Here is a 60,948-nt window from a genome sequence, read left to right as displayed (position 1 = left end):
TTATGATAATAAAATATGTACTCAAAGTTTCAATCGGAAACAGTGAATACGAGGAAGTGGACAACACATTTTCAACTGGAAAACAGATAATAAATTGAAATGAATATCAAGATGTGGATAATTATCACAACAAAACACGAATGTTAACAATAAGAGGAAGTATGAAATTGCTACCTGTTCATTTTTTTGAAGGGAATTAATAAAACTTCAATTTCAAATAACGCAGCATAAATGAACTTTGATAATAATTATTTGGGGATTCGTTAGAATATTAAAAGAGTTAAAATCTACGAATGAGAATGAGGTGTACTATTTAATAAAAAAGCTAGAAGAGCAACATCTCGAGATTTAGGGAAGAATGAGTACTCTGACTCGTTCTAAAATTAGATGAGTGCAATACAACGTACGACACATTTCCCGACACACAAAAATATATATGGCTAGCAGGGGAGACAATCTAGAGAGTAAACCGAAAACAAATCAAAACCGAGGGATTAAGAAACACGAAAGGCAAATTACTTGTCACGGAAAAACGGAGTGACATAGGAAAATTGAAACATAGGAAATTGAAACATAGCCTTGAAAAATGTTGAACGAGGGGTGAAGGAAAAGAAAAGCGACACCGAAGAAATGATTAGAAAGTGAACAACTGGAACAAAATAAACTATTCGGAAACAACATGAAACTGGCATTGATGAAAACATGAATCAGTGGAAATATAAGTCACATCAGTAGTTTGTGATTTTTCAATTCATTATTCTAATCTTGTCCCGAGGACCTTCGTCATTGCTGAGCTCCAGTTGATTCAACTTGATAGAAATGTTTACTTGATAATCCATCTCTGGAGCCTCCAAATTCTCCTTTTCATCGTCCTCCTCGTTTTCCATCATCAAGTACTCTTCCATCTCCTGATCGATTCTCAAATGTATAGAAGCATCAATCGTCATTTCTTCCTCCCTCTTCTTCCTGTCCGCTGCTCGTTTTCGCTCAATTTCCAGAGCTTGCTCGATAGAGAGTTCGGGATGATCAGTCTGGAAATTAAGATTCGGAAGTTTTTATATACCAAGTCCAAAAGTTTCTTGATCACGGTTCTGGCCATAAAAACTTGCAACACTTGTAGTTTTCTGTTTTCAAACTGAGGGTACTTTGAAAATGCGCACCGATGTTACGGAACGTCCCATAATGTCAAAAGTCTATGTCTTCAGACTCTTCTTGGACAGTTATTAGCAAAGTAATCGAAATCTCAAATCCTAGTTCAAAGAGTCGGTTGTCTACCAGAGTTGTCCGGGATCCGGATTCCGGATTTTGAAAATATGATTCCGGTTCCGGATTCCGGATTCCGGAAAATGAAAATTTTTATTCCGATTCCGGATTCCGGTTTTTTGAATCTCCTTTTTCCGGAATTCAGAAGTAAAATTTGGAAATTGTTTTGAGTTTAAAAGCCAGCTGTAGTAATTCTTATTCGGTTTTGATCCTCAAAAGTAGTTTTTAACTTAATATATCATCGAATCCACTCGAAAAAATGACTTGGCCTTGCAAATTTATCGAATCATCCCGAATTCCGGATTCCGAAAATCCGGAATTCCGGGTTTTTTGTCATACCGGTTCCTGATTCCGGATTCCGGATTTCGAAAATTTGATTCCGGTTCCGGATTCCGTATTCCGGAAACTGAAAAATGGCATTCCGCACAACTCTGTTGACTGCTATTTTTAACGTTCTAGGAAGTGAACGTACAAAAAAATTGTCACCATGAAACATGAAAATCTACGTTTGATATTCAAAACCCATTATGGGGATCATTCGTAATAGAGCCAAACCCTCAAAATTAACCGATTATAATGGGAATATGCAAGTGCCGCAATTTTTATGCTCAATACTCCACGTTCTATAATACAAACACTAATTCATTTTAAAAAATCTCACCACAAGCTTCTTCGCGAGCTCCATCTGCTTCTGGTTTTCAGTGGTTTTGTTGGCCTCCTTTTTATCATTGATTCTCGGTATTCCCTCCTTCTTACTTCTGTTTTTTGTGATAATTGAATTCCTTTCAACATTTTTCATTACACGACGTCCCATTTTTACGGAAGATCTACCTAAAAATGAATTAAATAATTGATTGAAACTCGGGAACGGGAATTTTTTTTGAAAATTCGAAGGATGGAATTAAAAAAAATTCGTTTTTTTTTCAGAAAAACGGAGGAAACGAAAAAACTGAAAGAGAGTTGTAATAGTGAAAGAGTAATAAAGTGGCAGATATTCTCAGGCCAACGTTGATGTTTGGGAGATGCAGATAATATCCATATACGTCAAATCAGAAACTCCAACACACATTCTCAAATTCGCACAAAATGAAGAAGTGGGAATAACTTTATGGGAAGCAGAAGACTACCAGGGGACACGGAGGGAAAGGAAGACTAAAAGAAACATAAATCTGCAGGAAATGATAGGCTTTCCATCCGGGCGGCGACCCGCCCTAAGGCGGCCCTGCCGCCCCATCATTCTTTGCGTGACACCCTCCTTTCTTCACGCTCTTCCCCCTCGCTCTTATCAAGCGAAGGTTTGGCCTAGTGGTTAACAACTCTGTTTTTGAATTTGATACTCTCGAGTTCAAACTTTTTTGCGGCAAAACTTTTTTTTCTTTTTCGCCAGTCTACCCTAGGGCGGGCTAGGGCGGGCACGGGCGGGTCGCCGCCCGGGCGGGCGAGGGCCGCCCGCAGAAACGCCCGTCCGGATGGAAAGCCTAGGAAATGATAACAGAGAATGACAGAGTGGAGAAAATAGAAGCGAAGGACGAAGAAAACGCGGCCATCCCGCTCAGTACCGTCTCCAGTCAATCGCAAGACGAGTTGTGAATGAGGGACACCAGTGGGACAGATGGTCCAATATGAAGAAGAGGAGAGAAAGAGAGTGCGAGACTGCGAGAGTAATATTTGAACGGACGCGTGAAAGGTAATATGACGGGAAGTACTATCTGGTGTGCAGGGTGTGTGATACTAACTGTACCAAGACGGTCAGTTTTTAATGGTGAAGATGAGAAATCCTAAGATCGATCTAAAACATTAGCATTAATAAAAAATTAAACATTGAAACAGCGATAATTTTGAAAAAAATTTCGAAATTTCCTGGTGATTCTGAAGGGCTAAACGATGATTATGTAGGTCGGGCACTAAAAATCTTATTAGACGTTCTGATGAACTGTTTTGTGGAAAGAGAGAAGCATGCTCAGACTACTTTTATACAGACACCAGCCTGGCTGCCGCGCCTTCGGCGGTTCATCCGGCTGGCCTCTCCTCATTTATTTGTTCACCTTCTCAGAAATGTGTCCGCGTGGCCGAGTGGTTCAAGGCGGTGGTCGGTGCGCAAAGAGCGCAAGTTCGATTTTGGGCCCGGCCGCCTTTCTTTCTCATTTCTCAAAATTTGCGGACATTGGGACAGATGGACAGACTCCCCATGCGTTTTATATATAAGAATGATGTCACGGGCCGGGTCGGGCCGAAATCAAAAGTATTCTCGGCCCGACCCGCTCGGCCCGTTTTGAAAAAAAAAAGTTTTCGAATAAAAATTCAAAATTGAATAAAAATGTGAATGTGTACAATAATTTAAGCATTTTTACTCTAAATTTTACGAAAAATTTCTGAAAATTGTGTTACAAAATGAGTACACATTTTTGAATCCGGGCCGGACCCGATTTTTGACAAGTATGATTTTATATTGACAACTGAGAAGATCATTTTCTGGTAAAGTTGACAAAATGGCGATCGGAGAACTATAGAAGGATTGAGGAAAAATGCACTGTTTCAGAAGGTTCATACAAAATTTATGATCATGAAAACTTAATTACTCCTTTCATATCGTTAATTATTCTTATAACGAAGATTTTTTTTAAATCTGAATGAAACTCAAGAAAACGTTTTCAGATTTAATTCATGAAATGTTGCTTTTTTTGCAGAACAGTATTTTCATTTATTACCTACCGAACTCTCACGACTCCTGCAAATGACAGATAACTGATAGAAGACACTACTGTCCACCTTCAAAGTCATCGGCCGAGGAAAAAGCGATTTTGATAATCCAAATCAATTAATAAATTGTACGGTTACAGAGAACTTGTTTCTACACGTCGGTTAGGAAATACACAATTCGGAAGTATTTTAGTATTTTTCGGATAACGATTCAGTCAGTTAAACCAAGAATTAACAAACAATTTTGTCCGGAAGTATCCAAATTTAACCATATTTGACAAGGCCCCTGTATCTGGCGCCAAAATTAATTGTTTTCGAATTTTTTAAATTTTTTTTGATTTTTCCCGCGAAAAAGTCAAATTTTCGACTATCATTAGAAGAAATTCTGAAAAAATATAATTTTTCAGTTTGATCAGATCAATACCGAACAATTCTCAAACACCGATTGGAAAAAGTTTTATTAACGTTTCAATCAGTTCAAATAAAAAAGTATTTTGAAAATAATTTTGATTATTCAGGACTTTACGATATTTTATCAATTAGCTTTAGCAATATGAATATTAATCATTCCCTCCACAATCAATGCAACCATAAGAACTCTATCAGTCCATATGACAATCTGATAGATTTGATCTTCTTCCTTCACAACTCTCAGACGTCTGTTGTTGCGGGTGTAGATCGAGAAAACTTTCCAAGCAGTTAGAACCATCGTTTCAATGACAAGGAGGATTGCGAGGATTCCTAAAACTTTGAGATGTGGTAAACTGGTTTTTTTGAGTTTGTTACCAATATTAGGCATTCCATTGAAGTTATCCGGGAGTACATCTGTCATAGAGATTGTGAACATCAATTCGATTCCCAGAGTGGCCAAAAGCACTGGAAGACCGTACCTGTTTGGCAGGAATCCGGCAATGGTCATGAGTCTGAAATAGTGGAATACTGTAGTCGGTTATTTGTCTGGAAATCTTACACAATAATCACAATCATTGGCGCTGTAAGCTGTGAGAATACCAACTTGTTCATTCTTTTCAAAGTCAGCACATAACGGTAGAATCCTCTACAGTAGCCAGGGGGAAGACTGAAAAAAATCATAGATTTTTGAAAAAAAGTTTCCAAATTCAAAATTAGATCTTACGTTCCAATATTCTCAACCACATCCATGCCAAGATACATGAAATATCTATGAGAGTCCACGTTAATCAACATAAAATCTTGAACATCTGAGATACGATCTTCCAGTAGATACTTGGAATAGGCAAACCCTCCCCAGTCGGAAAATTGGAATCTTAAAATTCAAATAAACTTACTGTCATATTAGCTTGGCACAGTTCTTACAACTGTGCTCCACCGAAATGCGTTTGAAAAATGACTCATTTTCTCTGAGTCTCTCAATTTCGCACACGATTTTTTTCGGTTCGGTAGAGCGCGATTGTAAGACGCATGGCGTGCTAAAAATGTTACTCACGCATCTGCAAAATATGGGGACATCAGAGTGAAGGTGCAGTTCTGATAGTCATTGGGGTAGTCTCCGAATCCAAAGTAGCAAGGAGTGGTTATCAGAGCTTTGATACTAGCTCTCACGGTTCCAGATTTGTGGATTACTATGTCCACGTCATGGTTTTTGAACAGATCTTGTTGTTTGGCGGAGCCAGGCCTTGAAATAAATTTTTAAAAACATTTGTTCCTTATTAAATAACTCACATATCAGCTAAATGAAGCGTTGGCAACCATAAGTCGTGAAGATAGAAGTCGAATTTGTGCCCAGTGATTGTTTGGACACCGGAGTAGTTACTGGAGTTCCAAGCCAATCGGTCGTCCATCCAGGTCTGGAAGTGAGGTTATCCGAGTGTGTATAGATTTCTATCTGGGAATTATGCACAAAGTCGAATCTATGTATGTTGACATGTAGAAACGGAGTATTTTAACATTAGCATTAACACTGATTGTGAGTATACGAAAAAATATTCTTTCTGCACGTCTCCCACACTGCGAAAAAGAACTGCAAAAAACGTGAAACAGATTTTTTCACGTTTTAATTCAATTCATTCATTTTTTTGCACTGAAAATCCAGTGGATCCGAAGTTCTAGACGATGCAATATCAGACTTGTAGAAGACAGAATTCCTTATAAAATGAGACAGAAACCGTAAATTTTGGTCAGAAATTGACTTTTTTGATTAAGAAAAAGAAGTATTGAAGTATTCAGAAAAACGAGTATAATTTTTTGGCACATTTTCGAAAAAAGAATTGCAACAGGACGCTCTTATTAAAAAAAAAGATCTGAAATGATTGAAAATCTCTTTTTTTTCTGAAAACCTGTTTTTCTGTATCAAAAAAGTCAATTTTTGACCAAAAATTTACGTATTCAGGCTTATTTGATAGAGAATTATGTTTTCTACAAGTTTGATTATCTTTTTTTTGTCCATTTCACCGTTTAAGAACCCGAAAACACCCGATTTTCATTACAAAAAATAAAAGAATTGAATTAAAACAAAAAAAATTTTGTTTCAGTTTCACGTTTCTTGAAGTTTTTTTTCGTCATGTGGGCAACTAATTGTAAGGTATTGAGAGCAAAACTTCGAGAGCACATTTAGAAGAAAGTTGAAACAGACAGCAGAAAATGTGTCATTACATGCTAAATAGACCTTGATAATTTCTACCAAAAAGTTTTTTTACTTTTGAAAACAGAAGATATTTCTGTTTCTACTTATACCAGAATTAACCGACAAGTGCGCCATCAACGATGTTAGATATATGTACATAATTTTTTCTTCCCTTTTCGCCGTCTTCTTTCCTTCTTCAATGCCATCTTCTGTCTTCTCACTAATGTCATCTTAAGGGTGCGCTTGCCAACTACTTTTTCGCGTTTTTACTATGTGATGACGATAATTGTGATAGACTCTCTCACCTCTCATTGTGATCGGTAGCAAAAACAGTCTCTTGTGATACAACATTTTTGAAACAGTTACAATTCTAATTACCAGTATAGTTTTGGTTGTTCGTGCTTACTAGTCTCAGAGCAATTAAAAAGAAACTCTCTGGTTTGTTTGTTTTTAGGTATTCACTACTTCCCAGTGTCAGAGAAAACTCTTGGTGTTACAGTGTTCAAGGGACGTGTAAATATTCAAAACCAAATTTTGAAATTTAAGGGACGTCCAAATATTTTATGGGAGGTCTATTCGTTTTTTTGGGATGTCTAAACACGGACGTTCGAGTTTTTAAAAGACATCTAAACTGGAAAATGCCAAAACAAGCTATCAATAACAAAAATTGTTCTCTCTTGTGATACAACATTTTTGAAACAGTAAACATTTTAATCGCCGTAAGACTGTATTCAAATTCGGTGAGTGTGACAAATTGGGACCATCTAATTGATCTAAATTCACAAATCTCAACTATTCGAAATTTCTTAATACTAACATTATTCAAATATGAAAAATCCACCGGAACGAAAAAAAAACTCAGATGTGTTTCTTAAGATGTTTTAGAAACCGCAAAATTTTAATTTGCTTCGATTTAATGCAGTCAATATTACAGTTTTTTTTAGTGAATACTGGATTGTTTCATGTTTCAGAATCACTTGATCACTCAATTTGGAGCAGCTTGAAGCTCGATAAACTCACTCAATACTAATCGTGATACCCAGCACGTCCTTATTTTTAGAAAATAAATATTTGCTGAACCGGGTGAAAATCATATTTTTTTGAAGACCTGTTGTCTGTATCAAAAATTTAATTTCTTACCAAAATTCAGGTTTGCTGGCTCACTTGATGAAGTGTTTTGTTTTCTACAAGTCTCATTGACTCATCTTTTCTATCTATTGCAGAGAAACCCGGAAACATTGGATTGTCAGTGCAAAATCGAATTAAAACGGAAAATTGGTTTTTCGGTTTTTTCTTGCAGTTCTTTTCGCAGTAAGGGAATCCGTAAAAATGGTGAATATTGAGAGCAAAACTTTAAGAGCGCACTTAAAAGAAATTTGAAACATGGTTTATTATCGAAATAAAAAAGTTCCGACATTTTTTCCTCGTCGGTGTTTGCGGACTCAAGCCAAAATTATCAAATTTTGGCTTGAGTCCGCAAACACCGAGGGGGAAAAAATGTCGGAACTTTTTTGTTGCGACAATATTATCAACTAAAATTTTTTCATGTTCAAGAAACTATGATAACGTCTGAAAAAATCTTCTTCAGAAAACAGCAAAACTTTCTACTATTACCAGATTTTAAAAAAAATTCTTTTTTCTGCCTTTTCATTTATTTCATCTGTAGGGTGCACTTGTCAACTACCTCTCTGAACGATGTACTTTTCCGCGTTTGTATTGAACAGATATATGTTAAGTAAGTTAAAGTTGAGGTTTCTTCTGTTACAACTTCTTTGAAACAGGCAAAGTTTTTACCACTATGAAAACTGTTTTACGACGATAACTGCCATAGAACGACACCTCTCATACTTCTTTTTTCGTAAATCTTTTGGAAAAATAAATTCTAGATTAGAGACTTTCTTTACCTAGATGAATATAAACAAATTTAGCAGATTCTAACTATAAGATTTATCTTCTCACACATTACAACCTGAGAGGGAGGAAGAAACTCCACACTTTTTAATGTAGACTCCAACAAAAGAACAGTTGCAAAAACAATTCTCTGTTGTGGTATAACATTTTTCTTTTTCTACAACCTCACTTTTTTGTTCGAAATTTCTAAATTCTAAAGCATTCTTCAATTCAGAACAAACACACCAGAACGAAAAAAAAACTCAGATGTGTTTCTTAAGATGTTTTAGAAACCGCAAACTTTTATTTTACCTCGATTGAAATGTTACAGTTCCCTATATAAATACTAGATTGCTTTATGTTTCAGAACAACTGAATAACTCAATTCGAAGAAGTTTGATACTCATACTGATCCATTTTTGTTGGTCCCACTTTTTCTGTTAGCTCCAGAAACAATCTAGTCAAACAAAACAAGAACGAACCGTGCGGACTATGAGACGATTATAAAATAGTCTTAAAACGGAAAATAACTAAAAATGAAACAAATGTATTATTGAACTCACAAAAAGAAAACTCATCGCAACAGTCATTGTTCCCTTGTTCTGATCCAGACTTCTGATGTGATCAATTGTCAGTACAGGCAATATTTGAAGAGGGGAATCCTTTCGGAATGGCATCGAACCGTCATACTTCCGGAATATATCTCGCCGGATTTGGTCCTTAAACGTACCAAAAAATGTTTATTGCAACATAAAATTAAAAAGAAACTCACATCCGCTTCAAAGCGCTTTTCATACTCCGCAGCCGATGGTGTTAAGTTAATATTCAGAGAAATTAAGTTCAGGAGTTGCAATCCTGTAGACACGTCCATTGTGGCTAATGGAGTGAAGTGAGCGGAAGGAGTGATGACATTGAGGTGTGTAATTGATACGTTAGTTTATTGAATTCAATGAGTTTGAGGTTTTGTTTAGATAAGTGATGCGGGACGAGGGGGGGGAGTGCTAGAAGGTATCATGTAAACAAATTGGAGGAGAGGTGCACACACTTTTTTTATATTTGATTGAGTATGCAAAACTGATAGAGAGTAACGAAATTCATAAGATTTACTGTCTCAAATATTTGAGAAGATTGCCGGAGCATTAGGGAGAACTATTTGATATTCAAAGTTTTGATTCAGTCTGGAAAAATCCGGAACTCTGAAATAGTGAGAAAATAAGATAGATTTTAAGCTGCAGTTATTTTATTGACTCATAAATATTCGACGGATTTAGACAAGATTATTGTAGAGCTTGTTGCATCCGCTGACCTTGAATGGCTGTTTCTTGGCTGGGAATGTCTCGAGACAGCAACGGTATTGGTTTCCAGTCATACAGGCTCCCTCATAGACAACATGGCACTTGTGGACACACAGATTGTAACAGGTTTGGTTGGTTTGGGTGGCAAAACTGATCCATGGAGAGCAGTTGTCGTAGGATGCTGCTCCGTTGACAGAAGAACAATAGTTTTGACAGATGGATAGAAGACTTGCAGAGGCAAAGGAGACGAGGGCAAAGAGCATGAAGTAACGGAACATCTGGAAATGTAGATTAGAAGGAAAGGAGATTCTTCGGACTGAAAAGAGCTTACCTTGGTGGATGTTGGTCAGTAGAAACTGATGAAGACTGTATTCCGGGGGTCCCTTTTATGTGGATCGGATAACTCAGCAGGGAGTCTTTTTTATTGAAACCTACACTCTATTTTCATCATGTGTGACCCAAACCAAACTCAAACGTATACAATATGCACCCCCGTTTATTGAAAAAGCTTGTGACAGTTTTTCGATCAAATGTTTAAACCAGCCAGCCACCCACACGCTTCAGATATATTTGTGGGACAACGGGGGATCCTATTGAATAAATCTCATGATCGAAAGTTTGGATCAAGAGTTTATGCTCAGCGAGCCACCTACATGTTTTAGTATTTTACGTTTCACCCAGCGGGATGTGACAAATAATATTCTACTCAGAAACCTTACAATAAACCCTTACAGATGTATGTAACATTGTAGAAAGAGTAGAGATGGAATATTCCGGAAAAACGTTCATGAGTTTTTTTCTGATACTGTTCGGTTTTAAAGATAACGAAGTATTTTGAATGAACACAGTCTCGCACAGTCTCCCAAACCCCGAAAAACAACTGCAAGCGAAAGTTCTCAGTGGAGCGCAAAGGCCGCGCGCTACAGTAGTCAAAAATAATTTTTTATTAATTTTTCAACTGAAAATTTTGATTTTATTTAAAATACGAACGATAAAGGGAATAAAAAGTGAAAATTGTTCATAACAAATAACGAGAAAGGCAAAATCAACGTTTCGGAAAAAAGAAAACTATTTTTGGAGCGAAAATAAAGGCGCTGATACAGATCGAAGTTTTGGCCTGAAAAATCGGTTTTTTCATTATTTCTCGAAACTTATTCGGCAAAAAAGTGACCCACCCATAATAAATCAAGATCTATTTATTGCGGATTTTTTGAGCTGTAATAGAGGTGGAAACGTCAAGAAATAGAGAGCTGGATACAGTTTGAAGCCGAGAATTCGCCAATAAATTTTGTGTAAAATTATCAAATGCAACACTCAAAAGACATGATATCATGGTTTTTAGAAAAATAATTGTTTTTTCTTGATGTATTCATCACATTAACCTTTATTGAAGTGACTTTTTCATCTTTAGCTTTACGCTAAAAATTAAAAAATTCACTTTTAGACCTGCCAATTTCTCAAATTTTTTGTTTCGTGAGGGGAGATCGAAAATTTCCTTGCAGTTCTTACTCGGACTTTGGGAGACCGTGCACTGGTATTTTTTTTCAAATCGGCTACCCACTCTTCAAACAACTTTTTGACCGAACCAAACCGATAATTTGGTATTGAAACAGATAAAAAAGAAAAAATTAGAATAACAAGTTGTCATAAAATGGGATAATTTTCCTTTCCTGTGAGATCCAAACATTGCTGTAACAACAGATTGGTTTATTTTCCTAACAACTTTTTCCTCAATCGAGTCAGCGACAAGATATTGGAATTTGGGACATATGAGATTATGAAAGCATTCTTATTTCACACGTTTCACAGGCGGAAGATGATGATGTACGTCTTCACCTTCCTTTTTTGATATTCCGCCTTCCGTCAAATTAAAACTGTTCCGTCTTCCGCACTTTTGTAAAGTGTCTCAGCCACATAAGTTTGACCAACTGGTATCTTCTGTTTCTTTTTGCTTATATGTAAACCAACAGTTTTGGGTATTATTCAAACTGTTGTTTGTCGGATTCTCCTCCACATGGAAAAAAGTGTTTTTTGACAAAATTTTGAAAGTTAATACAGTTCCAATCATTTTATTTCACGATTTCCCTTTTTTTATTGCAGACGCGATAAAATAATGCTCAACATTTTTTCAACATACTTCTGGAAAAAAAAGTTCAACACTATTTGTATCAGTTTCAATCACTACATTATCATTGCATGCATGGTCACAGTATTTTTTACTCTTCTAGGTGGTCAGTATTATTCCCAATAATTCAACTTCTAGAATATCTAGTAAGGCTTGAATTAACTGCTCCAGTCGAAATAATTTGTAACAACTGTAAGCAAGTTAAAAAAAAGCAGTTTGAAACCAAAAGCATATGTCTTGGAAATAAAACAAAGAAAGATTGAAAAGTTACCTGCAAATAACAAAGGAACACGGGGCAACTGAAAGTCGTCCCAAAAGAATGGAAATATCTGGAACAATTGTTATCTGTTTCATCAGTGTCATATGTTTCAATTTCCAATTGTATGTTAATTGTTGCAATATGTAGATCAGTAAAAAATTGTGCTTTTGTCAGTTTGTAATAGGCTTTTTCTTTTTCCTATATTAGAGAAGAGAGTACTTATAATTTTACTTATAATTTTACGTTTACTTCTAAATTCATTTTTGTGTGGCATTAATTTTTTCAAAGCAGGTGTATACAAATATGCTACTTGCGGTTATTTCAAAACTCTTGGTGATAGCCAAAAACTTTGAATTTTTGATTCGGTTTCTTTGAAAAGACTTTGCAAAAAATGTTTTTTAACAAATTTCTGAAAATTAATTCAGTTTCAATGACTACATTTCTATTTCACAATTTCACAATTTCCGTTACCTTCAATGTCGCAATCGTACCAATATAGTGAATGAGGTAGGACAGCAAGAACAATTATACATATAATAGTATTATATGTACTTTTTAATAAAAAAGATTGAAATTGCAGTTATTTTATTGACTCATAATGTATTTGGCGAATTTAGACAAGATTATTGTAGAGCTTGTTGCACCCACTGATCTTGAATGGCTGTTTCTTGGCTGGGAATGTCTCGAGACAGCAACGGTATTGGTTTCCAGTCATACAGGCTCCCTCATAGACAACATGGCACTTGTGGACACACAGATTGTAACAGGTTTGGTTGGTTTGGGTGGCAAAACTGATCCATGGAGAGCAGTTGTCGTAAGATGCTCCTCCGTTGTAAGAAGAACAGTAGTTTTGACAGATGGAGAGAAGGCTTGCAGAGGCAATGGAGACGAGGGCGAAGAGCATGAAGTAACGGAACATCTGGAAATGTGGATTAGAGAAAATGAGATTCTGGAAGAGAGCTTACCTTGGTGGATGCTGGTCAGTAGAAACTGATGAGGAGTGTAATCCAGGGGTCCCTTTTATGTGGATCGGATAACTCGGCAGGGAGTCTTTTTTATTGGAAAAATCTCTCTATTTCCTTTGTGTGTGAGCCAAACCAAACTCAAACGTATACAATATGCACCCCCGTTTATTGAAAAATGTTTGTGACAGTTTTTTGATCAAATGTTTAAACCAAATGAGCCACCCCCACGCTTCAAATTTATTTGTGTGACAGCAAGGGGATCCTATTGAATACATTTCATGATCAATAGTTGGATCAAGAGTTTATGCCCAGCGAGCCACCTACATGTTTCAATATTTCACGTTTCAACCAGCGGGATGGCGAATAGAATTTTCTAGTCACCAGTTTTGGTAACCATCTAACTAGATTATAGTTTTTCTCTGTTACATCGAATTGGTTTTATTTTCTCGTTTTAAAATAAACCCCATTGCTTGTTTGCAGTCTTTGTGTTCAACTGCAAAAACCACTCTTGAGATTTTGTTTCTGAAACTTCTCTAAAAAAACTCCCTTAAAATAATAAAAACTTTATAAAACATCAAAAATCAATTATTACAAGTTTGTCACATATTACAATCACATAAACACTCAAGAATATATACTTTTCAACACATCAAGCCATGGAAAAAAGTCCCATTGAACATCATCAATTTGTTTAATAGTCGGCTCGATGGTTCTGATATCAACTGGAAATTTTGACACTTTGATATTAGGGAACATGAGAGAATCCTCCTTATTTCGTTTTGCTGGAGGTCTGACTGCTAGAGGTTTTCGGACGGGGATGGGTTTGACAGGGGCACTTCGGAGGGGCGGTTGACGGGCGTTCTGTACGAGGGTGACTTCATAGTGGTGGCTCAGCTTCTGAAATAGGGAAATTCAATTGATTAAGTGGAAACGGGAGTCAGGATAAGCAAACTTGGTACGGGCCGGGTCTCTGTATAAAAATTGAAATTTTGATTTTTTTCCAAAAAAGTAGAATTTTCTCAGGTCTGAGAATAAGGGTTCCAGGACGTTTTGAGATAAAAAACTAAACTTGAAAAAAAAAGGAATTTGTCATAGTTGCCAAGTATCTTGTTTCAAAATGTCCCGGTACAAATAGTTTTCTGAAATTTCGTGACAAAAAGCTGAACTTTGGGGTCGACAATTTTCGGAAATCAGACGCTTTTGAAACCGAGACGTTTGGCAACCTTAACGCTTCAAAACCATGACATTTCGAAATTAAATGAGAAAAATGATACTGAACGAGCAACATCTTCTAATTTTTAAGTGATTTTTTGTACACTTTATAGTTTAAAATCGTATTGATAAAAAATGTGGTTTCAAAACAATCCGGATCCGAAACTTGGGCTCTTATCATCGAAATCGGTATAAAAAGACAGTCGTGGCCTAGGATGCGTCAATTCGGCCATCGTAGTAGCACACCACAAAAATAACGTAATGCGCTGAAACGAGTGCTACCGTAATATTTTGGAAGACTTCAAAAAATCGCTTGAACATCGAAAAATTCAATCGATCGAAAATTCTATAAATCACGCGACACAACTGAAACGAGTGCAACCGTAATATTTTTGATTTTCAAGCGGTTTTTCCAAAAATTTTCTCCCAAAATTTTACGGTAGCACTCGTTTCAGCGGTGACTTCATTTTTGTGCTGTGCTACCAACATGGCCGAGTTGACAGATTCTAGGCCAGGGTTGTTTTTAACACCGATTTCGATAATAAGAACCCGAATCTCGGATCCGAATTGTTTTGAAACCAGACATTTTGAAACCAGAATTTATGAATACAATTTGAAACTAAAGTGAACGATGAAATCAATGAAAAATTTTTCTAAATAAAATGTCATGGTTTTGAAACATTAAAGTTGCCAAAACGTCTGGTTTCAAAAGATCGCCTAGACTGAGTTGCAGCCCTTTTCCTCTCCTAGAAGACCACTGACCTCTTCAAAAATAATTCTGAGTATCCGAAGTTTCTCATGAAACGGTCTCCTCTTCACTTCACTCATACTGTTCCAAACTTCTGCCATCATTTTCGAAAGATCACCAAACGTCAAATGCGGATCCTTCTTTTTGAATTCCGGCACCTTCTCCTTGAACCAAAGATGGTAGGCGTCTTGCGGTGGTTTCTCGATACTCAGCAATTCCAACAGCGCTTTTTCCTCCTTTTTCGCGTCGTTCATCCATCGATGTCTCTCATTTTTCGTCAGCTCTTTATTCCAAATCGATACCCACTCATTTTCACTTCTCATTTCGATATTCTCCTTTCTTGACGCCAATTCTTTCTCTTTCCAATTCTTGTAGCCGACAATTTCCGTTGGCTTCACTCTATTCTGCTCATTGAAGTTTTGTTTGTGTCGGGGCTTCATTTTGATTGTTGCCTGAAAAATCATATGTGAAAAGTGAGAGAAAGGGAATGGAAAAATACAAAACAATGAGTGAAAATGCTGAAAAGCTGGGAAGAAAAACAACAGAAAAGAAAAATTTAACAACAAAAAAATGGCGGGAAACGGTAGATCAAAATCAATTCTGTGGACATTCGAAGAAAACAATAGTAGGTCTAATCCTAAATTTGAATATAATTTTTCGCTTACTTTTACACGGGGGTGCGAGACGTAAGGTCCGCAACGAAAAGTTTTGAAATTACCGCCCCAGTCGCGTTGCGTACGCGTCGCGTTTTTCATTGAAAGATACGACAAGCACACGTTAAACTTAAACTTGGCACTCAGCCAAGTCTTTTTTTTGGCACCATGCCAACTGCTGAGCAACGGAGCGCTTTTACCCGACCTTGCGTTTTGCATCCTTGTGCTTTTAATATAACCTATAACGTTTTCAAAACAAATATATATTTTTTATGTTTCAAAGAACTTATATTTAGAAAAGCATAGTCATTGACTCCGTTTCCAATAGATATTTTCAGCCTATTATAAATCTTTAGAATTTCGAGCAAAAAATATCATTTCCAGATAACGATCAAACATTTATTCCAAAATAACAATTTACAGAAAGACGGAAGACGGAAATTCGTGTGAAATAAGAATATCCAAAATAAAATTCAACGTATTAAGAAAAACAAAATAGTTGTGGCAAAAAAATAAATGTGAAACAGAAAGTTTAACAGCGAAATTATTTTTACAATCGGAAAATATTAGATAAAAGAAAAAAGAAACCGGAAAAATACGTATAGTTTTGATTATGGTTACTGTAGGAAACAATTGAAAAACAAAATATAGAATTTGAATAAGGACAACGGCAATTGGAAAATAATTGAGGGTAGATTCGGAAAAACCCACAAATCTTCTTAAAAATCAATCCAATCAATATGTGTTGGTACCCAAACTGAAATCATACATCGATACAACTGGAAACGAATGTACCTGAAAAAAACAATGTTCGACTCGGGAAATAATAGTGAAGCCACAAATATTTGAATATTTGAGGCCAACATCAATAGTACTGAAACAACAATAGTATTCATGAATTTCAGCGAAGTTACAGTTTTGTAAAGCGTGATATCCGAAGCGGAGACTGGTTCCACCTGTAATTCGTTTCAAGTTAGTACAAGGTCATAGTAGTCCGAAATATCTCTGAATACAATTTTATGGTGACAAAATTGTTTACAATTTTTTGGTGACAAATTTCTCTGTTTCGAATTCAAGTTTTCAATTCTTACATTTTTAATGTTACAATTTGATATGTCTTTAGTTGGTAGCCGAACTGAAATCATACAGCGATAAAACTGGAAACGAATGTACCTGAAAAAACTATTTTCGACTCGGGAAATATATTTGAATATTTGAGGCAAACAGCAATCGTACTGAAACAACAATAGTATTCATACAATTTTTTGGTGACAAATTTCTCTGTTTCGAATTCAAGTTTTCAATTCTTACGTTTTTAATGTTATGTTTCAATTTCAACAATTCTAAAGTTCTGATTCTGTCCAATTTTGAATTTTGGTAATTTTAAGAGTTGAGAATGAAAATTCTTTAGTTCTGTTTTGATGAAATGTCTTTAATTTTAATACGATAGAAAGCAATAGAAAATTGATACTCGCCTCTCAATATAAACTTTTTGAAACTGTATGTAAAGTTTGCGCCTCAAATAACCTGCCTCTTATCTAGCCTGAGGTCTATTTCCAGCTTGTTTTTGAATTTTTGGTTTGATCAGTCTGAATCTGTAGAGTGTAAGCTTTCAGTTTTAAAATTTTGATGAAACATTTATTGAAAAGAATTGGTTTCAGATCAATTGAAATGCATATTGGCAAGATATACAGAGATTAGTGAGCACGGGAACATTTTGGTAAAGACAAAAAAAATGTGAAACAGCAAAGAACAGTGGTAAACAGGAACATATCAACTGGAACAAATAGAAACATACAAAAATTACCGTTGAAAAAAACAAAGAGCAGAAAAACAGTAAGATCAGAACAATTATGAGCAATGAAAAAAATACCAACATTGAGAATGACTAAATGGTTTGAAGTTGAATGGAACCAAAGCAATACGATGATGAAACAGGATTCCTAAATACTTGAAAAATTGAGGAATATAGAAAAGCCGGTGTTTAAAAATTGATAAGGAGACACTTTTTGGCTCGCACAGGCAAGAGCAGAGGAGGTAAATGTGGCAATATATGCTTGAATCTGGTAATACATATGAAAATACAAGATCAAGAAATGCTCACAAAAAATGAGAAGTCGGAACAGGAAAAATTAAATGAAATAGAGGTCATGGATTCTGAAGAAAGAGGCCGGAAAAAACTTGACAGCGTGACAATATTCTTACTACCGCGCTTTAGCGAAACTGAGAAAAATAGCATGTTAAACCAAGAGACGGCAAAAAAGAGACATTTATGGAGAGAATTTCGGTGGAGAGCACTTGTTAGAACTGCTTAACGTTACTACATATATTATAAAAATCTCACCTTCAAACCACTATCGCGATTTTTTTCAAATTGCATAAGTTTTTATTTTTTGAAGTTCCCTTGGGTGTGAGATAGGTTGGGTTCCAGTAAGGAAGACGGATGCGTGGGAAGGTCTCGTGAACTGTAATTTCCTTGTTTAATTTTTAATTATACATGACAAGGAATTTCTGAAAAGGAGAATGCTTTAGGAGACGTACAAGTTTCGATTCTCTGAAAAAGTGGAATGGCGTATAACCATCGAGAAAACCCAATAAAAAGTATAGTTTTTTAAAATTAAATTATGATTTATTTACATAGAGAAACTTAAGAAAAATAAATAGATAATACAATAAGGCAACAAAAAAGGAGACCGTAAGAAAATCAGAAATCGTGATGTTTGAAGAAAGCAAAAATTGGAAACCCGTTTAAAAATTAAGGAATGAGGAGGACCGAATTGGAAGGGTACATAAGAGACCGTAAGCAAATGAGAAATCGTAGAGTTTGAATGAAGAGAGGAAAATTGAAAACCCGTAAAAAATTAAGGATTGATGTTGAAAAAGAAAAAAAAACTGAAAAAGTCGTGGGTACATAAAAAACAAGGTAGTTAACAATTAAAACATCATGAAATGATACCGGGATTGGTGAAAGTGGATTATGGAAGAATTTGAGATCTAAAATATTTTCAAAATGAGATTTTAAGAAATGATAAAAGAAAGAAAAGGATTTCAAGGATTGAGGATTAAGGAGTGAATATTTAGAAAAGAAAGGTATTTTTGAGAGGATTCAGAGCAAAAACTAACGGAATACCATCCCTGCCGGAGGAGAGGCTTTCAAGAATTGGGTAGTGAATATTTAGAAGAAAATGAATTTTTGGGAGGATCTTACTGTCTTGCTCTGGCCCTTAATTCCCGCGCAGAAACTTGAGGTTCCGCGGGAGGCTGTCGTTCGGTTGGCGGTTTCCGTGGAGCAGAAGAAGGAGGTTTCGGAGCAGCAGCCGGCGGTTTCTTTGGAGCAGCCGGTTTCTTCTTTGCAGCAGCCTTGGCGGCAGCGGCAGCAGCGGCTCTCTTTTTCTTCGCCTTAGCTTGAGAAATCATCTTGTTCTCGTTTGGATCATAATCCGAATCTTTCTCTTCGTTGACGTCGTAGTCTTCATCGATCTCTCCTTTGGCTCTTCGTCTCTGTTTCTCCGAGACATTTTCCTTCTTGAAGACAATCGGAATTGGGGTTGGAGGTGGCAGATTGGTGTGGGGGAGAATTGGGCGGGGGCGGAGCTCGAACTTCTTTCTCTGAAAAATTGGAGTTATTTTTAAAGTAAATATAAACAGCTGTTCCTTATTTGCATTAGAGGAGGTGTTACGGTATCATTGATTGTCTCACAAAGTAAATTATGAACAAACCATACAGAGCAAAAGTAGTGCTTCATTTTTGTAGTTGACAACTTTTTTGTACGAGCATTCCCTAGTAAGTTACATATCGATAAATTAATTTCTTACTCAAATCGACCAATTTATAGTGCAAAATAGAGTGATTTTTGAGCTGTCTATTAAAATGACCATAACTCTCTAGGGAGTGCTCGTACAAAAAAGTTGTCAACTACAAAATTGAAGATCTACCTTTGTTCTATAAAGTTTGTACTGATTTACTTTGTGGGACAATCAGCGATACCGTAACACCCTCTCAAACATTGTCATGTTCAACTGAAAAAGGTCAAATTGTATAACTTACTGCCCGCTACTGTAACTTTCTAGTTTATGTAAAAAAAAGTGGTCAACTACAAAAATGAACAATCTTTCAAACCGTGATATACTTAACCAAAAGGTAACCTTTGCGTTTGCAGTTTAAGTATAAATTACTAATTTTTAAGGGTTGCCGAAAGCCCTACGGTCTCAATATCTGCTTAGTGTGTTTTTACATAGAACCCCTGACTTTTTAACTATAAAAATTAAACACTAACCTTATAGAGACCGCTTCCACTCGGGAACAGTTGGGCGAACCTCTCCACCAGTTCCGCCTCTACTTCCAACTCCTCCGCAGCGGCCATCTGATCACCGTCGTGCTTCAAGATGGCATCCCGGAACAGTTCTTTCTCGTCTTCCTCAAATTTCGATTTTTCCCAATTCTCCGAATTCCTTGGAATGCTTCCGGACTCCTTACACCGACATCTTGAGAGGAATGGAATCTCGAATGGCTTGAGTTGAGCAGCCACCTCCTCTCCATATTCGGCCTTCTCGTCTTCTGGGAGGTCGTCATTCCAGTCTTTCAATTCTGTTGCTGTCCAGTCGACCATATCCTTTTCCTCTTCCGTCAGCTCCATTCTTAACCACCTCGCCGTGTCTTGTTCCAAAAGAACTTTGTCGAAATCCTCCTTCGAAATCCGGCAGTTTTGGGTTTTCTCGTAGATGTCCCATTTTCTCAGATACGTCGATTCATCATCATTGAACACGACGTTCGTTGCTGGTCTTCTTCGGCCTTTGAAGCCTTCATAGGCTTGGCATACCAAGCAGAGCTTGTCTGGAAGTCCTTCGACGTTTCGGAACATCTTTGTGCAATTTGTGCACGATATCCGTGGCTCGTGCACAATATCTTCGTGTGTGAAGAAATTGCACGTGCAGGGAAGCTCTCCGCGTGGCATCCATTTTGGTTCGAAATCCAAGGTCTTTTCGTCCGGGTAGAGCACCACATGATGGTTTACATATTTGGGCATCATAGTCCGTAACAAAAAGTTATGGATCTCCCCAATATGATAATTTCTCATCTGAAACAATGTTTATAAGTTTGACATTAAAGGAGGACTGAAGTCATATTTTTTTATTTCAGATTCTGATACTTCAGAAAATTCTGAGTAACTTTCATCATTGGAGCATATGCAAAAATCGCTCTAAACGCACTAAATTCACGTTTTCCCGGCTCAAAAGGAGCCTAGGTGGAAGAGTTTTCCCACGCGAATTTTCGCCCCGCGTGGTCCTCTCGGACAAAATTATTTCTTTTTATTTCTCGATTTCTCGTTTTCTTGCTTTTTTCAACAAATTTTCGTGTTTTTTTTCTTTTTTGCGATATAAATTGAAAAAACACGAAATTTTGTTGAAAAAAGCAAGAAAACGAAAAATCGAAAAATAAAAATAAACAATTTTTTTCCGAGAGGACTACACTAGGGGGGAAAACTCTTCCACCTAGGCTCCTTTTGAGACGGGAAAACGGGCATTTAGAGCATTTAGAGCGATTTTCAGCATATGCTCAATGATGAAAGTTGTTCAGAATTTTCTGAAGTAAAAAACAACTAAAGTCACTTACTGCTTGCTCCTGGATGTGCCTTCTCCATCTGCGGAACTTGTGTTGGTTATCCCTCATCAGGAACTCCGCCAACTGCTTTGCCTGGCCATGGCAAATTGGCTTCATCGCTTGAGGGAGCTCCTTCAGGCACTGGTCGATGGAGTCCAAAGCACATCCAAAATCGAAGCCACAATTCCTCAGATGTCCAAGGGCTTTTTCCATGGGAATGTGCCCATTGAAGGTGAGGAGAATGGCACGTTGGTATACAGCCATATCTCTCTCGTAGACACTTCCTCCTTGTTGATCCTCCTCCCAATAGACTTCTTCTTCCATACTTTCTTCATCAGATGAATAGTCTCCCGATTCTTGAATTTCGGGGAGCTCTGCTTGGAATTCCGGGCCTACAGGGACTAATTTCTTTTCTTTCTTATCCTCCTCTTCTTCCTTTTCTTCCTTCTTGGCCGCTTTTCTTCCTCGTTTTACACCGGGTTTTACTTCGGGTTCATCAGCGGGTTCTGGTTCTGCTTTTGGGCTCACAAGTCTCGATTTGACTTTCACCTCGAAGTGGAACGGCTTTCGAGTGAGGCCAGTGGGGATCGAGGTTCCTCGGTCTGAAAAAATTACTTTACAATTTTAGGGAGTAAGTTTTTATTTGGTTATTTTAGTACAATTCGAAGTCAACCAGAAGAAAAACTCCTTTTTTTAGTTTGAGCGCTTTTGAATGACGACATTTTTCTAATATGTTCTGATCAGGGCTGTGCGAAAACACTTTTCCAAACTTTTTTCCAAGAACTCGTACCAAAAAAGTCGATAACTTTCGAGAAAGCTGTATGAAAAAATGAGTGTTTCGGTAGCAAAAATCTGGAATTTGCAAGAAACTGTAATTTGTATGAAACCGGAAATTTCCAAAAATTTTCGAACGGGTTTTTCGAAAACTCTCTGAAATTTTTTCGACGAAACTTTTTATTCGAAAACATCCGAAAAACTACTCGGATAGTATATTGTTTTTTTGTTTGAGCTTTTCAATAGTTAAAAAACAAGAAAACTCACCAATCTGAATCGTTACTCGTGTTCTTCCTCGGGGTCTGGCAGTCACAACTGGCTCTCTCTTAGTTGGCTTCGCATCTTCCTTCTCCTCTTTCTTTTCAGTAACCTCTTCTTCTTCTGCTACGTTCACTTCCATCAGGACATCTTCAGCTTGTGTCGGTGCAACTCCTGGTGCTTCAAGCTCCGGCTCGACTTCGTTAGAGTCTTCCACGTCCATTTCTCCAGCATCGACGTCTTGGGGCTCCTCATCTTCTGATACTTCTTCTTCTTCAAGATTTGGATCGGCGGACATTGCCCGACTTTTGGGGGACTGATCGAGAAGAAGACTACGTAGAATTGGTGAGCACGTCGTGGGGGATTCTGGAGACTTCTGGACAGTGACATCATCTGTTTCTACCATCAGTGGTTCCTCCGTTGCAATCACATCTTCTTCATCCTCCATTTCGACGTCGGGCTCTTCAGAATCTGGAGCAGATTGGTGAGTTCTTTCATCAGCCAATGAGTCATCCATGTCATCGTCAGATTCTTCATTCTGATTCTCTGAGATTTTCTCCGATTCCACATTGTGTGGTTCAGCTGATTCGAGATCTGGAGATTCTTCTCCTGGGTGATTGTCGCTCATGTCCTCGAGAGATTCTTCATCAGGATTTTCAGAAATTTGCTCCAAAATATTATCATCAACTGGTTCTGGAGACAATCGGTCTTCTGAATTCCTATCTGCTTGATCCAAATCTGCATCCTCCAGTTTTTCTTCATCAGATTCTTCACCATCAGCTTCAGAGCCATCATCAGCTTCTGTGACTGGGAGCAGGAGATCTTCTTCCTCCTCGATATCTTCCTGACTTTTAATGGGAGACGGTTCCTGAGATTCCTTGTCTTCTAATTCTTCTAATGAGTTATCTTCTTCTGGAGCAGCATATTGGTCTTCCATGATGTTCTCATCCTCCATATCCTGATCCAATACAATTACATCCTGTTGTCCATTTGACTCAGGGATTGGGATTTCCGGAGAAGACTCTCTAGACTTCACGATTTCTGGCTCTGGAGAAATAGACTTCACTTTCTCTTCTTCTACCATTTCCACGTCAAATTGAACATCTGGGGCTGCATTTGTCACAACGGAATGAGAAGTTACAGATGTTGAAGCTTCTGAATCTTTCTCTGCTTCTGGTTTGGCAACACTGACATCTCGATCCTCTGGTTCTTCAGTTTCCACAAAATCATCTGAATAAGCGTCATAATCTTCATGTTGACTGGATTTAGAACATTCAGAAACGGGAGATGATTGACGAGAAGTTTCTGGAGCCAAGGGTTCTCTTTCTGAAAAATATTGTTAAGTTATGATTCTATTTTAAAGGGAATCTTACCAATTGAAACCTCTGCACGATCATTGAAATTTGTTGGTTCGTCGAATTCAGGTCCTGGCGCATTTGCTTGAGCTCCTCTTGGAATGTCTTCGATGATTTCAATTTCCGAATCATCTGATATCGATTGATCTCTCCGGGAAGCTTCGTTCATATCGCTGTTATTTTGATCCACATCAATCATTTCCTGATCTTTCTCCAGTTCATTTTCGATTTCCATCTCTTTGTCCTGAGGTTTGGCCGCCCAACGCTCTGGGGCAGGTACAGATTTTTCTTCTTTCAGCAAGATTTTTGGTGCGACTACATTCTGCTTCGAGCTTTGATTTTCTGACTCCTCTGTGAATATAAAATCATATAGATCACGATCGTTATCTTCTGGATTCTTTTTGACTTCTGATGACGACGAAGCTTCTGGATGGGCAGCACTGTTCATTGGAGTCTCTTCGCTGCCAGGTTCTTCATCCCGACGTTCCTCGGCAATAGGAGAAGACTTCTGGGGTACGGTAGCTTTAGAAACTTCATCAGCATTGACAGATGTTCCAATATCCGGCGAATCATCCTTACTAAATCTCTTGGCGGTGATCATTCCAAGATCTCGAGGACTGGCAGCCCTCTTCAATGTAGAAGAAGCTCCTGAAGATTCTGGAGCTTTTGGAGCTTTTGGAACCAATGGCTCTGTGTCTGAAAAATAGTGATAGGTCAATTTTATGAAAAAAGTCCGGGAATCTTACCATTTGTTGGTGGATCGAATTCAGGAATGTCTTCAATGATCTCGATGTCAGAGTTATCTGACACTCTTCGATATCTTCGGCGTGGTGGTTCATCGACATCCATTGCTCTTTCGCCAAGCACTATCGCAGCCTCCACCCGAGCTATCTGACGGGAATCATTTCTTCTGGGGATCACGGCTCTCGGATCTTTCACAATAGCCACTACTTCGATCTCGGCAGGGGCTGGATCTGTAATTATAACTTTTTATTATTCTGACTTTTAAATTATAACTCTCACCGTTCTCATCATCAGAAAGAGTGATGTACTCCGGTTCTTTCTGATTCTCCAGAGACTCTGGATGAGGTTGGCCAGCTCGGATATTCGAGGACTCCGGTTCCACAGCTTTCGCATTTTTCGATTTCTTTGAAGATTTATCTTTCTTTGAAGGCTTCTCCGGTTTTTTCTTCGAGGCTTTCTCCAGTGCCTCTGGATGAGGTTGACCGGCTGTGTGGGTTTTTCGCCTTTCATTGAATGTCACATTCGAGGCACTCGGTGACTTCAAATGTGGCTTTTTCGAGGATGAGGTCGGTGGCGGGGGTCCAGAGGTGCCTGGCGTTGTGCCGGTTGATTGACAGCTGGTGGCATCGAATGGAACCAGGTGCTTAATTCTGGCGAACAGGTCAGTGTTGGAACTCAGGCTTTCTGGTTCGACAAGCGGTTCCGCGAGTTTCTGGAAAATTATAGTTTGATTATAACGGTTTTCTGATCTTGTATAGTGTTCGACATTGCTCATTTTTCAGATCTGATTTGAGAATGACAAACTTTGAAAGCGTGCTCAAGAGTCACAATTTGCTCCATAAAACGAACTGGTTTTAATGGATGTAGATCAAAAGTAGAGTTTTATTTTTGTAGTTGACAATTATTTTGTATGAGGGCCCTTGGACGACTTATAGTTTTGAATTTGAAGTTATGGAGCAATTCCTGACTTCTTTTGGACGAAATGCTCACAAAAGTCCTTAAGTTTGATTTTTTAAAGAATATTCTGCTAAAATTTTCAAAATTTAAGTAACCAAATAGCGTTTTCCAATTTTTCCTAATTTTTCATCATTTTTACTTCAGTTCCTCTGTCCTCCATAATCTTATATGAAAAATATAGTTTTTCAGTCAGAGACATTTTTCATGTTTTCTTTTTATATTAGCTAATTTTATTTCTGAAACGCTTTTCAACACCCCCTACCGCTTTTTACAGAAAAATAAGAACAGTATAATTTTCTCTTTTGTGCAGTTCTCTTATCAGTAATTAGTATGCGGTAAAGACAACTTTTCTCTCCATTCTCTTTGTTTGATAGGGGAGGAAAAATGATTGTGATAAGGGTGGCTATGAGTAACTGTACGAGTTTTTGGCGCTAAAATTCTTACCTCAATACCATATCTGTCGAACTCCACTCTGTGTGGTACGAATACTTCTTTCCCGACGCTGAAATTTGTTTTTAAGTTATTGAAAATCAAACAAATTGGGACTCACATTTTAATAATATAAGTTTCTGCATCGATCACCCGTGGGTGACCACTCCAGGCTACTCGAGCGTGGCAGTTATATACTACCTTCTTTTCTGTGGTTGGGCATTTAAACTGCCTCCCACATTTCATGCAAAGCACTTCTTTCTCTTTGAAAATAAATCCAATTGGCTGAAAAATGTTAAATATTTTTTGTGCTTTAAAAATTAGGAAACTCACATCAATTTTTTCAAAATAAATCTGAGGACGAGGTAGCGTCGTTCTCCTGGCTGCTTCTATGAGAGTCAGCTCCACAGTTAATCCATATCTTGTGTCGGGGATTCCTCCGTCGGTGTATCCGAAATTCATCTGAAACGAGAAGGAGTGTGAAAGTTGATGCGGTTTAAAACGACGGTGATGAGGGTATTGAACGGGTTAAAAAGAAAATAGCGCGAGCAATAAAACACAAATTTGGATAAGAATCAATCAAGGAATAGATATTGGTACAGTGATTTGAAAATTAACAATATTTCAGCTGTTAGAACCTATTTCACAATATAAATAAATGTTTGATGATTCATATGTCACAGGGTGAAGAAAATGCTGAGGTCTTAACATGAGGAAGAGAAAAAGAAAAAGAGTGTCAGAAATTTCAGAACGGTAGTTGAGAAAAGTAAATGAAACTGATCGTAGACTTTGAATAAATTAATCAAATGCAACACGCAGAACAAAAATACGAAAGCACATGGAATCGATAAAATCAGAATAGATAGAGTCAAGTACAAGAAGTGAAACGGATTTTTAAAATTGCATAATCTACATATCACGAACACTGTGAAGAGGAGGAGACAGTATCAAAATAGTTTCAGTAATAAGTCTATCAAGAATTTGTTGTTTTGGATTATTAGCAAATATTTTTTAAAGTATTAGCCATTCCATCCGTACAAGGACTATGTTGGCAGAAGAGAAAAAAACTAAATGATGAGTGAGAAACAGAAAATACAAAATCAGATAAAATAAAACTGATTCAGAAAAAAATTAAAGTAACTGACTGAATTTTTTTCACAGTCGGTGGGTACTGCCATTTTTGAAAATTTTGAAAACAATTTAGGCCAGAATGTATTTTCAACAGAGTTTTGAGTCGAAAGTTGCAAAGTGGGGAAGATTAAATTTGATCCGAAAGATTCAAGCCTTGAAGGATAGTGTTTAAAACTGTTCCACATTCAGTTTTGCCTGTTTTGACTCTAGTATTATTTCACTAATTTGAACCAGTTGAGTGTTCAAAATATTGATTTAGGTCATTTTCTAAGAACGGTTGGTTTGGATATTGATCAATGCTCTAGAATCGCCGCAGAAAACTTTAAAAACTTCAAAAAAATTGATATATCTCAGCTTCTAGCAAACTAAATGTTTGATTATAACATTTCATTATTTTCCAAATTTCAAGAGGAATCTAGTGAGACTAATTTCCAGACTCGAGCATCAATCAGTAAAAAGATATGAGGTGAAAAAGACTGTAAGTAAGCGCTCACTATAGAAAAAGAGGGAAGAGGAAGAAGGGGGAGAAAGGAAAAGAAGAGAGGAAAGGGGGAAAATGGTAGAAAGATAAATGGGTGACGGGACGGTGAAGGAACGAGGTTTGGAATCAAACGATTTGGGTGTTCAATGGTCATATTCAAAAACGTGTGTGCTGAAACTCTCTGAGAAATTTTAAAAGAAACAGAAATCACTTTTTGAGAACTTTTTTTTGGAAATTTTTTAACCCGAATTGACGAAATCTAATCAGTTTTTGTAAACGTCGGGTGCTACAATCTACTAGAATCTACTAGAAAGTAATGATTACTTGATTCCCCATGTTTAGGAGTAAAATTTCGTAAAATTTGAAATACAAATTTTTGAATTGAAAAAAAATTCAGACTTCCCGATGATATTTTGGACAAATTACTGTTTCTATGATAGGTTAAGTATGTTTAAAGACTGTAAATCCAGTTGAAGAGCGATTTAACAGAATTATGTTGAAAAAGAGAAAGAGTGTCAAAAATTTCAGAACGGTAGTTGAGAAAAGTAAATGAAAGTGATCGAAGGGTTTGAATAAGTTAATCAGATGGAACATGCAGAACAGAAATAGCAAAAGACGTTTAATCGATAAAATCAGAATAGATAGAATCAAGTATAAGAAGTGAAACGGTTTTCTAAAATTGCATAATTGCTGAGCATTTAAAATCAGATGAAATACTCTGATTCAGACAAAACTTAAAGTAACTGACTTAATTTTTTCACAGTGGGTCGGTACCTTATGTTCTGAAGAAAAATGTATACCAGAATTTGTTTTCAACACAATTTTAAGTCGATAGTTGCAAAGTGGGGTCTCGAATGGTAGCAGGATTTAAATTTAAATTTATTTATACTTGAGAAGGACTCTCGCCACTTATACTTCAAGATCAAAATATAGTACAACAGAAAAAAATTAATAATTCAGAGGAGAGAGGGTTAAATGTTTTGACAAGTCAAGCGATATAAGGTTAGATTTGAATGCACGGGATGAGACTTTAACAGGGAAGCAATTCACCGGGAGAGAGTTCCAACATGTAAGAGTACGGTTTGTGATATACTGGGAATTTATTTTGTTATTGTTTTTTAAATTACACCGGAGGTAATAAGGATGTCTCCGGAGGGATTTCATATTTGGATAAAATGTGAATAGTGAGTTCGGACTATAGATTTCGTTGCTGATAATAGTTTTATAAATGTAGACTAGATCGCAAATGAGGATAGATAAAATACATGGCTTTTATGGAAAAAGGAAGTTACATACGAATATGACAGTACTGGGATTGCATTTTGCTGCTTGAGTTCATACTGAAAAAGTTTTTAGAGTTAAGTGTACTAAAAGTTCTCGATGATTACACAAATGTGTATTAGTAAAGATCACAATTCGTGTTTCGAAACACTTTCATTTAATGTATCAGATTGAATCTCCAGTCAATTTGCTCTCACCACAATTCGGCTCTCATTGCTTAAACCAAAAAACCTTCATTTTTCAGAGTTCTCGGATACTGAGGAATTATATAACTGCATTTTATTTTTATTGAAATTTTATGAGGAATCGAGTGGAATTGATCTAAAATCGCTATCATGGATGCGTCAAAAGTTATGAGACGAAAAAGACTGCTAGTGCGCGCTCTCGGAGAAATGAGAGGGAGACAGATGAGTAATAAGCGGGTAGGATAAGATAATGAAAACAGAGACAAAGGGAAGAATCGCTTAGAAAATACAAAGAACTTCACTTTTAGACTTAAAATGTCAGATTTCCATTTTCGGACAAGTATTATTTACCTATTATCAGTTAGCTGATTTTAAATGGCTAATTTTAATTTAGCGTAGCTAATTTCATATTTAAAAAGGTTTCTCAATATAAAAGATTTAATTCATTCCGAAACATTAAAGTCTTGATGGATAGCGTTTAAAACTGTAAAATTTTCAGATTTGTCTGTTTCGACTCTAGTATTATTTTCCTAATTGAAAACCAGTAGAGTAATCAAACGAAAAAACGGTACAAGTAATTAAAAAAACAAGAAACTGTTGAAATAATAGGATGGAAATGTGTTTCAAAAAGAGAATATTGACTTAATTAAGTTTTTTAATCAATATGAGGATAGTTCCTTCTGACACACAAATAGCTTTGCAGAAAAAAACTTGACAATATCAAAAACCCATCTATTTCAACTACTTACGAATGAAACATCAGATTACTGTATCTCATTCTCTTCCAAATTTCACGAGAAATCTTGTTAGACTAATTTCCAGACTCAGACATCCATGAGTCAAAAGATAAGAAGCGAGAAAGACTGCATGTAAGCGAGCACTATAGAAAAAGTGGGTGGAGACTGAAAGGAGTTAGCAGAGTGAGAAAGGAAAAAGAAGAGGGGAGGCCAGTCGAATGGAAGAAAGATAAATGGGTGAAGGGGCGAGGTTTGGAGGCAAATGAGTTGGGTGTTCAATGGTCATAATAAAAAATACATTTCGAAAAATGAATATGATGAATATGTGCTGAAGCTCTTTGGAAAATTTCAAAAGAATCGGAGAACTTTTTGACAACTTTTTTGGAAGTTTGTGGCGTAAATTGGCTGAAATTGGGCAAATTTTTTGCAATTTCGGATGCTATAATCTATTAGAATCTTTCGAAAACTAATGGCAGTCTGATGAACTATATTGTTGTGAGCAATTTCAAAATAGTTGAAATATCTTCTTTTGTTTTTCTCAAAAAATTCAGATTTCCCGATGATTTTTTCGAGAAATTTATTTCTATGATATTTATAAATATATCAGGGTTTCATGAGTGCTTAAAGTTTCGTTCATATCAGACTTTTTTAGTGGTCCTCTCTAATTAGTTTTCTAAAAATTACAAAAATTGATATTCCAAAAATATCTGATTTTTCACAGACTTTTTCTCTAAATTGTTATTTATATGTTTGTTATGAAATATTACTTTGACACAGGGGTGCGAGCCGTAAGGTCCGCAACGAAAGATTTTCCCCCAAGTCGTGTTGCGTGCGCGTTTATATTAAAAGATAAGAGAAATAAACGTAAAGTTTGAATTTGGCACTCAGCCAATTCTTTTTTGGCAGCACGCCGACCGCTGTGCGACGGAGCATGTTTTCGCGACTTTAAGCCTCGTACTGTTGTGGTTTTGGAAAGAAATGCGACCGCCACTAACAGTTAGGCAATGTTTAGTACAAACATTGATTTTTAACAGTTTTAAAGTGAAACTATGTATAGATTTTTCAACAAAGCAAGTTCATTCTCTGAAATGTCAAGAAAACAGGATCACAATGAAAGAATCGTTCACGTTTCAAAATTGATACTTCAAAAACGTTTTTGCAAATTTTACTGCTTGGCAAAGATCATTGGTACGTCTCTAAAATTACACTTATCTCGGCTATCAACAAACAAATCGTCACAAAATTGGAGCTCATTCTTTTCGAAATTTTGAAAGGAATCCAATCAAACTATTTTCCAGACACAATAATCAACCAGTCAAAAGATATGGCGCGAGAAAGACAACGAGTTCGCGCGCACTTGAAGAAATTTGGAAGAAGAAAGGGGGAAAGGGGGGAGAAGAATAACGGGGAGGAAGGGTCGACTGGAGGAAAAATGGGGGTGAAGGGACGAGGTTTGGGGCATCTGATTTGGGTGTTTAATCGTCAAAGGTATGAATTTTAGTGGATGAGCAAGATGAATATGTACTGAAACTCTCTGCAAAATTTCAGAAGAATCGGAAAACTTTTAAAAATCAACTTTTTTGGAAGTTTTCGTCCTAAATTGACTGAAATCGAGTCAGTTTTTGTGAATTTTGGGTGCTTCTATCTATTAGAACCTTGTACAAACTAATAGCTACTTGATTTCCTATTTTTAGATAAAAAATTTCGAAAATGTTGAAATACAAATTTTTTAAATTAAAAAAGTTTTGACTTCCCGATGGTTTTTTCAAAAATTACTGTTTCAATGATAGGTTAAGTGTGTCCTAAAACTGTAAATCCAGTTAAATTCTGCTTAAAATAAATATATTATCCGAAATTTCAGCTTTTAAGTTTTTTTTCAGTTAAATTGGTCAATTTTCAACCAAACCGTCTAAATTTTGGTACCCATCTTCTTAAGGACCTTTCAAAACCGCCTACAGCAATTTTAGTACAAAAAGTTCACTAGATTTTGAGAAATTCAGCTTTTAAGACAATTTTCGCTCAATTTTTTTTTCAAAATTTCGAAATAATTTTTACACCATCGTGTTCAGAATCTCATGAGGAACACAGTGATCACTTTCATTTTTCGATATTCCAAAAACTGAATGAGCCACGTTTCATTGAAAATCAGAAGAATCCGAATGTAATAGAGAAAAGGGGAAAGGGGGAGAGGAGACGAGCGGGTTTGTTGCAGGCGGTGGGTGCATGTTGGAGACCTCTGGGGGAGAGAGTGAGAGACCGCAGACAGATGAGAGAGTGTGGAAGACGAGGAGACGAGAGACAAATCAGTATTCGATCGGAGGTACGGAGACGATGAGCGGGAACGTGGCGGGAAGGGTCCATGGTGGTGGTAGAAAACCGAACGGTGCCCCAAGGGGACTGTAATTTTTTAGCCAGAGAGAGAGATTCACGGAATGAAGAAATGGAGAAATATTGGATTGGAAAGTTCGGTAGGCTATCGAATACTGAGAAAAGAAATTCGAATCTGTTTCATAAAAGTTTTGAAAAACAGAAAAATAGTATAATCTGATTGGATCTTTAAAAGAGGATAATACAAAATCAGATTTGTCATGGGCCAAGCCAAAATTAAAATTATTTTTGTCCCGGTTCGGACCGTTTTGAAGTAAAATATGAATATTTCGAACTAAAAACAAAAAGTAAGGAACATTTTGTTAAAAAATGAGTTCCTATAGTACCGGACAAAAAGGTATCAACATTGGCTATTTTCAGTTGAAATTATCCAACTTTGTGAGTATTTCATGGTAATACTGATTGTCCCATTAAGTGCAGGTTCAATGAATTGTACAGATCAAAAATAGAGCTTCATTTTTGTAGTTGACAATTTTTTTGTACGAGCACTACCTAGGAAATTACCTATCGACAAAGTAATTTTTCCCTCAAATCGACCAATTTCAGTGCAAAAAAGTGCATTTTTTGAGCTGTCGTCTTAAAAGGACCATAACTCTCTAGGGAGTGTCAGTACAAAAAAGTTGTCCACTACAAAAATTAAGCTCTACTTTCGTTCTGTATAACTCATTAAAAATCTTTTTGCTGGGACAATTAGTATTACCATGACACACTCACAAAGTTGGCCAATTTCAACTGAAAACAGCCAAAGTTGATACCTTTTTGTCCGGTACTATATTTTCGAATCCGGGCGGCGAAAAAATTCAGCCTGGCTCTGCCCGATTTTCGACAAGTCTTATAAATATTCAGATTTTCAGTTGAATGTGTTACAGTTCTCCTCTTTTTTCTTTTCAATATTTTATTCTTACTGATGGGTTAAGAGCACTTTCTACTAGCACTGAAACCGAGTTTTTAATTAATAAATTGAATATTTTTCACTTTAGCCATACTTGTCAAGCAAAATTAAGGGTCGAATAATTGACGCCTAAATTAAATGTTTTTTCTTGAGTTTTTAAAAGTTTTTAGAGTTTTTAAAAAAGTTTAATTTTTTGAGTTTTTAATTTTTCTTTTTTTCGAAGCCGAGCCTTGCCGGGCCTTGATAAGTTTTACTTTTACTAGGGTCCATATGCAATAAAAAATTATCTCGTTTTCAAGTTTAATTCCAACTTAACAATCGAGAAATATTTCCAGGATTCAATACTTCATTGTGAAACCGAAAATTTGGAAAACCTCGGTGTCAATCAGAAAACTGTTGAAAAAAGTGTTCTAGCTGTAAATGCAACACTAAACATACAAAACAATAATGTTTCTCGGATTTCATGAAACAGTGAGTTCCCGTCATATTAGCTTCTTCACTTTTTATTATCAAACTATTTTTTTCATTAATATTTCAGAGTATCCAATGTTTTCCATATAGCTGTGATGCTTTTGTCAATATTGTGAAACTGATACCAAGATATTTTTTCAATCGGTTGAGAACTTGTTTCCCAGTTTTCCAAGTTTTATAAAAATAAGAAACCAATAATGCATTGTTGGTCGGGACATAGAAAAATTAAAAGTCTGCTTCCCGAAAAGAGATTTCACCAGAAAAAATTTCCAAATATATTTTGATAATTCCGTTATCGCACACACAAAAAATCTACAAATGTAGATGTGGACTTCGTACAGCCAACTTTTATATTTGAAAAAACAATGTTTTTTTTTTTTAATTATTGAAAAAATCCAACGCCAAACATTATTATTTTGACTTAATTTAATATCGAAATGATTTGAAACAGAGGTATAAAAATCTTTTTTCTGGTTGCGAAATACCGGCTTTGTCGGTTTGAATCTTGTTGTACATTATATATCTGTCAAACAGGAATAACATTTCAATGAGCTCTTTTCACTGTTTCCATTTCTCTTTTTTTTCGAATATTTTTTCACAATGTAATTCGTCTACACCTCCTCCACCTGGCCAATTCTTAATAATCTTTCTACTACTCTCTCCCCTCCCTTTTCTCCATAGATTACACATTATCATACTTGCGAAATTCCGGGCTGGCCCGCCGGGCCGGCCCGGCCCGGCCCGGTTTCAGCCCGGCCCGGATTTGAATTTTTGAATTTTTTTCCACTAGAATTATTTTTTCAATAATTTTTTTGTCTGAAAATTTTCCAAATTTTTTCTCAAGAATATCAAAAAATCAGTTTTAAGCGAGTATGAGACCTCAAAATTCCAAAAATCGCTCTCCGTCGTCATATTTTCAGTACATTTCAATAGAAATTCTCCTCGTCTGAACGTGAAATGCATTCATAAATGTTAATTTTTCGAATTTTTTCTTGAAAATTTTTGAAAATATTGCTTTCACGTGTAGGACGAGGAGAATTTCTATTGAAATGTACTGAAAAAGTGCACGACTAGCATCGATTTTTGACATTTTGAGGTCTCATAACTCGCATTAGACGCATTTTCAGACATGAAACCAAAAGAAATGTATCTTTTTCCTGGCTTTCTGAATCGATTCATATCAAAAACCCTCAATTTAGAACTAGTTGTGCCCCCCTTTAAAATTTTTTGCCAAAAAATTTGAAAAATTTTCGAAAAAAAACATTGAATTTTTTTAGTACTGAAAATCCGGGCCGAACCGGGCCGGGCCGGGCTCGGGCCGGGCCGGGCCGGGCCGGGCCGGGCCGGGCCGCGGGCCGGGCCGGGCCGGAGAAATTCTGGTTTCGGCCCGGCCCGGCCCGGCCCGGCCCGGCCCGTTGCAACTCTGCACATTATGAACCCACACAAAAGGGGGGAGAGATGGCTAACCAACACCATTCCTTCCTTTCTCTTCATATGAGAGAGGGGGAAAGGAGTTCCCTCCTCTCGGATGACGTCACGTGATAGAACAGGGGAAAAGAAGAAGATATTGGTGACACACATCTGTTCGGAAGGTGATGAAGAGAAAAGAAGCGAAGATGATGGTTGCGAAAAATGTCACTGTGAATGGAAAGGAAGATGAGACTGTTTAAAAAAAATTGTGTAATGCTTTTCAATTATTTTGAAAGGTGATGAAATTCAGAGAGTAGTTTGAAATATTGAGACCAATATGTGTTTTTTCCAATGCCTTAAAGTCAGTACTGTGAAACTGTTTCATATTGTGTTTTTAATAGTGAATGTAAAAGTTAGCTAATTAATAAGTTATTTTTCGAGCATCTTCTAGACCTTCATGCAATTTCATAATCGAAAACATCGTAAATACAGCAAATTCACAAAAACTTACACTTAAAGACAATGTAAAACAGGATAAGTTTATTTAATATTGAACTCGATTCATTTTGGAAGTCAATTTTCCAAACACTGTTTCAGAATTCTTAGAAATAAATCTACATTTTTAATCTTTTAATATATAGGTGATTCGAAAATCAAATCAATTATGGATTAAGAGCAAAACAACATGAAAACACATGAAAACTGAAATTTTACTGTTTCCAATGGCATGAAAATAGACGTGAGACTGAGTGTAGCCTAATGTGCTATTAACTTCAAAAATTTCAGAATAGCATTATCTCAAATGACGGAATTCGGACCTGATATTTAGGTCCATTTTTTTAAATCATAACTTGAACATTTCTCACATTATTTTCGAGTTTTCAAAATCAGGCCACTCTTCAATACTAAAATCTTCAAGGTTTTTGTTTGGAATTTTTTGTTCTGTTTTAGGATAAAACTATATATCAATGTATTCAATTTATACACTATTTTAGCCAGATCAAGATTCGCAAACTCGACGTAATGGTATTCATCTACCAGAAAACTCAACTTTCTTGGCTCTTATGCGTTTTATTTCTTTGAAAGCCTGAATGTAACTCATAAATTGTGTGTGCGCCTTCATTTTTATTCTATCGGTCAGCAAGTGACTAGCAAAAATGAGGAGGTTGTGTTCAGAAACATCTGCTAGTTAATAGTCTCTTTCATGTCTTCTCTCCTTTTTCCGTATTACAAGAGGCGGTCAAACGAGGGTATTAAAAATTAGTCGGTTAATTAGGAAGCAGGTAGTAATATTGATATGCATGTGGATAGTGAATGGGTACATACGCAGTGCATTTTTGAACCTGTGAAACAAATTATTATCAAAAAGAATTATTGAGATTCCGACTTATTTCCATGCAACCAACATTTAGAATGTTACCGCAAATAACTCTAATACGATCAACTCTTTATTTTCATTTGGGTTTTTAGATTTTTTAGAAACAGAAGTTTTGAAATATCTTCACTTTATTAAAAACATTTAGTTATTTCTATCATTTTATTTTCATGAACTGAGAACAAAGTCGCTTTGCACTGATTATTCTCAGTAAAAAAAAACTATTTAAAGTTGTATGTGTACAGTTAAAAATGTCCTCCCTTCTTTCCAAACAACTGATAACAAGAATGATAGTAAAAAGAATTTATTGATAAGGGCTGGTTGGAAAACTGTCTGTAATAATGGGAAACAAAAAAATGTGAACAGATTTTAACGAAATTGTGAACTAATGAATAATTAGCGAGAAGGGAATGAACGGTTCCAATAGACAGTGATTGAAACAGTAAAATAATGTATCGCATAGAAACAATGAAGCTGATATTAGTCTGTCTTCTGTTGACTTTAACATAGTATTTTTTGTTAAAAAGCATAAAATGATTACTAAAGCAAAAAATTATATTCTGAATAATAAAATTGTAGAAACGGGGGTGTATTCAAAAATAAAAGCAAGCTATCAGTTTTCAGTTTTATCTCTGCTGCTTTTTTTGATAAAAAGTGTTTCAAGCCGGAGATATAATGTGTTCTACAAGTAAAACATATTGCTTTGAAGTCAAATGCCCAAACTTTTTGTTTATCGGTTCGCGAACGCTTACCGGCAGTGTGCTCCGGTTTTTTTTTGCCGGTGAAACTTTTCTCAGTTTTATAAAAATAGAAACCAAAGTTAAGTTCGGCAAAAACCGGTGTTCACCGAAATTCCCCGGTGTTCAATATTGAAAAACCGGATTTCCTCGGTTTTCATTTTTCACCGGTGCTCACCTGTTTTTTGATGATGCAAACCCTTCAACTTGAAAAAATGTCCAGTTTCGAAGTGCCCGGTTACGAAATGCCTAGTTTTGAAATGCCTGGTTGTGTGCCCCCAACTTCAATAAAAACTCAGACGGAAACCTGTGAAATCCGGGGAAAACACCGGTTTTCTCATCGGTGTTTCCCCGGGGAAAACCCGGTGCTCACCGGTTTTTCCCGGGGTTTCCCTGGTGAAACACCGGTGATTTTCGATGATAACCGGTGAATATTTTCACTGGTTTATTCACGAAAAACCGGAAATGCAGTTTTTTTCAGACCTCAAAAACTCAAAAACACGAAATTTGTACTTTTTCAACCACGAGACTATTCCTAATAAATTAAAAGCGCTTTTAACATCCCTCCGGCACGAGTTCGTGAACCGGTTATAGTCATATCATGATACACCTTCAAAGTTGGACACTTTCAACTGCAAAATCTGTTATTTTTTAGTTAGTCCACTGTTTCTAGCTTTGCATGAGTTCTCACTAGTCAGTCACAAATAATTATCAGTCGATATTCTTTCATAATGCAAAAGCAATAATTTCTTAAAATTTTCACGTGCAACTATAGCCATTTCCTTACAATATTTTTACATTGATTCCCTTTTTTCAACAAGTTGTAGGAGCTTTATTAAAGTCACTTTTTTCATGAAAAAAATATCAACCCTTCCAAACAGAAGACAACTTCAACTTATTTTTATTTTTGTTGTTAATTTTTCAACCGCTTCAAGTTGTGCTTAAATAAATGTTTACACTTTCGAAAATCATTCGTCATCCCCAACATTATCACTATTTCACACTACACCTGACCAATTCCTAATAATCCTTCAGACCTTGGTGGCACACATCTGTTCTCGAGGTTTTTGAAGAAAAAGATGATGGCTACAAAAAAGTGTAACTGTAAATGAAAAAAAGATCATCTATGAAAGTTCAGAAATGAATCCCATGAAACCATTCTTTATTGTTGATTGTCTCAAAATCAATACTATAAAACAGTTTCAATGTGTGTTTTTTTTAAACAATGACTGTGGAATAAGAATTTCTTTATGATCGACTTATCTTATAGGCTTCTACTTTATACACTTTTGAAGACAGCAAATTTTTGAAAAGTCAACCTTTATTTTTTTGAAGACAATTTTTAACCACTGTTACAGATTTCTTAGAAATAAATCTACATTTTCAAGTTTCCAATTCTTACATAATTCGGGAAAATTCGGTTATACCCCCCCACACCGATAGCTTCCCCGCATGTTGGAATACACCCCCCACCAACTGAAAAGTGGGGGGTTATAACTGTGGGGTTGTATAATGGAACAGAAAGTGTGGGGGGTTATAATGAAACCATTAAAGCCCCCCACAGTGGAAAGTGGGGGTTCATATCAAAACACCAGGCAATCTTCTATTATAACCCCCCACGTGTATCAATAAACACCCCCCAAACGCCATGTTGGTATACCACCCCCGGGGGTGTTTAATAGAATGTTTCCTGAATTTCTGCCTAAGCCTAAGAATTAAGGAAAATCAGCTTCCAGGGCGCTGAGCTTATGAGCGGGGGCGAGAGCAAGCTCCAGGGTGTCCTGTTTTAAGGTAATCACTACTTCCAGGGCGCTAAGCTTATGGGCGGGGCGAGAGCAAGCTCCAGGGTGTCCTTTTTTAAGGTAATCACTACTTCCAGGGCGCTGAGCATAGGGGGTGTGTAATAGAATGATACAGGAATTTCAGCCTAAGCCTAAGAACTGTGGAAAATCAGGGGGAATTTCAGCATAAATCGACGTTTTAGTTTTAACCTAAAGATAAATTTTAAAGTTTTAGCGAAAAACTGCTGAAAAACGCACAGAAAACCCGAAAAAACGAAGAAAAATCGGAAGAAAATAATTATTTTTGAGTGCAATCAATATTCAATTTGGCTGCTAACAATGATACTCAGTCATTGGGGGGCCTATATCAAAATGATGCTCACATTACAATATATACCCCCACATCTGATTGAAATTTGGGGGGTTATATTGTAATGTGTGGGGGTCTATAATAGAATGTTCATAATATAGTCCCAACATTCCAATAAACACCCCCATCCAAATGACTAAATCACGCATTGTGGGGGTGTATTCCAACGTTTACCCAGGAGGGTGTATAACCTAATCTTACGGGGGTCTATAATAGAATGTACCCCAGATTTCTTAGAAATAAATCTACATTTTCAAGTTTCCAATTCTTACATACTTTCATCTTCTAGTCAAATCAGCTGTCAAAAAAGTTACACTGATTCACTGTTTCAAACATTTTTTTGTAAAGCGTTTAAGATTTTCGGCCGCTGTCTTATTTTTTGAAGTAAGTTATTTTGAACTTCAAGAATCAACACTTTTTGAATAAACCAGAACTGCTCTCAGTTTCAGAAAACCGATAAACTTGGTGATGAGACTGTTGGCCATTATACGAATTTCTAATTTTTCGATTTTTAAAGTTGATTTGTTGACGCTTTTTGACAATTTCTTTAATGTTTACCGCAACTATGCTGTGATTATCCAATATTCAAAAATGTTTCTAAATATGGACGGAATGAAACAACAAATAAAACTAGAAGACTGAAGTTCTAATATACATTTTTACATTCCTGATTATTGATATTCAGCCTCAAGTTTTTGTTTTTTGTAATCGGGTTTCATTCGTATTCACTGACTTTTTGTCACTTTCGTTTTAACGTAAAGTAGAACTACTAAAATTATATCCAAGTAAAAAAACATATGAACTGCAAAAGTATACATTAGTTGATGGTATTTAAAAAGTTTTTTTCAGTTTCACAATAATCTTGAACATCCAACAACCCACATCTAAAACGTTGATCTGTCTTCATCGAAAAATACACTCCGAATCATTATTTTTGATTTGTCTTGTTTTATCGCTATAAATTGATGGGACATCCTCCCAGAATTTTGTGTACGCCTCAAAACAAGAAAAGAAAGGGGACATTGTGTTCAGTAACATTTGCTGGCTACTGGTCTTTTCGTGCGGTTTTTATCGGGTTAGAAGAGATAAGAAATGTAAAAGGAATGATGATTAGTTGGTTTATTGACTGAAAAGTGGACGTATTTATAGGAGCTAGGGAAGGTGGTCATTTTAGGTAATCAAATAAATTTTTGTATATATTTCTGAATTTTTGTTGTTTTTAGCTATTTTTTTGAAAATAGGCAGAACTTGATTTTAATACTGATACAGTAATCTCTTATTTCGAAAATAAACATCATTCAAGTCTGTAATTTGTTTTTAAACTTTCTAATAATTTATTTCATGAGTGCGTTGTCATGTTTCATATAAAAGCAGCTCGTGCAGATTGTACTGATTGTTGGACTGATAATCCATATGCCGCTATCATTTTCAGGAATTATGCTGCTTGAAAACGCGGTACCGTTATTGAAACTGCCGTTCATCATAGCCATTTTACAACCCATTGAAACCGTTTTTTATCAAGAAGTATGTTTTAAGAAACGTTCAATATTGAAAATATTCTCTTCCAATTTGGTCAACATCATCTATTGTTTTTGGAATCGAGTTAAGTCCATTTGCAAACAAGTGATATGAGAACGGTGCCAGAGGGAACAGTTACTCTTTAGCCAGATAGAGAGATCCACGGGAATGAGTCGTATGGGGCTCTAAGAAGTTAGAGGAGAGATGGTGAAGTATTGGATTAGAAATTTTGGTAAACTATTCCTAGGAGAACTGAGAAAAGAAATTCGAATCTGTTTCATAAAAGATTTGTAAAACAGAAAGAAAAGTAGAATCTGATTCCATCTTTAAAATGTGAAATCAAAATTATTTTCGATCCGGTTCGGTCAATTTTGAATTTTGGATTTTTTCGAAAAAGTCAAGTTTTCGACTAAAAATTTAAAATTCAATGAAAGAGTGAATCTGTTGGATACTTTAATTACTTTTACTCTAAATTTTCAAAAAATTTCAAAAAATGTTGTTAAAAAGTGTGCCTATTTTTGAATTATGGCCAACCGGGTGGAGAGAAAATTCAGCACGGAAAAAAAAATCATATTTTTCAGTGGACATTGTTACCGTTCTCTTCATTTTTCATTATTGTTCTTGTATACAGACTGGCAATGAGTGATTAATACGGCAGGGAGAATTTTCTACCAGCTTTGAAACCGAACTTTTTTAAAAACAAATTGACTACTTTTCACTTTAGCTAGGGTAAGCCATAAAAATTATCTTGTTTCTAACCCAGGTAAAACAACTTAAAACAAAAATTTTTTTTGAAAAATTCCAGCTCGGGCAAACAATATACGAATAATCGAGAACTACGTCAAGGATTTAATACATCATTTTCACACCGAACGTTCCAAAAATCTCAGTGTCAAATCGGTAAATTATGGAACATTGAACAAAACAATAATGTTTCTCGGCTTTCATTAAAAAGTGAGTTCGCTTTTTTTTCGTTGCTACGATTTCATCATTAATTAATGGTCAAACTACTTTTTTCATTATTATTCTGGTTCAAAGGAATAAAAAACTTGAGCGCATTGTTTTCCAGATAGCTGAAACGCTTTAGTCAACTTTTTGAAACTGATACTTTTTTTCAATTGATTGAGAATTTCTTCCAGTTTTCCAAGTTTAAAAAAAATAAGAGAAGAGTTTTCACTAGCATAAACTTCCAAATACAGTGTGATAAAGCTGTCATCAAACACACAAGAAATCCTGCAAATGTAGATATGGAAATCGCACAGCCAACTTCAATAATTGAAAAAATTCTTTATAAAATATCTGAACACAGAATGTCCCTCATTTCCTTTGCCCATCGGAATTCAAGTCTCTTCTTGTGAATAACATTGCACGATTCTGATTTTTTTTCTTTCTTTATTGTCCTTCCCCCTTGCCCAACACCTATTTTATAATTCCTTATTTCCCGGTTTCCTTTCCTTTTCTCAGGTTTAGTCTCGTGAGGGACTTTACCTGACCTCCAGTGACATTTACTGTATATTTAAATAGTTAAATAAAATATCAAAAATATCAAATCGATCCATTCTCAGAGCATTAATGTTTTGATTAAATTTAATTTAAGTATGATTTGAAACAGATTATTTCCATTCAAATAATTGTTTTTTGTCGATTGCAAAATACTGGCTTCAATTTTGTTGCAATTACATCTGTAAAATGGGAATAGCTTTTCATTAAGCTGAACTAGATGGCAATGACTTAAATGCTAGATATCTCACTGTTTCCATTTGCAGTTGATTCTCGAATTTGTTTTCAGGATGTTAATGTTGTCCACATTCTCCCCATGTTCCTCCTCTACCTGGTCAATTCCTAATAATCCTTCTACTACTTCCCCCACCCTCCTTTCTCCATAGATTACACATTATGAACCAACACAAAAAGGGAGAGAGATGACCAACTACTCAACACCATCCCGCCATTTTCTCTTCATAGGAAAAAGAGGAAGAGGAGTTCCCTCCTTTCGGATGACGTCACGTGATAGAAAAGGGGAAAAGAAGAAGACATTGGTGACACACATCTGTTCGGAAGGTGATGAAGAGAAAAGAAGCGAGGATGATGGTTACAAAAAATGTCACTGTGAATGAAAAGGAAGATGCGACTGTTTAATAAAGTTGTGTATCGCTTGTCAAATATTTTGAAAGGTGATAAAATTTAGAAAGTGATTATATGAAATGAAACCAACATATGCTTTTTCCAATGCCTTAAAGTCAGTACTGTGAAACTGTCACAGAGTTTTTTCTTTTCATAATGAATGTAAAAAATAAAATTATTTCGATCTTTTTCTTTTTCTCTTCTAGAGTTTCATACAATGTCATAATGGAAATCATCAGCAATCAGCAAAAGACACCAAAACTTATCACATTTGAAAACAATTTAAAACAGGATATGTTTATTTACAAATCTAAAATTTAACTCGATTCATTTTTGAAGCCATATTTAAAACACTGTTCTAGAATTCTTAGAAATAAATCAAAACTTTTAGTTTTCTAATGGTCTTCTTACCATGATTGTATATTGTTTATACTGTGTTCCTTATGTTATGAAAATAGAAGCAAGGTTGAGTAACCCAATCCACGGGCTAGAAAATGTCAGAATAGCAAAATCACAAATGACAGGCTTCGGCCCCCGTTATTTAAGTCCATTAAAAAAACATTTGAACAACTTGAACATTTCCCAAATTATTCTCATGTTTTCAAAACCAGGCCACCTTTCAATACTAAAATCTTGAATTTTTATTTATTTATTGAATACGATTTCAAGTATCGTGAAAGTAAGAAAAGAAAAGAGAAACATCCAGAAAATATAAGCATCAGGGGAAGGGTTAAACGGGATGTTAAATGCCAAGCAAAATACAAAAAAAGAGCTATCGTAGTGGGATCAGTTAGGAGAGGTGGGCGGTCGGTCAGAGCTGATGGCAACGCGGCTAGGTGTGCGGTGAATAAAGAAGTTGCGCCTAGTTTTAGTTTTTTCTGCTTTCCAGTGGAATTTGTTGTTACTGCGTGTTTTAGTGAATGTGTTGGTGGTGAAGAAGTCTTCAGTGTTAATATTAATTTTGCCTAGTTGCATTTTGAGAATAATTTTGTAGTCTGTTGTTTGTCTGCGGTGCTCCAGAGAGGCTAGGCCATATTTGGCGTTACGTTGATCGGCTGACAAGTAGTCCGGGTCGGACGGTGTAAGATACCTCCCAATCTGTCTGCTGAGGAGGCGGCGTGTGAACGAATTTTGTATAGATTCGATTGCCCTGATATCGCATTTTTTGTACGGGCTGCTTACTTCTGTTCCATATTCTAGAACTGGTCTAATGAAAGTTTTATACAAAAGAGTCATGATTTTTGAGTCCTTACTACTGTAGCTCGTAAATATTTGGGAGACAAGGAATTTAGCTGCGTTGGTGGCCTTGTACCTATGTTCACTGAAGTCAAGTTTGGGGCTTATGAGGAATCCAAGATCTCTTATCAGTGTTTTCTGACAAACAGTATCACCTTCTATAGTGTAGGTATTCATAGCTCTTCTGTTGCCTAGGGTAATGCATTCGGTTTTACTATTGTTCAAGTCTAATTTTGCTTTTTTGGACCACAGAATTACAGAATCTATAGCATGTAGTTGAACATGTAGTTGACATGTAGTTGAAATTTTTGCTCTGTTATAGTTTTAGGATAATACTATGTAACTATACAAATTATGCATTATTTGAAGTTTGGCATTATTCCAGATCAAGGTATTCAAACTCGATGAAATGATGTTCATCTGCCTGAAAAGACCAACATTCTCAGTCTTTCTTTCCTGAAAAACCTAAGAAGGAAACCCATAAATTTGTGCGTGCGCCTTCATTTTTATTTTGTCAGTCAACAAGAAAAATGGGAGATTGTGTTCAGAAACATCTGCTAGCTAATATTCTTCTTCATGTCTTCCCTCCTTTTTGTCGTATTAAAAGAGGCGGTTAGATGAGGCAATAATTAGTCGGTTAACTAGGAAGTAATATCGATATGTGGATAGTAAATGGATACGTAGTGTATTTCTGAACCGGTGGAATAACAATTTTTTTAGATTTTTTTTTCATAAATGACCTTCCTCCTACCAGCCCCCTCACTGCCACGTGGCCATCCAACCGCTGGTCGAGAGGGCGGCTAGTTGTCTTTACGAACCCGATAGTCCTCCCGAATTGACACTCGTGGTTTCTATGATGAAAAATGAGCAAACTTTCGTAGCAAAAAAGTCCAACTTTTCGGGAGTTTTGCACTTTTTCACTACTATCATTGTTTAAAGCAGACTCGAAACTATCAGTGTGCAAGTTTATAGAAAATTCTGAACGCATACCGAAAGTCAATTCCCTTGTTAAATACTTTGAAAGATATCGAAATTCCGAAAATAAATTTTAATAATGATACCGGTATACATATGTTTTCCACTGTCTTGAAGTCAGTACTGTGAAACTGTTTCAGAGTGTGTTATTGAAAGTGACTGAGAAAAATTAGCTGGTTAATCTATCGACTTTTAGATCTTCATACAATTTCATATTCTAAAAAATAAATTTGGAATTCAGCAAATTCACCAAAAGTTTACACATTTGAAGACAATTTGAAACATAATATGTTTATTTACAAATCTAAAATTGAACTCGATTCCTTCTTGAAGTCATATTTAAAACACTGTTCTAGAATTCTTAGAAATAAATCTACATTTTTAGTTTTCTAATTTGCTCCAAAAATCCATTGCATTCATATATTGCTTTAACTGTTTCCAGAGGTATGAAAATAGAAGTGAGATTGAGTATCTCAATATCAGTGTCATAGCCAGTAATCACGTTGGAACGTTTTCAGAATAACGTTACCACAAATAACGGGTTTCGGACTAGGTATTAACAGTTAGTTCCATTTTTTACAATCCTAACTTGAACAGTTTCCACATCATTCTCAAGTTTTCAAAACCGAGTCAGTCATTTTCTCTTCTGTCATTTTCTCTCGAAAACGTTGAGAAAGCTACCCATAAATTGTGTGTCCTTCATTTTTATTCTGTCAATCAACAAGAAAAATAGGAGATTGTGTTTTAAAAAAACGGCTAGCTAATAGTCCCTTTCATGTCTTCCCTCCTCTTTGCCGTATTATAAAAAGCGGTTAAATGAGGGTAATAATTAGTTGGTTAATTAGGAAGCAGGTAGGAATATTGATATGTGGATAGTAAAAGGATAGTGTGTATTTGAATTGATGAAATACATTTTTTAAAGAAAATAATAAGATTCCGACTTATTTCCACGCATATAACATTCTGAATGTTACCGCAAATAACTAAATTTCAACTTGGAAACGGAAAATAATTGAATTGAAATCCTGAAAGTTTCTTGCAAATTTTCACTTACGATCAACTTTTTATTTTCATTTGGGCTTTTCAGACTTTTTAGAAACGGAAGTTTTGAAATATTTTCACTTTATCAATAACATTTAGTTGTTACCCTCATTCTCTTTTCCTGAGCGAAAACTGAGAAGTGTCGCTTTGCGTTGTATGTGTAGAGTCAAATATTTTCTCCTTTCTTACCAAACAACTGATAACAAGAATGAGATGTAGTAAAAGTAATTTATTGATAAGAGCTGGTTGGAAAAACGATGTATAATAATGGGAAACGAAATAATGTGAACATATTTGTGGTTTTCGAATAAAAAGTAATTAATTGGAACGGAGTAAACCGTTCCAAAACATCCGGTGGTTGAAACATTGAAAACAATTATCGCCTAGAAACAATAAAGCTGATATTAGCCTGTCTTCTGTGGACCTTAACAACAACAAAGCCAATTTTTCCTCACGAAAACGAAATCAAAAGAGAATAATAATGTTTAGAATCATAAAAAGGTGGAAACAGATATTTATTAAAAGATAAAAGCAAGCGACCAGTTTTCAGCTTTATTTCAACTGGTTTTTTTTGTCAAAACGTGTTTCAAGCCGGGGATATAATGAGTTCTACAAAAAAAAACATAGTGGAATAGCTTTGCGTGTGGTATCAAAAACCTGAAAATAGATGCATATTCCTTTTGAAAACTTTTCTCTCTCTCTCTGTTACCTTTTTTGATTTAGATTCTCAGGTTTCTATTAACACGACACACCTCTTACAACCGTGCTCTACCGAAACCAATTGCTTGCGAAATTGAGAGACTCAGAAAAAAAGAGACATTTCTCAAGGAGATTTCGGTGGAGCGCGCTTTTAAGAACTGTGATGAGCTAATACACCGCGGGACATAAATATGGAGCCACTTTAATTTTTAATTTTTTTGGAAAAACTTTGTCGTTCTCAAAAATTGTTTGAACGCCAATAATGTACTTTCCTGGTTTCAAAAACGATACACTCGTTGAAGTTTTGAAAGATTTTGGTTTTTTGAAAGTTTTGAAAAAAGTGTGAAAACAGACTTATTTCTATGGGACATAAATATGGAGCCACCCATGAAAAAAAGAAAAACCGCGAAAATCGTTGTCTGAAAACATTGAAATCGTACTCTCCGTCTAAAAATGAGTTGTTTAAAGATATTTCTCTAATAATTTTAGTGAAAACTTTTGAGAAATACCAGAATTTCGGGGAATTTTCGAGCCTTTTCGTTTTTTGTCTATATTTTGTGAACAAGCCATCTCTAGCAAGCTGTTTTAGTTATAATCTAATTAAAAAATTTTGATTGTTAGTTTAAAATTGTTTTTGTAGAGACATTGACCATTTTGTAGAACTTACGTGACTTCAAATTCAAAGAATGAGTCATATTTCGAAATTGAGGCTACATTTTAGCTCATATTCTCCGAACTTCACCTTTTCAACTAATTTTTTTGTAGATTAAAACAAAGTCTGGTTGTTTGTTTCAGTTGTCAACATCCTAAATTAATTTACTGGTCTCTAGACTGCCGAAAAAAGCCCTAAAACATAATTTTTGAGCATTGTGATGAGTGAAATTCATGAACCAATTTAAAACGTATCTAATGTGGAATTATGGTTGTAATCTGAAACGAATTCTTATTTTTGTGCGTATTGCTTCTCATTCTAAAAATTTTTCTAGCCGTTGCGACAGTTTCCACCAACTTATAGATTGCACCTTTTTACTAATGAATGAAAATTCACGTGGACACTTTTTTCGGCAGTCTAGAGACCAGTAAATTAATTTAGGATGTTGACAACTGAAACAAACAACCAGACTTTGTTTTAATCTACAAAAAAATTAGTTGAAAAGGTGAAGTTCGGAGAATATGAGCTAAAATGTAGCCTCAATTTCGAAATATGACTCATTCTTTGAATTTGAAGTCACGTAAGTTCTACAAAATGGTCAATGTCTCTACAAAAACAATTTTAAACTAACAATCAAAATTGTTTAATTAGATTATAACTAAAACAGCTTGCTAGAGATGGCTTGTTCTCAAAATATAGACAAAAAACAAAAAGGCTCGAAAATTCCCCGAAATTCTGGTATTTCTCAAAAGTTTTCACTAAAATTATTAGAGAAATATCTTTAAACAACTCATTTTTAGACGGAGAGTACGATTTCAATGTTTTCAGACAACGATTTTCGCGGTTTTTCCTTTTTTCATGGGTGGCTCCATATTTATGTCCCATAGAAATAAGCCTGTTTTCACACTTTTTTCAAAACTTTCAAAAAACCAAAATCTTTCAAAACTTCCACAAGTGTATCGTTTTTGAGACCAGGAAAGTACATTATTGGCATTCAAAGAATTTTTGAAAACGACAAAATTTTTCCAAAAAAATTCAAAATTAAAGTGGCTCCATATTTATGTCCCGCAGTGTAATACACCGAATAAATGCAGGAGGTAACACAGTAGTTGTCTCCTATAAGAATCAGTAAATATTTGTGGAGCATATAAATCACAAGTAGTGATTAATTTTTAAAGTACCCACTTTTTTGTATCCCCTGAAAAGTTATGTAGTGATAAATAATTTCTCCCGCCAATTTAAGATTTTCGAGCTATCCATCTGAAGTGAGAAGTGAGACTCTTTGGGGAACGCTCCTACAAGAAAACGGTCAACTAAAAAATATAGCACTACTTTTGATCTACACGCTCCACAAAAATCATAACTACTTGTCAATTATTATCGGTTCGCGAATTCTTGCCAGAGGGTGATAAAAGCGCATCTAATTTTGTTCGAAATGGTCTTGAAGCAGAAAAAATGGTTTGCAGTTATTTTCAGGCCTGCAAAGCTCAAAGACACGTTATAAATTATGTAGATTAGTTTTTAACATTCAATCAGCACGAGTCCGTAATAGTCATATCTTAATACACTTTCAAAGTCGGGCATCTGAAACTGCAAAATATGCTATCTTTTTGTTTAGCACTCTGTTTCTAACCATGCATAAATAATTCACCGTGTTCATCAGAAATAATTATCGGTAGGTATCTCTTTTTCAGTTTAAAGACAATACTTTCTTACAATGCTGACGCGCAATTAGTTAGATAATAGTTAGTTGTTGCAGGAGCTCAAATAACGTAGTTTTTTTTCTTGAAAAAAAAAGACAAACCTTTGAAACAGAATTTCATTGTGTTATTCTTTTAACCGCTTCAAATATTGCTTGAATGTATGTTTACACTTTCAAAAATCATTCCTTGTTACTTTCGCATTTATTCTCACTATGTTTTTTTCACACCACCTGACCAATTTCTTATAATCCTTCTACTACTACTCTTCCCCCCATTTCTCCATAGATTACACACATTATGAACCCACACACAAAGGGGGGAGAGATGTCTAACCAACACAATTCGAAAAGGGGAAAAGAAAAGACGTTGGTGACACATATCTGTTCGGAAGGTGATGAAGAGAGAAGAAGCGAGGATGATGGTTGCAAAAAATTGTCACTGTAGATGAAAAGGAAGATGACGTTGTTTAAAAAAAGTTGTGTATTGCTTGTCAAATACTTTGAAAGGTGATGAAATTAAGAAAGTAATTTTATGAAGTGAGACCAATATATGATTTTTTTTCCAATGTAAGTAAGTACTGTGAAACAGTTTCAGAGTGTTCTATTTTCATAATGAATGTAAAAATTAGTGCCTTAGCTATGTAAATCCTTTTCTATCGTCCTCTAGACCGTGATTTCAATGGTGATATTTCGAAGGCAAACCACTGTTACAGATTTCTTAGAAGTTAATCTACATTTTCAGGTTTCCAATTCCACATTAGCTTCATCTGCTAGTCAAATCAGTTGTCTAAAAAGTAACACTGATAAACTGTTTTGAAGAGTTTTTTGTAAAGTGTTTAAGATTTCCGGCCGGTGTCTTATTTTTGCAGTAATTTTACTCTGAGCTAGAAGGATCAACACTTATGAATAAACAAGTACTGCTCTCTCTATCAGTTTCAGGAAACGGATAAACTCAGTGATTTGTCATTATATGAATTTTAGAGGAAGTGCCATTTTCGATTTTCAAAGTAGATTTGTTGACGCTTGTTGACATTTCTTTTCATTCTATGATTATCTAATGCTCTAAAATAATTCTGAATATCGTCGGAACGAAACTGCAATTGAAACTCAAAGGCTGAAGTTCTAATATGCAGTCTTACATTTCTGGATTTTGAAATTCAGCGTCAAGTTTGTATTTTTGTAGTACATTACCTGTAACCGGGTTTGATTCGAAATCACGGGCTTTTTGTCGCTCCTCAAAACTGTAATTCCAAAAAATTTGAATTACCAATCGGCCACGTCAAAACTTTTTCTTCTGTTTCATCAGTATGATATTCCGTTATAACGTTAAAGAGTACTACTGGATGTATGCGCTATGAGAGAAAACTTTTCCGAAAATTGTTCGAAAAACTTTTTTTTTCCAGAATTTCTTACCGAAGAATCGAAATTTTTTTGAAAACCACCGAAAAAGCGTTTCGTCCGAAACGTTTTCTGTTGCCCCTTGAAGAAAGAAAAGAAAAAAGTAAAATTGGTTAGTCTAATTGGAATAATAATTAGTTGGTTTATTGCCTGATAAATGAACATTATCAAGCTAAATAATGTGCTCATTTTGTAGTAATCAAACGGAAACCCAAATGGAAACATTTTAACAATTGCACCAGACTAAAAAAAAAACGAATCTGAAACTGAAAATTTTTATATTTTTGCTTTTTCTGTTGTATTTAGCTTTGCTTCGGAAAATAACCTGATTTTAATACTGATTGTTAAGGACTCGAGAGTAATTCTGGAATATGAAAAATCTTTTTTTGGTAATAACAAAATGAAACAGTGCACTAATAAAAATAGCACGAATCAAAAGTGTTCCTGTTTTATGATGTTGATGTATCGTTTTAGCTTTTGCCAAGCACTTTTATGGTCAAAATATCTGCACAACATAATATTGGTATTAGACATCGTAAAGAATTTGCTAATTCAGAGAAAAATATAATTTCGTTTTCATGAATTTCACGAAACTGCAAACTCAAAATGAGCAATTCAATTTAGGATTTTTCGGACAGACATAGCTTAAATCGAGAGCACCAGGAAAGTGGATCAAAAACCACTGAAACAGTGCTCTTGAAACAGTTTCTACAAAAAACAAACTATGATATATTTTGTTTTCCTTCGAATCATCACTATCAAAACACACGCTAAAAATAATGTTTCAACTTTGTATGTTAAAAGATAACATTTATGTAACTAATGTTACTCTGGTATCCTTTTTGGTGTGAGATACTGATGTGAGTGATTGAAAACAAAGTGTTTTGAAGAGAAAAAAAACCGGTTTCTAGAGATAGTTTTCAGATTGAAGCATATGATTCAGAATACTCCTCTACTATCGAACTTGTCAATTCGCATATCCTGTTCCATCTATGTTCTGTACTCCAACATACCACTTCACCATTTTTTCCATTTTAAACTACAGTTGAAATAAATTGATAAGCTAATAACTAAAATTTAGTTTTTTTCGCTTAAATCCGTTCATTGGAAGACTCATTTTTTACCCGAAGCAATCTGAAACATACTTTTTTTTTGAATTTTTGAGATTTTATTTTGAAATGCACCATCAAGATACTATTTTCTGTTTCAATGAGTCGTGATTAGAAAACCATAGCAATGTTTATACCAGTAGATATCCCTATCATTATCTTACTTTCCCAAAAAGATTCCCCTCTGAAGGTTGACTCGAATCTCATTTTCACTGTTTTGTCAAGTTTTGAATTTCTATTCGCGCTATAGTGAGTCACAAATTAAACATTTTACTGGAAGAGATTAGATGTTTGAAACTGATGTCTGAAATCGTGATTTTCAAACTTTTTCTCCGGTTACAACTATTTCGTAATTAGAATTTTTGAAACTCGGTTTCGTTAACTCTACCAAATCGGTTCTAAAAAATTTCCTCACCTCCACAACTGGTGTCCTTAATCAACTGATCCACACCCATATCTTCCCATTCTCCATCTGGTAACTCTCTCTCTCAAATATCCTCGAATCTCTTTTCCATTCTTCTGAAGTGGTGCACTCCAAACTACAGTAACCTCTCCGATACCAGCGCCGCCGACATCCGGGACACCAGGAGCTGATGGAATTCCGCTGTCTGAAAAAATAGAAATCCTCGTAGAAGTATTGCTAAATAGTAATTTCATTGAAGTAAGAAATGCAAGTGGAACAGTGGGAAAATGGTTAAAGCTACATTTTCGTTAGTTTTTTTTCTGTTTCAGATCTTAAATTTTATGTATCCTAGAGGAATTGGAGAGATGCTGAAAGTACATGTTTCCCTTAGATTGTTACACCTCGCTGTTTTTTAATGATGAGTGTGCTTGTATCAAAAGTGAAACGTAAAACTTCTTCAAGCAAATAAGAAACTTCTACAAGCAAATGAGTTGGAATTGAAAACGACATTGGAAATGGATGGAAATAGGATATACAAAACAGAAAATACATAAATTGAAACCTGACAAAGAGACTCCTGGCAAATTATAATAAAATTATTTAGGAAGTACGATGTATGTATGTTAACTTCAGTTTGTATACTTTTTGATAAAGAAGAAATTCATATCTATCAAATAAAATCTTCTCAAAATTTTCACTTTTTCACAATTTTGTGAAACAGTTGTTTTTATTTCAAAAATCTATTGGCTTTTTAGCCTGCTGGTGTATACCTAACTCGTTTTCACACTTTTTTATACTGTTTCATGTTTTTAGCATTTTGAACTTTTTTCTCTCCCGAAAGTGTTCTTCTTCTTCGTTTTCAATGTTGGCTGCCTGTTCCTTTGCCTTTCGTTTGAAGAAGAAGGAGGCTCATTTCCCAGTTTTTTTGCTTAATATTTTAATGCCCCAAAACTGAACAGACCAAAAATCGATACAATTCCGCTACAAAGGCTTATTTTCCTTGAAATATCTTCACATTTTTGTGGAAAATCACAAAAAAAACTTTTGTAACACGAAAAACGTAAGTTCCGCTCAAAAGCTTACTTATTCAAAAACTTATCTCAAAACTGAAAATTTTAGAAACATCACAGTCACCCGCACCAGGGATGTGCGGAAATGAAAATTTCGGAAATTTCGGAAATTTCCGAAAAAACATTTAAGAAATTTTCCGACGGAAAAAGGTTCTGGAAAAAGTCGGAAATTTCGGAAATTTCGGAATTTCCGATTTCCGTTCCGCACATCCCTGACCCGCACCACTTGCTATCCCTCTAGTCATTCTTAATATTTTTTTGTCATTTTCTGTTGTTTTTCCAGTTAATATAAAAATGATCGAGGTTGAAAATCAATTATTGCTTTTCGGAATCTCTTTTGAACCAGAGCAAGCCATGCTTAAAGTATTTGATCGAACATTGGGTCTTGAAGGTGGTACGGCAAATGCGGCATAGCACCAGTTCTAAAAAAGCATAATGTTTTTTTTTCAAAACGTGGTAACAAGTATTCTCACCAATTTTTTGCAAGTGGACAGATCGAGAGGAAGTATCCGACTTCCAAAAGAATTTTCGACCATCCGGGAGGTCCTCTCTGACTAGGGAATGACTTACACATAGGTTGGAGATACACAACATGACCTATATCGCTGGAAAGCTGACGTTTTCCTGATTCCGAATCTATATTCAGTTTTTGCAGCGGCCCTCCCAGTTTTGAGAAATTCGGCTTCGAAGTTTGGGTAAATTTTAGTGCTGAAACTCAAGTTGTCAACCCGCGTGTTGCCCTAACGCGTAAATCCATTCGGAGGTTAGTTAAATCAGCGATTGAATGGTCGAGGGGGTTACAGGTGTGGTAGTAGATGGACACTCTGTGGATCGACTCCTTGCTTTTTTTCCTGTTTTTTTACTTTTTTGCAATCCTCGTTTTTAGGTCCCATGGTCATTACAATGTGTCAGAATTCGGTTTTTGAAGCTTTTCGAGTCAATATTGACTTCCTGCGACGTTTTAAGAAAAAACAATTTTTTCAAGAAATTCAACTTTTCTGTGACCATGGTGGGCAGTTGGAATTTTTTTTTGAAACAATTTTTGTTAAAAGTTAGAAAAACAATAGAAAATGTTATAGCAAGGTATAAAAATTATTTTTTCCAAAGTTTACTTGTCTTGTTACTCTGGTATATACTTTTTTGAAGCAATTACTCTGCTTCTTATGCGGTGATTCGAAGTTAAAATCGTAGTGAAGATCTCTATCATGTAAACATGTTGGAATCTAATATCAAAACGCATTTTCTATTGTTTTTCTAACTTTTAACAAAAAATTTTTTTTCAAAATTGTTTCAAAAAAAAATTCCAACTGCCCACCATGGTCACAGAAAAGTTGAATTTCTTGAAAAAATTGTTTTTTCTTAAAACGTCGCAGGAAGTCAATATTGACTCGAAAAGCTTCAAAAACCGAATTCTGACACATTGTAATGACCATGGGACCTAAAAACGAGGATTGCAAAAAAGTAAAAAAACAGGAAAAAGAGCAAGGAGTCGATCCACAGAGTGTCCATCTACTACCACACCTGTAACCACCTCGACCATTCAATCGCTGATTTAACTAACCTCCGAATGGATTTACGCGTTAGGGCAACACGCGGGTTGACAACTTGAGTTTCAGCACTAAAATTTACCCAAACTTCGAAGCCGAATTTCTCAAAACTGGGAGGGCCACTGCAAAAACTGAATATAGATTCGGAATCAGGAAAACGTCAGCTTTCCAGCGATATAGGTCATGTTGTGTATCTCCAACCTATGTGTAAGTCATTCCCTAGTGAGCCTGAACGATCCGGATGAGGGCACTGTCAATCACCCATTTGACGAGTGGAGATGGATTCCCAAGGGCGTTGGTATGTTTTCAATCTAAAAAAAATTAATTCTGATAACGGGAAAATTAATTCAAATGTTCACTCAAGGTCTTACCTTCACAATCCTTCAAAATATCGAAAACTTGAAACAGTAGCAAAGTACAATAATTGAATAAAAATAAGAAGACAATTGTTCGACTGCCATGACCGGGAGGCAAATCTTAGAATGACGAGAAACGGGGGCAGAGATGTCTTCTAATACCAGACCCCGCCCATCATGCTACAGGGAAAAGTGGGCGTGGCTTCCCTTGTCGCTCTAATGGGTATTAGGGAATCTATTAGTATCGGAATTAGTACCAATATTAGGAAGTCGAAATGGGGTTGAGTGGGGAGATGACGTTAGAACACCTGAGCACACAACGAGACACTAACACACCATCCCAACCAAGGCAGCGTATTAGCGTTGGAAAAAAAAATTGGGGGGAAATTAGCAATGTGACCGACAAAGAAATACGTCGAACAATATTTATATTTCTTGAATCCATCATGACTCCTTTTAGTTATTATCAGAAGAATTGATAATTATTTCTAACAAAATTCTGACATACATGAACAAATAGTTGAGCTTCCCACTGTTCAAAACATTGAGAAACACTTATGTACATAAAGTTTTTACTTTATAGTTTTAACAGAACTTGGTTTTGATCACGTGCTAATCAAAATTTCAATATAAATCAAAATTTCAATATAAACGTTCCAGCATCACTGAAGCTTCCATATGTTGTTGAGAATTTACTAACATCGTGAAACAGTAAAAATTAGAAAAAAAAGACAATTCTTTGTTTTTTATTTTTTCATATACACCACGAACTACACAGGAATGATCAGTTAGAATTAGAATATATATATATATATATATATATATATATATATATATATATAAACCGAAGATGAAATTGACAATTGTTGGGATTTTAGAAAATAAACAATTAAACATAACTCAAACATCTGCACTTTCAATAAATGTTTGCTTTCCGTTGCTATGAACACCAGAATTTTTAGAAAAGTTCATGCTTGAAATTTCAGTTTCAAGTTAATGGAATAAAAGCAGCTCGTCCAGATTTTGTTGATTTCAAGTGAGTGATAATGCATAGCCAGCTATCGTTCTTAGGAATTATGCAACTTGAAAACGCAGTACGGTTTTTAAAATTACCGTTCATCAGAGCTGTTTTATTCAGAATCCAACAGTTTTAATGAAAAAGTATGTTTAACGAAACATTCAATACTGCAAATTTGGTTCCTTTATGGTTTCGAACAAGTAATATGAAAAAGAAGAGTTAGAAATTTTTATAGCTGAATAGAAAATTATTTAAAAAGATCTGAAAATAGAATGTATTATTGAAAAGACTAACTGGTTCCGTTTGAAAGCACGGAAGGCATGAAAAAAAAAGTTGTGAAAACTTTCGAAAAATGCTATTGCCGTTGCAGATGAGTCACAAGATCATCATTGCTTTTCTCCTAAAGTCGTTCCTGGTTGTGTACAGTAGCGAGCATAAGTGAGTACCCTTTCATACTTTTATATGTAACTCTGTTGAATCGTGTCCGTTTTGCATAAACTTTTTTTGAAAGAAAGCCAAAGTATTCAGCAATAAGAAAATATGTTTTTCAAAAAATTTGCGTCACTGATTTTTTCGATAATCGATTTTTCCTGATCTTGATTTGAAAATTCGAAAAAAACTTTTTATTTTTCTCTTGGAGATATTGAGTTTTTGGTTTTAAAATGTTGGAAAACACTCAAATAAACAAAAAATTATGTTGAATCGGCTTCTCAACTTCTAAGTATCGTGCTAAAGCTCCAGAAGTCAAAAGTAGTGCCCTCGGTGAAATCATCATAACTCATCAAAAAAAGCTCCAAATTGAGTGTTTTCCAACATTTTTAAACCAAAAACTCAATATCTCCAAGAGAAAAATAAAAAGTTTTTTTTCGAATTTTCAAATTAAGATCAGGAAAAATCGATTATCGAAAAAATCATTGACGCAAATTTTTCAAAAAACATATTTTCTTATTGCTGAATACTTTGGCTTTCTTTCAAAAAAAAAGTTTATGCAAAACGGACACGATTCAACAGAGTTACATATAAAAGTATGAAGGGGTACTCACTTATGCTCGCTACTGTATATCGGAGTCTCGAATTTATAACAGTGCACAGGATTAGATAATTCTGTATGACAAATCAAAATATGAGTTTTATGCAACATTAATATAATTTTTAATTTTTAAAATGTTAATACACAGTGAGGTTAACCTAGATTGGTTTAAGCAGTCAAATGGGGTTTGATTCAGATGAACTTGATGTGCAATTTTGTTGGGTCAAACAAGTTAGAGTTCGGTTGACAAAAAAGTACCATCGCAGTTTGTTTTTGACACGCTTCCAAATGAATCTAGTTTTTGCGCGCGTGCGATTGTTTTTAGATATTCTTAACAAATCGGAAGAATTTAAGTATTTTCTAATGGAACGTACCTGTTCTCGTTCTGTTAGGGATTGGACTTTTTATTTGTTGCCGGACAGATTTTTAAAACACTTCTTTTTTGTTTTAAACATTTGGATTAAATATGTTTCACTTCCTGTTCAAATGATGTCAACTCGGTGGGGCTCTGTTCGTTTGAAATTTTTAATTGTATCAATTGACTTTCGTACAGAATAAAATTTCTCAAAGTTTTAGCTTTCTGACAATATTGTGAAACGGTTGTTCTTATTTTTTAGTTTATTGTCTTTTAGTCTGCTAGTTTTTTAATGTAACTTCTTCTTACACTTTTTGCGCCTGCTCCATGCCTGTATTACCTAAGATCCAGGTTTTTTCAAGCTTTGTATACGAAGTATCTGTGTCAGTGAACCATGTCAAAAACCTACGACAAAGCTGTCCTCGGACACATTGAAAAAAGCAAAAAAAAAACCAGCTCTAAACCTCTCGCGAGTTTTTATATTTATATTTTTTGAGAATACTTCTAGAACTTTCCAGTTTGAAGTGAATGCTGGGATCTCTAAACGGACCAATACAGTTGAGGAAGACGCCGAAGTGAATAGACCGGAGGAGACTAATCGGGCCGTTTCAATGCCATATCAAATCACATACTCAATTGCTCAAAATTGAAGAGAATGTGAAACTGCAGTTATTTTATTGACTCAAGAACATTCGACGCAATTACAATTCAGATTTAGACAAGATTATTGTAGAGCTTGTTGCATCCGCTGACCTTGAATGGCTGCTTCTTGGCTGGGAATGTCTCGAGACAGCAACGGTATTGGTTTCCAGTCATACAGGCTCCTTCATAAACAACATGGCACTGGTGGACACAGAGATTGTAGCAGGTCTGGTTCGTTTGAGTGGCGAAACTGATCCATGGAGAGCAGTTGTCGTAAGATGCTCCTCCGTTGTAAGAAGCACAGTAGTTTTGACAGATGGAGAGAAGACTTGCGGATGCAATGGAGACGAGAGCGAAGAGCAAGAAGTAACGGAACATCTGGAAATGTGAATTACAGGGAAATGAGATTCTGAAAGAGAGCTTACCTTGGTGGATTTTGGTCAGTAGAAACTGATGAAGAGTGTATTGCAAGGCGCCATTTTATGTGGATCGGATAACTCTGCGGGGAGTCTTTTTGATTGAAACCTACACTCTATTTTCATTATGTGTGAGCCCAACTCGAATGTTTACACCCCCGTTGATTGAAAAAGCTTGTGACAGTTTTTTTATCCGAGTTTAAGAGTTTACAACCCCCACACACGTTTATTAAATTTCCAGTGACTATTCTCAAACCAAAAGTTTGCTACAAGCGATCATGATGAGCCACCCACCTACCAGTTTTTTGACAGCGGGAGGTGCATTTCTGATTGAAACACACTCCCTATTTTCATTGTATGAGATCCGATTTGAGTTCAAAAGTTTGGATGAGACACCCATCCATTTTCAATGAAAATTTGCTGGTAGTAGTATGAAGCAAATCTTGGAAGACTGAACTACTCGACGGAAACAGAAATCGGGTCTTGTCCTCAGGACTGTATCTGGCAGATATTCCAGGATTCGTTTGAAACTGAAAAATTACAAATATTCATTTGGAAACTAATAATGAAATAAACGGAAACTGTCAAAGTTCTATAAAATGCACGAAACAGCATTAGAAATACAAAAGAAACCAAAGAAAAACTGTGCCAAATAACATTAACAAGCAGACCCCGGCTTCAAAAAAGTCAATTTTAGATGATTTTTAAAGTTTTTTTTCTGATTCTGAATCATAGTCTAAATATTGACATCTTTGCAAGAATATTCAAAGCTTTTGCAAAAAAATTTTGAAATTTACATTTGAATTTTTAGTTTTGACGGCAGTGGTGTTCAATGCGAAACTTTAAAGCTTTTTGAGTCCTTTTCAAGATTGACTCGTCTTTTCAAATCAAATTTTATCTTCATTATAGTCAGGTCCTGAATCATGTAAATTTATTAATGTTTCAAGTTTGTGTTATTTTCACCATTGTTATATGTATATCATTCCAGTTGTGTGTTCAAATGCCTTCATCAGTCACACAATTGAAGTTGCTAGTTTGTGAACAATTTTTATCACTTTAATCACTTTATCAGACGAATCATGAATATTATGTTTAGATGACCTTCCGAACCAACAGCAACTTATGAAACACCCTTTTGCTACAGACGGTAGCTGTAACAGTACTTTTCCTATCAGACAAGTGATTCTTTTCATGGTTCGAGAATATACTCGACAGTATTTCGAATACAGTAAAAGTCGGAGGCCACCAAATGATTTATTTCAGAAAACCCAGAGAATTCACTGTGACATTAATAAGAGCTTTGGAAAGCCTGTACAAAAAAAATGGAAAAATGACATAATAACATGAGTCGGTTTCACATCGCCGATGAATCAATTCAACAAATTTTGAAAATCGCTGGTGTATGTCTGAAATTTAAGTTTACTCAGATCTTATTCAGATTATTGCCAGATTATTGGTCACACGGTGAACTTCTCACCTGATCCTCAGCCCTTTTATTTAAAATCAACATTCACCAACTGGATAAGTGATCCGAGCACATCAGAATTCCCGCGATCCTTCCAAAAAGTTACCAACAACTTTTTGATCAACGGAAGCTCAATTGATGATCCCATAATTGAGCTCTGAAGATTCTTTCCTGCCATTTCACTATTGATAGCCGAAACATTATGAAATTTTGTTGAGTCCTTACACCGTAGAAGTGAAACCGACTCTTTTTATTACGTTTGATTTAACTTTTTCATTGACGAAGGGACATGTCTCTTAGGCTTTTAAATGACCGGGTGTGGGTGGTGTAAACTCTTGAACTCGGATTCATTCGCGGCATAGAACATTCTATTGGGTATCCCGGTGTAAAAAGCGCAATATTGAAACATGTAGCTGGCTCGCTTGGCATAAACTCTTGATCCGAACTCTCGATTACGGAGTACATTCAGTAGATCCCCCGCTGTCACGAATCCAAATTTGAAGCATGTGGGTGGCTCACCGTGATCATTCGGAATAAACTTTTGGACCAGAAACTGTTACTTCGGTTTTTGAATGAACGGGGGTGGATATTGCAAACTTTTGAGCTTGGTTTGCACCAAACACAAAGAGAATAGAGAAAATGTTTCAATAAAAAAGACTCCCTGCCGAGTTATCCGATCCACATAAAAGGGACCCCCGGAATACACTCCTCATCAGTTTCTACTGACCAGCATCCACCAAGGTAAGATCTCTTCCAGAATCTCACTTCCCTCTGATCCACATTTTCAGATGTTTCGTTACTTCATGCTCTTTGCCCTCATCTCCTTTGCCTCTGCAAGTCTTCTATCCATCTGTCAAAACTACTGTTCTTCTTACAACGGAGGAGCATCTTACGACAACTGCTCTCCATGGATCAGTTTCGCCACTCAAACAAATCAGACCTGCTACAATCTGTGTGTCCACCAGTGCCATGTTGTCTATGAAGGATCCTGTATGACTGGAAACCAATACCGTTGCTGTCTCGAGACATTCCCAGCCAAGAAGCAGCCATTCAAGATCAGTGGATGCAATAAGCTCTACAATAATCTTGTCTAAATCCGTCGAATGTTTATGAGTCAATAAA

At 35.7% G+C, this 60,948-nt stretch overlaps 9 protein-coding genes across 9 annotated transcripts; 3 read left to right on the top strand and 6 right to left on the bottom strand.

Moving 5' to 3' along the window:
- Positions 1-746: 746 nt before the first annotated feature.
- On the bottom strand, positions 747-2,077 carry GCK72_012609 (uncharacterized protein; the record flags this gene model as incomplete). Its single annotated transcript, XM_053729246.1, has 2 exons — positions 747-1,031; positions 1,925-2,077. 2 exons carry the CDS (start codon positions 2,075-2,077, stop codon positions 747-749), a joined length of 438 nt encoding a protein of 145 aa, XP_053584018.1.
- A 2,421-nt stretch (positions 2,078-4,498) lies between these two features.
- GCK72_012608 (uncharacterized protein) lies at positions 4,499-9,326 on the bottom strand (the record flags this gene model as incomplete). Its single annotated transcript, XM_053729245.1, has 8 exons — positions 4,499-4,704; positions 4,750-4,886; positions 4,934-5,041; positions 5,099-5,248; positions 5,429-5,617; positions 5,665-5,789; positions 9,019-9,174; positions 9,228-9,326. The coding sequence occupies 8 exons, from the start codon at positions 9,324-9,326 to the stop codon at positions 4,499-4,501; spliced, it is 1,170 nt and encodes a 389-aa protein (XP_053584017.1).
- Positions 9,327-9,722: 396 nt separating this feature from the next.
- On the bottom strand, positions 9,723-10,013 carry GCK72_012607 (uncharacterized protein; the record flags this gene model as incomplete). The annotated part of the gene is made up of 1 exon (XM_003095498.2): positions 9,723-10,013. The coding sequence occupies one exon, from the start codon at positions 10,011-10,013 to the stop codon at positions 9,723-9,725; it is 291 nt and encodes a 96-aa protein (XP_003095546.2).
- A 2,719-nt stretch (positions 10,014-12,732) lies between these two features.
- Positions 12,733-13,128, top strand: GCK72_012606 (uncharacterized protein; the record flags this gene model as incomplete). The annotated part of the gene is made up of 1 exon (XM_053729244.1): positions 12,733-13,128. One exon carries the CDS (start codon positions 12,733-12,735, stop codon positions 13,126-13,128), a length of 396 nt encoding a protein of 131 aa, XP_053584016.1.
- Positions 13,129-13,723: 595 nt separating this feature from the next.
- On the bottom strand, positions 13,724-15,499 carry GCK72_012605 (uncharacterized protein; the record flags this gene model as incomplete). The annotated part of the gene is made up of 2 exons (XM_053729243.1): positions 13,724-13,996; positions 15,074-15,499. 2 exons carry the CDS (start codon positions 15,497-15,499, stop codon positions 13,724-13,726), a joined length of 699 nt encoding a protein of 232 aa, XP_053584015.1.
- Positions 15,500-18,916: 3,417 nt separating this feature from the next.
- GCK72_012604 (uncharacterized protein) lies at positions 18,917-26,293 on the bottom strand (the record flags this gene model as incomplete). The annotated part of the gene is made up of 10 exons (XM_053729242.1): positions 18,917-19,321; positions 19,990-20,790; positions 21,327-21,916; positions 22,356-23,672; positions 23,720-24,397; positions 24,448-24,675; positions 24,725-25,157; positions 25,847-25,904; positions 25,953-26,116; positions 26,165-26,293. The coding sequence occupies 10 exons, from the start codon at positions 26,291-26,293 to the stop codon at positions 18,917-18,919; spliced, it is 4,803 nt and encodes a 1,600-aa protein (XP_053584014.1).
- Positions 26,294-54,785: 28,492 nt separating this feature from the next.
- Positions 54,786-58,335, top strand: GCK72_012602 (uncharacterized protein; the record flags this gene model as incomplete). The annotated part of the gene is made up of 3 exons (XM_053729241.1): positions 54,786-54,842; positions 55,887-55,936; positions 58,116-58,335. The coding sequence occupies 3 exons, from the start codon at positions 54,786-54,788 to the stop codon at positions 58,333-58,335; spliced, it is 327 nt and encodes a 108-aa protein (XP_053584013.1).
- GCK72_012603 (uncharacterized protein) lies at positions 58,018-58,323 on the bottom strand (the record flags this gene model as incomplete). Its single annotated transcript, XM_003095493.2, has 1 exon — positions 58,018-58,323. One exon carries the CDS (start codon positions 58,321-58,323, stop codon positions 58,018-58,020), a length of 306 nt encoding a protein of 101 aa, XP_003095541.2.
- A 2,294-nt stretch (positions 58,336-60,629) lies between the features above and the next one.
- On the top strand, positions 60,630-60,920 carry GCK72_012601 (uncharacterized protein; the record flags this gene model as incomplete). Its single annotated transcript, XM_003095482.2, has 1 exon — positions 60,630-60,920. One exon carries the CDS (start codon positions 60,630-60,632, stop codon positions 60,918-60,920), a length of 291 nt encoding a protein of 96 aa, XP_003095530.2.
- Between the last annotated feature and the right edge of the window lie 28 nt (positions 60,921-60,948).

This window comes from Caenorhabditis remanei, chromosome IV (genome assembly GCF_010183535.1).
Source record: "Caenorhabditis remanei strain PX506 chromosome IV, whole genome shotgun sequence".
Classification (NCBI taxonomy): domain Eukaryota; kingdom Metazoa; phylum Nematoda; class Chromadorea; order Rhabditida; family Rhabditidae; genus Caenorhabditis; species Caenorhabditis remanei.
This window is presented reverse-complemented; position numbering and strand designations above follow the sequence as displayed.